We start from the raw sequence: 72,089 nt of genomic DNA on the forward strand, positions 1-72,089 counted from the left end.
GGATACAGGGCCCCAGAAGTAAGAAACTCTGTAGTAGTACAGTCACACCTTACACCTAGTACAGTTAAAACAACTTGAATGGAGTGCTGTTTTGTCATAGGCACAAGTCCATTTACAAGTGATTGGGGTATATGTGCCAATGCAGTATGTTGTGATTATAGTAGTATGGATGCTACAGACTAGCATCCATATTTAGATACCACAAAATTACACTTTCTGTCTCCTAGTTGTTTATAGTAATGCCCTTATTGCAGTTCCCAAAATCAGGTGTCAACTGCCTACTGCTGCAGAGTAATTTCTGGATCTTTAGTACCTTTTACTCTTTAAGTCTGACAAAAGACTGACAAACACATTTATTAAGGAGGCCAGATGCCAATGTTCTGGTCTAATGAACATAAACATATATAGTTAACAGTGAATACACTAATTTGCAAATTAGATATGACAGCATTTGCTCACCCACTCTGCTTAGTTATTTCTAATCTTGAGACATATTGCCTCCCCACCATTGTGGAAGAAAGGACTGCTCTGCCAGTGCATAAATCCATCATTTATATTCATGTGGGTATGCTGAGCTGCACCTTTATAATTTAATATATTTTTTTTTATTTACCACTTTATTGCATTATTTCCTTTTCCACTGCCTTTCTTTTTCAGTTAATTTCCAAATGCAAAAAAAAAGCATCAGTAGGCAGGTCACATGATTATTTCATGCTTCTCACATTAACATGTGCACAGCCATCCTCATTTTATTTTAAGAAAATAATAACTAAAGGATATGGACTTTACGATTGCTTTACAGTTTAATATATTTATGTTATTTCAGTTTCACAATAGTCATATATTCTCAGATTTACAGGGATCTCTAATGAATTTGGTTGCGACATCTTGGTCAGATAATATGGTTTGGTATAGTACCGTATACAGACATATTTTGAAGGTGTTATGTCTTTAAAACAAATGTTCATTCTAAAAGCAATAAAGGTATGGGACCTGTTTTCCAGATTGCTCGGGACCTGGGGTTTTCCGGATAAGAGATTTTTCCTTAGTTTGGATCTCCATAAGGTGAAGGATGATAGCCAATATACATGATAGGTTAGGAAAAACTATTTCAGGCCCCCATGGATGAGGAACAGAGGAGGAGGGAACAACCCAATAAGATTATTTTGCATCCAATAATAGGGATGAACCAAATCCAGGATTTGGTTTGGGATGTGGCCAAGATTCTGCCTTTTTCGGCAGGATTCGGCCGAATCCATGTGCCTGGCTGAACCAATTCCGAATCCTTAAAATCATGTGCTTTTTGTTACGGAAACACAGAGGTTGAAAATTTTACACCGCACATTTCTCTTTTACCCTTCCAAGCCCTTGTTTGCATATGCAAATTAGGATCTGATTCAGTTCGGTATTCAGACAAATATTTCATGAAGGATTTGGGGTTTGGCCGAATCCCAAAATAGTGGATTCAGTCCATCCCTATTATTCATTAATTATATCTTAATTGAAATTAAGTACAACAAGTTGGGTTTATAGTGCATTTTCCAGAACAAAAGGCTGTACTACAGGGCAAAAGAAATAGGAGCAAGCAGCGTTGCAGCAATAAATGAACAAATATATTAATAAATATAAGGTAACTATATAAATATATATATTTTTTAAAGCAAAGTCAATTCTATCCGCAACCAATTCTCCCAACCTTCAGATAACAGTAATCTCAACCTTCCTAAATCTCCTCTTTATGTTTTCAGCTCCTTTGATCTTGTACCAGAGTCTGAAGTCTTATTTATTTATTGTATTTATTATAACACTTGTACTTGTAAGATTGTACAGCACTGCGTATCCTTGTAGCGCTTTATAAATAAAGTATATACATACATACATACATACATACATACAACTATAAACCCTAATTTGCTATGGCCATAGAAAAACAACATCCTTTAGATACAATTGTTTGATTTTATTTAATAAATGCTTGGCATATCTCACAGAGTGCAAGGACCCCCACTCCTGGTGGTATACTTACAATTGGTTATTTCCAAGAGATGTACCTTGAACAGAGTATATCTAGTTGACTTAGAATGTCATTCTGTCCACTTACAATTTTGAGTGGCATATTTGCTTTTACATAGTTTGAATTTCATAAAAATTATCATTTTCATTTCTAGACAGCTTTTAGATGCTTCACTTTTGAAATTCTAAACTACTGCTTACTTACAGTCTAATGACTGCAGAAGAATTTATTCTGCTTTCAGAAGCGATCGGACATTCTCATGGGATATCATGTTATCTCTGACCCAAATGTTCAATATAATTGCTCTACAAAGTGAAAAAATACATAGACTCAGTGCACCATCTGGTCCTGCTGTTCTGAGAATATGGATTTGCAAAAGGCCTACAATGGTAAAAACAGCTACTACAGGCACTTTATGCTCAGGGCTTAGACAAGGAAGCTGGGCTGATAATGACTATGCATGTTATGTATGTAATATGTACACTATATGGATATCTGTAATTTTAAAATGCTACTTTTTATAGCACTGAGCATGTTTTTTTTTACAGTAATAGTACAAAGAAGGGGCCAAACATGCAATAAATAAAAGTAAATATGTTGAGAAATGAAACTTACTCTTCTTTTACCATTAAATATGTAACAGGAAAGAATAAATGCCACAGTATATTTGGTTACACACATATTTCCAAGTGCCTTTACTTAGGAAAAGTCTTAAATGTAAGGCCAGACATTTATTAAATATGTTCTAACTGATACAGGTATGGGATCTATTATCTAGAAACCTGTTATCCATAAAGCTCCAAATTATGAGAAGGCCATCTGCTATAGACTTCATTTAATCAAATAATTTTTTTCTTTTTATTATTTCCTTTTTCTCTGTATTAAAGTGATACTGACACCAATAAGTAAATCTTTTTTTACATCTATCATAACATTGTCTTTGCAAGAACTTTATAATTATGCCATAAAAATATTTGCCTGAGGCATTTACATAACCTGTCTGATCCCCTGTGTTCCTCTATGAGGGGGCTGCCATATTTGTCTGTTAGCAGTAGAAGCTATAACTGACAGGTTGGGAAGGGACAGTCAGGTTGGCAAAACAGTCAGGTTTAGGAACTTCAAGTAACAATTACTTACAAAACCAAACCTGTCAGCGAAAAACCGTCAACACGACCTATAGGTAACTTTTTATGTATATTCATATTTCGAAAAGTAGTTTTTTCGTGTCAGTATCACTTTAATAACAAAAGTACATTGCACTTATTTAAAGGAAAAAGAAAGGTAAAGTCACTTGGGGGTGCCAAAATGTTAGGCACCCCCAAGTGACTTTAACCGCCTACCTTTTACCCCGGGCTGGTGCCGCTGTCAGGAGAAAACAGCACCAGCCCGGGGTAGCTGCCGGCGCTTCCTCCTTCCGGCTTCACTGCGCGCGCATGCGCAGTAGAGTGAAAAGCCGAACTTAAACATTTAAGTCGGCTTTTTCGCTCTACTGTGCATGCCCGGCCACCGGCAGTTTAGGAAGTGGAAGGCGGAAGGAGGAAGTGCTGCGCTCCAGGTGCCCCGGGCTGGTGCTATTTTCTCCTAACAGGGGCACCAGCCCGGGGTACAAGGTAAGCGGTTAAAGTCACTTGGGGGTGCTTAACATTTTGGCACCCCCAAGTGACTTTGCCTTTCCTTCCCCTTTAATCATAATTGAGATATAATTAATCCTTATTGGTGTTGAAATCCTATTGGGTTTATTTAAAGTTTAAATAAACCCCAGGTCCTGAGTATTCTGTATAACAGGTCCCATACCTGTATATGAATTATATGAATATTTATATATAGTAAAAGCGGTTTGTAAACCCACATTCAATATGGGATGGTATGTGGATAACAAAGTTACCATTTTGAATCCACAATATAATATGCAAAATTCTAACAGCATTAATCATCCAGCTTCTTGATCAACACTGGTCAGATTTTTTAGCATGAAAACACCCAAGAAATATTTTCTTTCCTTGCACAAGGTTCACATAGACTTTAATGATAAAGCAGCTCGAGAATTTTCAAGTAGGATGCAATTTATAATGAGTATCAGTGTTTTGATTGCCATTGCAAATAATCACAAATCCCATTATTAACTCGAGAGGCGATCGTGGCGCCGCGTATGCCATCCCACCGACGATTTACATTTTAGCCGGTGGGATGGCATTTCGGGGAGATTAGTCGCCCGCGACAAGGGAGATTTGCTGCGCGGCAACTAATGTCCCCGTGTGCCACAGCCCGTAAAAAAGGAGCAATATATCGAGTTGTTTAAAATGAATTCAATGAATAAGGTTGTGCTGAACATCCTTTTTGTAACGAAAAATATATGGTTTTTCAAATTTCTTGAGCTACTCCATGTTTGCTTCTTGAGATGCAGATAATTAGATTACCAGTGCACAGATAATCCTCCTGAATAATGGACTCCTACTAGTAAAACAGTCACAACAAAGAATGAAGGGAGGGGGTTGTATACTGGCTTTTTTTATGATTAAAAGAATAGGCAAAATGTTTTTACCCACAATGCAACATTTTTTCATAGAATTCCAACGTAATTGTGCTATGTTGTTTCTACTGCAACATGAGTGTGATGCAATCATATAGACTCAAATTAGCATCTGTTCAGGTAAATTTTGCAGCACAAGCTATATAGACTGGTCAAATAACCAAATTCCATTTATGACATCCCAAAGCCACTTGGTCAAACCATGCCCGGCACAACCAGCAAACTAGAGACTTCATATGTCCCTTCTGAAGTCAAAGTTAAAATTTTTCATCTGTCACACAGACAATGAAGAAGTATATTTATGCAAGAAGTATAATTTGTACAATTTATCCAGCCATCATCTTCTCCTTTACATCAGATATAGCTATCCACTTCTCATTCTTCATTGAAGTGCATACATCTGGTGTTGATGCAGGAGCTACTCTATTTCAGAGGCATGTGGAGGGTTGAAAATTACACCCTTGTACACAGTCATCCTTTATAGGCCCCCTAGGCCCTCTATTTTTCCTGGTTCAGTTTCATTATCACCTACCTATCACCAACGACAGTGGAAGTCTGGCTGCAGGAGTCCTTTAGTCCTGCTGGGGGTACTGAAAGTTGTATGCATCATTAGGATACTTAATGAAGAAAAATAATACTTGTTGAACAAAAATAATGAAGTTGTGGCCCACTGTATTGTAATACAGATTTGCACCTGTGTAGTAAACCATGGCACCCAATTAAATGTTTTATTTACAATGTTCTGGCTGCGTCTGGCTGAAATAGCTAATGAGATTAGAAAATGCTTTTTAAAACCTACAAAAAGATCAGAACAAAAAATACAATTTGCAGAAAAATCGAAATTAAATATCAAATGATAGGTATGGAATTTTCTTTGTTTTTTTTTCTTTGAGGTTAATAATGTGATATATTTTTTCATCTTTGAATAAAAATTATCTGTACTATTTGATTTATGCTGTTCTGATAAGATACAATTTGATCTTCTTGGAAACAAGAAATACATAAGAACACAAGAACATATGGACCCTGCGGGGGTTTTGCAACTCTGTAAGTTACAGAAGAGGAGGTATTTACATAGATACAATCTGTCTCATAAAATAGAAAATTGCATGAACAAGTTATCTGTTACTGGCATGTGTCAGTGCCACTAACAACTACAGATAATTATGCCACCTACAGAAGGTGGCAGCTAGCTGTAGATATTTTAAGTGGTGAGAACATTTTAGTAATTGACAGCTTTACAAACTCTGTTTTAACCATGGAGATTTCAAACCAAGTTTCTAGGTCAATGGCATCATGGCTCATATGTACCATGTATTCAGAATTCACAACACTAACCAAAGGTTCTAGCTTTCATTTTGATCTATAACAACTTACCACCTCTTGTCTGTTAAAATGCAGCAAGTGAAGTTCAAAGTTGGCAGCCATGAAAGGGTTAGATTTATCAAAGATTTTTGTAATAATTGCTCAATGGTTTAAACCAATTTTATTGGTCAAGAAGCTATTATTGATATGAATGTGAGAAGTATTTAGGTGGGTTCAAAGTAAAACATTTACAAGTTGTTATAAGACAGTAGTCACATAATATACATTTAATGGGACCTTTGTTAAATTATATTTTCTTACAAAAATATATGTTCTTATATGTACTCTAACTCATATACATATAATTTCATGTGTAGTGTTACATTGTTGTTCATATCCCAAGATATGTATAAAAGCATGACAGCCATTACAGAAATATTTTAATATAACTGATTTACTTACTTACAGATACAGATTTAACTACTACTATCTCCCTGGTGCCGTAATAATAAAGATAATAGCTGTAATTCAAATTACTAAAACCAAATTGCAGATGGTGGGATGCATAATACACGCACGAGTATCTCCTTTTGCACCTCTGACTATTAAATTACAAGCAGTACACACTACACAGATACGTTTGTTGCCTTTACACATAACATTGATTATTGGGTGTACTGCACATGTGGACAGTATGACTTTCTAGACTTTTCTAGACTCTGTTACGTTGTGCAAGTACAATTTTATATGTTTCTATCTGAGGTGTACAAAATTACTTTGACGTATACCAAGCATGGGCTTGATTGCTAAAGTGGAAAGTTTCTGAATTACATGGCAATTGCCAGTTGTTGGCTTATTCCCAGCTCTTTAATTTCAAATACATATTTGAGGTCATCACATCTTCCTGCCCCTGCATAGGGGATTAAGCCGAGGATTAAAGGTTTCACTGCCCATAGCCAGATATCGGTTGGGCATCCCTTAGAAAGACCCCTATATACAGGGATGTAAGCTGCTGTCTTTGTGGGTAGCAGATTGGTATGCAAAACTGCCAGTAGCAAATTAGTGCTGTAAGGTGCAAGGAGGCAGCAAAAGAAAAGGCAAAAGACTTCAAAAAAAGCAAGAGAGTCCCACTAGAATCATTGCCGTACCACATGTCTCTTGCCATTTGGATATTAAAAAGCAGGACATTTGTGTAAACATGGACACAAATAGAAACAGTGAAGGGTAAAAGAAAAAGGAAATGAAAGAAAATAAAGACAGAAGATAGGACCCAAGATGACAGCAGAAGTCTGAAAGAAAGGTAGCAGAAAAATAATAGTTGAAACATAAAATGAAACTTGGAAGGAAGAAGAAAAATGAAATAAGTAAGCAGATTTAACTGTTGAAGTTAAGAGAAAAGGAAATGTATGAAGATATGTTAGAAAAATGCAACCAGTCACAGTGAAGAGCCGGCTGTTTCTATAAATATAAATATATTATCACTTCTACTAATGAGTAACATTGGATAGTGGACATCTCCTGTGACAGCATACTTCATCCACATATGCATAATGGCTTTGAACCAGGTAGGGGACCTCTGTTTACAAAATAATCATATTTAGTGATGAGCTAATTTTTTCGCCTGGCATGGATTTGCAGCGAATTTCTGCATTTTGCCGTTAGCAAATTGTTTCGCGAAACTTCGGTGAAAATTCGCCATGGAAAAACTTGTTGCGTGGATTTTTTTTGTTGCGCATCGTATTGGGCGTGGTTGCATCAAATTGGGCGCGGTCACGTTAAAATTGGGTGAGGTCATGGGCAAAAAAGAGCAGTCGCATCAAAATTGGGCGCGGTCATGTAAAAAAAGCGCGGGAGACAAAAAAGACAAGGCAACAAAAATTTTTCGCCGTTTTGCAAATTTTTTTGCTGTTTCGCGACTTTTGTGGCGAAGCGAAATGGGACAGATTCACCCATCACTAATCATATTCTTATATAAGCCAGTACAAATAGTGAAGAACGTTTATGAAATTGGAGCCATAATATATAATGGTGTGTGAATGCACACAGTACTTCCCAGTTAAACACACCTTTCCAAAAAAAAAAACCACATTTGTTTTATACACTTTTTGTAATTTAAAAGTTAGTACTGTTTTACACTATAAAATTTGTTGTTTGTCCCGGCATCATCAGCTTCTTACCAAATGTTTTGTATTTGAAATTTCTCATTTACAAATACTAAACATGAAAACTGTTTGTATAAGTAAAACAGGAGTAAATTTGGTGATCCATAATAGGGTGATGTTCAGTATATGGTACTCCAAGTTTAATATCTCTAATGTAACAGTAGCTAATAGTTAAATACTATAACAAAGGAATATTACTTATGTAAAGTTGTTTTTGGATTCAGGTACCACAGCATCAGTCCCAGATAGTCTGAAAAAGTTGGTTTGGGGGGTGATATCGTCAATCTCCTTTCACTCGATCTTTTGCAGATATTGGCCTGTCTCATGGACAAGTGGGTTGTTTGATAAAAGTTCTGTGTCATACCAAGCAGCATGTTGGAAAACATAAATTGTCAAATGCTTGGTTGGTTGAGGTGAGGAAGAAAAAATATGTAAGCTGTATTAAAAAAAATCAGTTTAATCAATTTAAGGTAACACTGCATAGCCCTCTGTAACACTGTTATGATTAAAAAACGAAAATAAAACAGCTAAAACTTTACTTAATTCATTCTTGAAATGATGCCTTCTTCAATAAATAATTTAAATTTCTCTTGGAAATTCTGACTTATTTATATTGCTAAATCATTTAATATGCCACATTGCAAGGCAGCCCAAAGGAATTTTAATGCTGAAAACATGTTCTCCCAAACCTTCAGATTGTCCCAAAGCTCTCATGCTCTTCAAGCTGTCTCACACTAAGGAACTTCATCACAATTCTATAGAATCATTGTTCACCTTGTTCACATTGTTCATCTTTGCATTGTTCAATCATTGTTCAACATTGTCTGCAAAAGTACAAGTTCAGTGTTTATTGAAGGTTTTTTTCATTCCTTGATTGGTTGACTGGCGGCTGCACCTAATGAGCATGTTACTGGTTAACTTTATGATTTGTGTGAACTGAGTAATCACAAAGGTAACAACTATAACATAAATGTTTACAAAAATGTAATTGTTGTTAAATTCTATTCTGTAATTCTTTGCTTATTCTGTAATGTTACAAATGTATTTACTTAAAGGAGAAGGAAAGGTGAAATCACTGGGGGTGCCACAAATTAGGTACCCACCAGTGAGTGTATTTACTCACCTGATACCTGTGCAAGTGCTCCTGTTAGCAGAAAACTGCCCTGGCCTGGGGTTTTTTCCTCAGCGAGCACCACAAAGCTGTCATCTTCTTCCACTGTGTCGTTCTTTGTTACCCCTGGGGCTGAGTTTTTGTTAAAGTTTTGCTTTTACACTCACAATAGAATGTCAGATAAATTCCCTAATCTATAAAAGAGAGGGCACTCTTGCTTCTGCATCTTTGAACTCCACTTGCTGGACGAGGTTGATTGTGGCAGTTGTCTGAGGAAAATTAGGCCTTGATAAGAAGAGGTGCCCATGGGAGATCAAAGAAAAGGAAACCATTAGTCAGAACTAGTTAGGGTGAAAGATAGCTGATGTTACAAAAGCAGTCTTAGGCTGGCCATACATGGAAAGACTGGCTCATTTGGCACCCTCACCAAATGAGCAGATCTTTTCCAAATATGCCTACCTTGAGGTGAGTGAAATCGGATTAATCAAATTGTATCACATATGGACGGGTTGCAGGGTGTCAGGACAAGGACAGCATCAATGCACTGATGTATTCCCTGTCCCAATCGGATTTTTGAACCTCCCCAATTGACATCAGTTGATTCAGGCATGTCTGATGGCCCCAATCGATATCAGTCCCATACACGGACCAATAAGATGCCAACTCAGACCATTCACAGCTTTTATTGGCCCAGGTATGGCCACCTTTAGTGCAGTAATAAATAATAATAAATAATGCAAAGCCAGAAGCTTACAACAAGGACATCAGAAAATGTATACCCTCCCTATCACCTGCCAACAGAAAGTCAAGCAAATAGACTCAAGGATAGATCCCTAAGGTGCTCCACTGTGATCGCCTTGTAATCCGGGACCGGACATTGGTTGATTAAGTGCTACTTAATACTTCCCTTTACTGTATGTGTCTGTACTATATGAGACTGAAAGTCTATAGGTCCAGTACAATTCAGTTAACTGGCAAAGATTGGAAGTAAGAGTGGATGAAAATCAGGTGGAAAAGTGAGGGCACACCTGAAAGAAAGAGTTGTGTGTAATATGAGCTCAGCAGTCCTGAGTACTTAAGATGGCAATTATCTATTAAGTGTTATTCAATGGACAAAAAAAATATATTTTTATGAAAATGGTTTTATTTAGATGAAGCAAGGTTTATGTATGGGCTGTTTTATGTGATATATTTTTATAGAGACCTACATTGTTTGGGGGTATATTTTTTCTTTAAGTATTATATATAACTATTTCTAGGCAATGAAAGGGTTTTTTCAATATGTTTCTTTTAACTATTTCAGAGGTAATGAAAGGAAAAGAATGATGTAGGCAATTATTTACAATGTTTATGTGTATTGCTTGTAAAGTAACCTGTTCTAAAGCTGTCAACTCTGATATTCTATGTGTAATGTTGTAGGACCACTGTTCCTAACAAATATAATTACAAGAACCCGGAGAGTACACTTATTTGCAGTGAAGATTTATTGAGACATCTTTTAGCACTACATGTTTCGGCTAAACAGCCTTCAGCCGAAACATGTAGTGCTAAAAGATGTCTCAATAAATCTACACTGCTTCACTGCAAATAAGTGTACTCTCCGGGTTCTTGTAATTATATTTGTAAGATATACAGCCAGCACGGGGACTGCTACCTGTGGATGAGTACTTACTGAATATACTGGAAGCTACGGTAGGACGTCTACCTATATTTGCAGATAACCATTGTTCCTAACAACCAGGCAGTGGATTTTATGACAGATGTGACAATGAAAAAGCAATGAAAAATGAAAAAGTAAACTGATATCTGTGCCAGATATAGCAGGCTAATATTCCTGCTGCAGCAACACCTAACAGCACTGTTAAAGTGTGTGTTTTTGCTTAACATCTCTGCAAGGCACCTAAATGCTGTGCAGGTATAAAGTTGTAAATAGTGCCTAAAATAGCTGTGCTTGCTAGGAACACGGGAAACTGACAATGACAGCATCAGTGAAGATTTTTTTACACCCTTGACTATTTTTATGAAATTTGCTGTTCATACCGATACTATTTTAAGTACAAGGTCTCATAAAAGTATCTGAGTAATTATCTTGGACAACTTAAAGGGGCAGGATCTACCCTTGTTCCACATGGGTGCAATGATTAGGGTTTGTGTTGAATATATTTTTTGCCTATCATTCTAATTACCAAAAATCTGTTTTTTTTTGTTATTTCTTACAAAACAGGGAAATTTAAACTACTCCATGTTTGATGCTTGCAAATTGTAGGATATTAATAAGTGGTGGACCTTATTACTATTACAAGCACTGTTGTGTTTTTGGGCTAGTCTGTATTCAATGGGAAACACTAGATCTCCTTTAATTAAGTATAGTGAAACTGGGGTACCAAACTCTTTGACCAACAAAATTATCTAAAAGTCATTAATATAATTTCTAAATTTAATGTCATTAATATAACATGCCCGCTCATACTTGTTAACCATTTAAGACAAAAACAGAAGAAAAAAAAAATTAAAGTCTGTTCTTGATAAAGAATAATATTACAGTGAGTAAAATATTTTGGAAATAAAAATACTTACAAGTTTTTGTTTTGCATTTCTTACACCTTTTTTGTATACTGGCACATATAATTTTACTTTATCTTATCCTGAATTTGATGTAGTGGAAATTAATTTTAGTAGCCTAAAACCTGGATAACGTAATACATAATCTCTACTATATTCTGCTTCACCAGTGAGAAATGGGAGAGACAATAAATGGAACTGAAAGAAGTTACTGCCTGCCCAGACAAGCTGATTCTTTTTACGGGTAACATATTTGACAAGCCTTTATCTGATTCTAGGTTTTCTACTTTACTGGGTTTCCAGCAGTCTTGGAGTCTGCTACTTCTTTCTTTAAACCCCCAACTAGGTGACTTACCCACCCTCACCTATTTTATTCCTAGGCACAAACATCAGTATTACTGCTGAACCATTGGTACAATTATGGTCCTGTCAGGGCAGCCATTGCAGAAGGCCCTACAACACTAGTACTACAAATGATGAGAGAGAAGCGAACAAGGGCCTTTGCTGCAGCTTTCATGAACAATTATCATCACACATGTTCAAAGAATTCCCCTCTAATTTGTAATGTGAAAATAGTGCTATGCTGCAGGCTATAATCTTAAGGGTCACCATTCTGTAGTATTTACGCAATAAATAGTGTAGCTACCCCAGCATGCTCCAGGGCAGCTCATTTGTTTAGTTGTTCTCCAGTTTGTTGTTTCAGAAGCAATCTGATTGCTAGGGTCCAACTTACTCTAGAAAGTCAGCAGTGGATTAAAAGAGGAAGGTTCATAATTGAAAATGAAGACCAACTGAAAACCTGCTAAGATTAGGACATGCTAAAACAACAGCACAGTATATAAGAGAGTGTGGGTACCCTGGCTAACATTTATCAACAACTTTCATACACAAACCCGTTGACATAAGACCCTATAGAACCACTATTCTACAAACTAACAAGTCCCTGATGACATGTTTTATTTTTTATTTGCTTTTATTCTTTCTCAAACGTGTTTAAAATTAAAAGTAAAAACTTTGTGTTACTCCTGACCTCACAACCTGTTTGTAAATGCAGACCATTTCAAATGTCCTTACCCTAATCCCTTCTTTTTTCTGTACCCCACTTTTTCTGAAAAATCAAAAAATAAAGAATATTTAAAAAAAGATTAGGACATGCTAAAAGTAAACATAAAGATAAACAACACATAAACCTACTATACTGGTTACTTTAACCACGTTTGAATAATTATAGGTACAAAGAAAAAGGAAAAATGGTTTTACTTCAGACCTGTAAAATGTTTTGTGATCATCACCTAACTCCCTCTAATCACTGTATGATAATATTAAATAATGAATGTTCATAGCTAAACATTTTATCCTAAAGCACTCCTCATGGATTTCAGAGAATGCCTTACTGATGAGATGTAGGTCAGTCACACATATTCCTCACACCTGGCCTGTCAGACAGCAAAGGACTTGTGACCACCAGCCAAGCCTTCTGTACATTAAACACATTTATATTGCACAGCCTGAGGAAAGATTAGAGCCTTTCAAGTTTATTACGTGTGACCAAAAATATAATTGCGCTACATGTTTTTTTTCTGCCATGAAAGACCATTTTATCTATTTGTTTGATATATATCAACGCTTTACAGATGTTTAAGGCTCTGGCTTAAGATATACAAACCTAGTCATTCACTACATTAAAACAGGTTCCCATTTTCTATTAAATTCTTGTAATGGGTCTGACACAATTTATTCCATGACAGGACCAGTGTTTCAGGCAATGGAAGGTTTTATATATACATAGTAAAATGGAAGGTTCTACGTAAAGAAGAGGGCAGACAAATATTAAGAACAGGAAGTTATGTGTACTCTGTGAGAGTGCAGTGCTCTGTGAGAGTGCAGTGCTCTGTGAGAGTGCAGTGCTCTGTGAGAGTGCAGTGCTCTGTGAGAGTGCAGTGCTCTGTGAGAGTGCAGTGCTCTGTGAGAGTGCAGTGCTCTGTGAGAGTGCAGTGCTCTGTGAGAGTGCAGTGCTCTGTGACAGTGCAGTACTTTGTGACAGTGCAGTACTCTGTGACAGTGCAGTACTCTGTGACAGTGCATGTGACTCCATTCCTTATGGAGCACTGACTAAGGCATGGTATAACCTCACCTCATGGCTGTGCCTGGTAATTTCCCTTTTAACTTATATTTGGAAACCTATAATATATAATAACTAAGAGAGAGATTTCAGTAAAGGTGATACTGTCCCCACATAGTTATTTAGCCACTACTTAGTTATCTCTGGGAATGCCTACATTTCTCTGAACATTACTCAACAGCAGCAAGTTCTAACCAGCTCCCATCAAAGTCCAGCTCCAACACATACCAATATAAAGGAATAGGAAATTCCTTTGGGATGATATATCAAGCTTGTGGGAAAATAACTTGTGAACAGCTGCATTTGCTGGAGGTTATACTTGGACTACATGATGTTCCATGCATTAACTCTTTCACTAATAATGCTTAACCATGGATATTGGAGCTCTGGCGTGAAGGCACTCACTCTAATGGCACCTGCTCTTCATGTATGAAAAATGCTTTTTAGATTGATCAGATTACTTTCAGTGTTTCATAGACTGATTTCACACCAGGCATAAAAGTACTGAAGAAGTAAGGGTCAGTTTAAGATATGCAGGGAATGCAAAATTTACACAGGCTCCTGCTGCAGTAAACTGACTAAGGGACACTATGTTTAAATTTACAAGGGCACATATGCCGGCTTTTTTTTCCAGTGCCACTGAAAGAGTTAATAGCAGCTCTGTTCCTATAATCAGCCTGTAATGTGCTGCTGAGAGGGTAATCTTCTAAAGGATAATCTTATTTTGTATCAAATCGGAATGCTTCTCTTAAGGTGATTTTTCTTTCTAAGAGTGGCAGGTCTTGCCCATTTGAAAGTAGGTGGGAAGTGATTTCTACAAATAACACTTCATAAATAATACCCAGTGTGCAGGGCATTGTGCAAATAGCCGAAGATCCCCATGCTCCGAAATAGAGACCTGAGGACTGTATTAGGCAACACTTCATTCAAGGTTGCATTCTTAGGCGCAAGGTAGGAGGGAGGGAAGCACAGCCTGCATCAGGGCCCTGTCCTAAACACCTGCCTTACAGGGCCCCATAATTGTGTAGCCTGTGCAGGGGCATTAGGTCCCCCATTCTATGCATACCCAAGATTTTGGGGTAATACAAAACTTGCCTAAATTACACAAAATGACATTCCAAGACTTAGGGGCCCATTCATCAAAGCACGAATTTCGGATTGTTAAAAGCACAATTGGAAAAATTTCGTAGTAACCACAATAATTTCTGATGTGTGTAAATTGCGTGAAAATTTGTGTCATGGTCATACAAAATATTGTGGTTGCGATCCGAAAATTTTCATATCCGAATGATCATAAACAGCGCAAAAACCTTTCTGACTTTTAAACGTCAATGCATGATTTTGGAAGCCTTCCATAGGACTCAATGGCACTCTGCAGCTACAACCTGGCCAAAAGAAAGTCACGATACCAAAGCTTGAATGAATTTTGAAATGTTCGTAGTCATTGCGAAAAATACTACTTTTGCGTAACAATGTTGATGTTGATATTTTCGTGGTCATTACAAAAAATTCTAAACTTTAGAAAAAAATACGCATTTTTCACAATCGTGGTCATCGTAAATTGATAAATGTGCCCCTAAATGAAACAAAATTGTAATTATTTATAAAGTGTAAGTAAAATTTATTTCACTTGACTAATATGAAAGAAATGCCTTTTTATTTCCTACAAGTAGCGTTTAAATTATATTTAATATTCTTTATGGCTTTATAAACAACACTGAAATGAATGCCTGCATTGTTTTGCGCACAGTTTAATGTCCATTTTCTGCATGCCAGAGTACTAGAAAACAGGAACCCCCCCCGCAACCATGTGACCACCAATGCATGGTTGATTAAGGACTAGTATCCAAACCTGCATTATATTGTGGTATTGTGAAAAATAGGAATATTGTCTTTTGTTGTGTTAAAGGTTTTAGAAGAAGAACATATTGTTGACTTGCAAGTTAGTGGATGTGTAGGGATCATGCCAGTGTGCCTCCCTCCACCCGTCTCTTTAATAGAGCACTCCTTAACTCAGGCAAGGAAACAGAAAGAACACCAAGCATGTACATTGCGTACAGTTAACCAGCATTCTGCAGGCATAAAATAAACATGAGTCACTTAAGGCTTCATATAAACAGCATTTTATTCTGGAAACAAAAATTAAAAATAATGAAGTGCATTATTGCCCCAAATGGTAAACTTTCTCAAAGTTTTACGAACAATTAAAAATGTATAGCATTTTTGCTTTATCCAGGGTTTTTTGGAGGCAACATGCACCTCGGGCGGGGTCTACAAAATTTTGTTCCAAGAACTATGAATATATATATATATATACATATATATATATATATATATATATATATATATATATATATACATATATATATATATATACACATTATATATATATATATATATATATATATATATATATACACACACACACACACACACACACACACACACTGTGTATATATATACACATACATACACACACACAGAAGGAATGGCTTAAATTACAGAGATTAAAGCAGGGCTAAAAGTAGGCATATATTTACACTTGAATCTGCAGCATAACAGCTCACTACTGTCACACAAACACACACATCTGTATCTACGCAGTTACTGATGCACATTAGTCAAACCACACTGCCACACTGTATTGGCAACCAGCTTACAAGCACTCTAGAGTATCATTCAGATGCCACAAAATTCTGAAATAATGGGTATATCATAACGGTTGGATTAAGGAGATAATTTAGTTTTCAGAAATTGTAAAAAAGTGCTCTTGTTGAGGTGAGGGATACCAGTCCTGGAAAATTATTATTGGTCAGAGTTCAAGAATTTCTGCTAACAAACCCTGGTCAGCATTCAGTTACTATGGGGATGATTTACAAACTTTCACAGATCCTGTTGCCAGTAGCAACTAATTAACATTGAGTTTTGAACAGTTCATTTCATCAACTGCATTTGTACAATTTAGCACCTACGTTCATAAATAATAATCATGTCTTTAAAAAGTGTAGAAACCTTAGTGGTATTTTTTAAAGCTGATACATTTTTTAGAAATCAAAGAAGCAGGGCATTAATAGCGAGGTTTAGTCCAATTATAACCTTAAGGGCTAAGGCACACAGGGCATTGTGTTGCCCATATGAAATTGCAGACAACAAAACATCTTAAAGGGGTTGTTCACCTGTGAATTAACTTTTAGTATGATGTAGAGAGTTATATTTTGAGACAATTTACAATCGTTCTTGGTAGTTTTTTTAATTATTTTACTTTTTGTTCCACTTCAGCAGTTATCTGGTTGCTAAGGTCCAATTTACCTTAGTAACCAGGGATTGCTTTGAGAGAGTGACTGATATATGAATAGAAGAGGGGCTGAACAGAAAGATAAGTAATAAAAAGTAACAATAACAATAAAATTGCAGCCTCACAGAGCAATAGTTTATTGGCTGCTGGGGTGAGTGACCCCCATTTGAAAGCCGGAAAGAGGCAGAAGAAAAAGGCAAATAATTCAAATCTATCAAATATACATAATGAAGACCAATTGAAAAGTTGCTTAGAATTGGCCATTCTATAACATATTAAAAGTTAACATAAAGGTGAACCACCCCTTTAAGTAAAGCATTGTAATCACAAGTATGTCAGTGAAATCACATGCTAACTGCTGCATGTTACAAGGTTTTACTATGGAAAAGTTTAACATGGGCTACAAAATGCTTAATGCTCCATTGTCCTAAGCCTATTGGCACCACTGCCATATTTCAGCTGGCAAAGGGTCTCCCAATATTCAAGCCTACAATCATTGACATAAATGCAAACTGCCTGTCACCACTTGTGATAGACAGTTTTTTGGCCTGTCATAAAGGGGGATTATGTCTGGTCTTTATCTGCTAGTTAAACTATGCCAGTGTTTTTAAAGCTCACTAGCACCAGCATCATTGGCACTTTCATACATAAAAAATGCAAGAACTTGTACATAGACTTCACAGGCATTTCATGCCAATAACCTTTTCAATTAAGCGCAATGGCACACAATGGGGCACATTCATGAAAGTACGACTGAATCTGAATACAAAGAAATCGTATTTTTTATAAGTTTTCGCACCGTGTGTTTTTTTGAGACTTTTTCATTAAGTTGCGCGACTTTATCATACCCTGCAACAATTTGCGCAGCAAAAACGTATTTGTCACGCCGAATACAAAAGTTTTGGATTCATTCAAGCTTCGGTATTGTGACTTTCCTTGGGCCAGGTTGAAGCTGCAGAGTGCCACTGAGTCCTATGGGAGCCTTCCAAAATCATTCACAGAAGAATCAAAGATAGAAAGGTTTTCCCACCGTTTACGATCGTTCCGATACGAAAATTTAGTGACTTTCGGACAGCCAATATGATATTATTGTGGCTATTCTGATTTTTTTGTAAGCATTTTCGTGACATTTACGATCATCAGAAATTATCATATCTAATCCGAATTTTACCCATTTCGGGATTCAAACTCGTACTTTGATGAATCAGCCCCAATGAGTTTACGTGATTTCTCACTCACAGGCAGGCAGCAAAACCCAACAAAATGTACTATTGCTGCCTGTGCTTGGAGTGTAAGTATGATTACCATTATATTTTCTAGAAGGTTATTTCGCTTTGTTTTCTGCCCAGGACAAATCGTGCAAGTGCCAAAACTTTAGGTTACAGAATAAATTTAGGTTCTTTCTGTGCCAGATGTAAAACTTGTTTTCAAAGTTGCCAAAATTGTTTAAAATCCACATTTATCAATAAACATGAGAAAATTATTATGAAGGCTGTTAAGACTAGAAGGAAAAATATAAAGTTCAAATTGCAGTTTACTTTTATAGATGCTTTTTTTGGCATTCAGTGCTTATCTAAGAGGATTTGGCTCTTTTAGAAGCCCTAAGTTATTTTTGGAAAAGCAAACATTATATAAAAGGATTTCGGCCACTGCACTGTACAGACACTGATCGAGAGGTATTAGCTGCAACGTGGGTTTTGCTTTTAGTTCCTAGAAACTCTACCCCTTTTCCACTACAGGTATGGGATTTATTTGACCTGGGGTTTCCATATAAGACTTCTTTTAATTAATTCATTTAGATACAATACCTTAAGTCATTTAAAAATCTTTTAAATATTAAATAAACCCAATAGGATAGTTTTGCTTTCAATATGAAGTATGCAGCTTAGTTGGGATCAAGTACAAGGTACTATTTTATTATTACAGAAAAAAAGGAAATCATTTTAAAAATGTTAAATTATTTGCTTATAATGAAGTCTATGGGAGATGGCCTTCCCATAATTCCAAGCTTTCTGGATAAGAGGTTTCCAGATAAGGGATCTTAATTCATGTTTTTCTTAACTGAGCTAAAGAGTTGCCTCAGTCCATTTTAATATAGATAGTTATACCACATATGTGACAACCAACATAATCATACCCCATGAAAAATAGCTGAAAATAGTCCACAAGAATATTTATTCTAAGTCTAGAAACTGGGGGTCACAATATCTAGATTATTCTTTAAGTGTAGACAAGTATTTCTGGAACTCTTTAATTCTTAACTTAAGTTTACAGGGTGCAATTACTTCTAATGACATTTCCCTGCACCTCGATGTGACAACAAATATTGAAATTAAGGTGTTGGGTAGAAGAAATTCAGGTTTTGTCCCAAACGGAGATGTGTATTTACACTTCCCTCTTTCTCAAGTGCTGAAAGCCAGCTCAGCATTTACTTAACTGGTCTTTACTAAATTATCAAATTACTGTATTTTAATTATTTAGTTAATTCACATAGATAATATTTTAAAAAATCAAGGAGGATGTACGCCACCCTTTGAATTCAGTCCTGCTGAATTGCAGTACAGCATCATTAATGTCTTTCCATCTAAAAAACACATTGTGCCATCAACTCAAAACTATCACCCAAAACAGTTTAAACCCAAACAGCTGTGTTCATATCAAATCCTGTGCTTGGATATTCTTGGCGCTTCTGATCTGTCCATATGCCCTGTATTTTAGAGCATTTAGCCTCTTTTTTACGGTGTTTTTCAACTCCATGCAAGATTTTCTTATCAGGCTGAGATGGAAAGTAAAATACACCTTTTTGCTTGTTTCCCTTTTTTGTTCGCTTGGATATATCTGCCACTTGGTCTTCTGCATGAAGCCATCCAGGCTTCTCCTTGAGCAGTTTCTCTCTGTCTGGCCTCACACTTCTTAAAACTTTTTTAAAGAAGTTTGCTGTAAGAGACAGTCTTTTGCAGATTTCCTGAGATTTGCTTATGCTCTGATTGCTTCCACTTTTTTCCACTTTCTTTTCTAATTCTGGCAAATCAAGCCAGTTTCCCACAAGGTCTGCAAAGACATTGTCACCTAAAACAAGAGGCTGACGATTTCTGCTCTGGGACATGAGGGATGATGTCCAGTCTTTTGATTCATCTGCTAAATGCTCCTGTATAAAAAAATCTGGATCCGGAAGGGTATTTGTAGCCTCCATAGGATGCTGCCTGTGAAAGTTGCTTGTTATTGATGCTGTTTCCTGAGTGGGTCCAGTGTCTACAGAAGATAAAATGGATGAGGAGCATTCAAATTCAATTTTGCCCCCTTTCAAAGATTTTACCTGAGGACCTTGTTTTGTACCTGGCATAGAAAAAGTACAAAGAGAGCCTGCAGGAGTATAACCTTGTTTGGAAGCCAGTATGTTGTCTAGACTTGTTCCACCTGCCATGTCATTTCCAGCCTGTTGGTTGGAACTCAGCCTGACCTCATGATTCTCTCTCACATTTTGGCAACAGTGATCTTGCACTATCCCATAGAATGCATTCTGATCCCCTGCTATCTCCAGCTGCTCTAAAGCTGACTGAACCTGGAGAAGTTTCAGTTCCTGCAGGGCCCCCATCATGGAGTTCATCTGCTCTTGCAAGCCTTCTCCAACTTCTTTCATTGACACCTGCAGAGATAAAAAAAAATAGATCAGAATAGCTTGTTACAGGGCCATATTAATGGCAAAAAAATACTAATTATGCAAGTAAAATAAAAAGAAAAGGCAAATATACAATATCCCATATACTAAGGAGCAAAAAGGCCAAATGAGGACTATAACTGTAAAAATATGATTATGAAAAGGGACTTAATAGGTACTTGGACACAGTATATAAATTATTGCACCTATATTTTAGACTTTTTTAACGCGTACCCTATGTAGTAATGTAGCTCAAAGGATTTTATATCATTTATAAATTAATTCAGGTAAATTATTATTGTTTATTTATGTTTACTTGTGTAAATGTTCAGAATTACCCAACATTAAAAGTGATAGTTACCAGGAAAAGATAATTCATCGCTGTAATGTCTAATACTGTCAAATATTTTCATAAAATCCTACATTTATCAGATCAATAGCCTGAACAATATCAGGATATCTACATAAGCCTACATACTGGTTCTGTTCATATCTTAAAAAGCTAAAGACATATATACCAACCCCACCCACACGTTGTTTACTCTTATTTAGGGAGAAGGATAAAGATTTTAGATTTGTACATATATTTGACATGAATAATATTTGAAAATAAGGGAAGCCATAACTGATGTTTAATTTTCATAGATATCAGATTTTCAGTAGTTGGTAACTTCACTTCACTTGATTTATCCTCTAGAGATTGCCCAGCATTTACTTACTTTGCAAAAATACCCACTTCGTCCAGTATTGACATTATTGTGAAATGTGTCTTTGGACTGCTGGGTAAGCCTAGCCCTTGACATATATTATCCTGCTGTGGCATCAGTTTCTCGCTTCTCTCCTTCCTTCCTGTCACTTTCCTTTCCCAAAAGAAATCAGCTATCAGGTTACCTAAAGTAGGATCAAAGTGCTCATGATCAATACACCCTGACAGCTGCCTGCAGTTTTACAACTGTAACTTGGCCAACACATTAAAAGCATATGAAACTTGCCTATGTTCTTGGCACCCCTCTGACATTGTTCATTAACACGGAAACAGAAACACTATACCAAATTTTTTAACTCCTTCAAATATCAAGTTAGAAGCTCAAGAGGCATATAAGGCCCACTTCTCAACAGGATTCTATCTAGAGATGTAGCGAACTGTTCGCCGGCGAACTAATTCGCGCGAACATCGGGTGTTCGCGTAAATTCGCGGACTTTTGCCGATGTTCGCCACTTTGGGTTCGCTGCGTTTTTTTTTGGCGCCGCGTTTTTTCGCCTTGGTTTTTCCGCCGCGTTTTATCGCCTATGCATATACATAGGAATAGCTTGCGGGTTTTTTTTGGCGTTATTTTTTGGCGTTTTTTTTTTTTGGCGTTATTTTTTGGTGTTTTTTTTACAAAGTATTTTTCAGAGAAATTTTTGCTTGATCCCCCTCCTGCATGCCACTGCCCAGGTCGTGGCACCCTTTAAACAACTTTAAAATCAGTTTTCTGGCCAGAAATGGCTTTTCTAGGTTTTAAAGTTCGCCTTCCCATTGAAGTCTATGGGGTTCGCAAAGTTCGCGAATATTCGCGAGTTTTGGCGAAAGTCCGCGAACAGGTTCGCGAACATTTTCGGCGATGTTCGCTACATCTCTAATTCTATCTAACTGACTCACTTGGTCCAACAAGTCTGAAATTAAATATACATTCCAACTGCTCCCCATGATTCCATTCATTTTACCACAGGTACCATTAAATTAATTAATATTATATTGTATTATGTTATAATTAGATATGAACAAATGTTCATTTCAGAATTCAAGCATTTACAGAAGCAGCAACATTATATGAGAAACTGCAGAAGAATTATTTCACCATGCACTTTTGTTTCACTGGAAATGTTTTTCCTTGCAAGCAAAAAAAAAAAGAACAAATAAATGCCCATTGATTCCAATGTACAGTATTTGGCATTATAATAAACGCACAAAAGAATGGCTACTCATTTCAAGGGATTTTGGCGAACATTGACAAAATTTAGGCATTTAGAAAAATTTGTATGAAGATCGGTGAATTTTGCGGTGAAGTAGGGCGATTTCACACTACTAACTATAATGTTGTAATTTTTCTAGGTAAATGCACCATGGCGTTTTCATTATGTAGCATAGTTTCTGAAGTACAGGCTGAGAACTGGTGTATCCGGACCCCAAAATGGGCCTCCATGTTCTTTATGGTAAGCCATATGGTGAGCCAAATCCCCCTTTCATATGATAATGTATTTAATTATAAACAATAGAGAAAAAAAAGAGATCTGAACTGATTCCCCAGTCCTGGAAAAAAGAAAAGGTTAAAAGTTCTACCCTAAAATATGCTGTGTGAATGCTTAGACATTTGCAGTAATTGTAATAGTGACAGAGAGAATTTTGTTTAATACTGTGGTTTAAAGTTTGACACTAAACTAAACCTAGTTCTGTGCACTCCCTGTCTCTTAATTAAATTATGAGAAGCATATTTGCCTATTGCTGCTATATTTTTTATGCATGTTCATTCATATGTGACTGATCACATTTCCAGTTGTATGAGAACATGACCCCTGCTGCCCCTTGTAAGGGGATTATTACACTAAAAGTAGGGCTAGAAGAGGTTAAAAGGAAGGCTGTGATAAAAGGAGGCTTACAGGAGGCTTTTACAAATCTTTACAGAAAACAGAGCAAAAGGAAAATAATTAGGCATTTACCTCTTTAGTCAAGAACAAAGGCAAAATAATAAAGAAAAAACAAGATTATAATGGCCTAATAAACCAATTTGTTAACTCAAATACACAGGAAAGCTTAAGGTACTGCAGACCTTCCTATTAATGTAGGATATTCTTGGTTATAAGTACAGAAATCAACTTGTCCTCTACAGCCCTGCCAGGTGCCTTTTTATAAGCCTTTTTAGTTAAAAGAGGGCACGAAGACTCCAGATTTCCAGAATTTCACTACATGGTGTTACATTATTTCCTTTTCTTTTAAAGTGGTTTAAGCTTTCAAGATCACAACAATGTCAAATTCTCATTACACTACTGCAATGAAAGTAACTTGTTCATATTTACAAAATGTGGAACCTCAGCACTTTAGGACACAAACAAGAAAACAATGATTTTGTGCCAATACAGCTGTGTCTACAAACAGTACGGTGCAAACTGAGCACTAAAGGCTTGCTTTGTAACTCTTTGCAGGGTGGCATAGAGTAAATGGTGCTCTAAGGCATTTAGAAAAGAGACTGGACTCTATAATTGCAGATCGTTGCCTACTCTTGGTCTCTGCTGATACAACCTCCTCTACACTTCTGTTTCACTGAAGCATTGACAAAGCTGCCACCTTACCTCTCCAGCAGACAGTAATGCTGGTTGTCATTATCCTGTCCATCATGATTAATACAATGCCAGAGCTTAACCCTTTCATCCCTGCTCTAATTTACCATGTTTCTTTCCCCTTTAGTTTTCCTCCTAAGGAAAAAAGGTGGCCAGGGAGAGAACCATTGGATTCTTGACTATTTTTGTCACCTTATTATGACCTAGGTCCAATCTTCTGCAATTTTAACGATTCAGGAGAAAAGCGGCAAAAATGTTCCAGAAGGTGAATAAATGTGAACTGATTGGAAAGTGCTGGAAACACCATTTACACCTTTGATAAATCTACCCATGATTTTTTCTTCATGCTGAAATGAATATTTTAAAAGGCATTTTACCTTCTCATAGTAATACATAATAGACTATGCTGCATACACTCACTACACATGATGATTGAAAAGAAATGTTAAAGAAATGCTTTGTCTGTGTATTACATTCTGCAAACCTACATAATTACATCAACTTAATCATGTTTAGTTGATATCAGTCTAACTAGGAAAGACACATTTTGTTCTGTGTGCTGTTGTGTGTGTGCACAGTATACAGGAAAGATGGCACTAAACTGGTAAACTGATTTGGGCTGGCAGAGTTACAGTTCTGTGTGGCACAAAGCCAGCTCCAGTATACATTCATCTCAATCTCAGCATGCTCTGCCCACCACATAAGCCAGTCACCACCTTTCTGGCAAAGGGCAAAACAAGCAGTGTGATCTTGACTGGCTAACACACAGACCAGTAACCATATGTCAACTGGTCACAACCCAGGAACCACAATTTCTAGGAAAGCATTTATTTTTAACCTTGCGTGCTCAGGACTAATGAACATCCTCCAAGTAAATGCACATGCTACTTTATTTAAAGGGTTTATTGCAAGGCTTTATTTTGGTTTGTTAAATTATTAAACATTGTAATCTGTAGGTTCAATACATACACATTTTATTTTACAGAATTGCTGAAAATGTTGCCGCTTTCTATATATGTATTAATAATACAATAATTGAGAATTGTGTTTTCTGTTTATTTGTAATGTGGGGCCATAATTAAAAACATACATAGTGAATAATATACCCTCTATTATAAAATATAAGGATATTATAAGTGTAGAACTGCATAAAAGCACAAGGCAGAAGGCCAGGTTTTAGTGAGTCATGAGACAGAAATGACAACTGATTACAATCGATTACATCATCGCTAAGGACGGTTTATAAGGATATCATTTACATGATATTCACGGCTCTTGTGTATTATATATACTGTAAATATATAATATCGTTATTTGTGATCTCTGAGAGTGTGATAAAAATCAGTGCATTGAACTATTTTTTGCACTTAGCACACTGCCTTTCCCTCTTGCAAAATTGCCACAAGTCTCTGGAATCTGAAACTAAGCTGTCCGCTTTAGGTAGTCCTGTGTTTGTGAAGGGCAGGAGGCACGTAAGTATCCCTCCCTCCTGCTCACTACCTATGCCCTAATTTGTGTCTCATTCAAACGAGATAGTAAGGGTGCCACCGAGAACACAGGCCACAAAAGGGGCCTGTCCTTACTGCCTACACATTTTGGCACCCCTTAGTGAGTGTACCTTTCCTTCTCTGCAGTGGTTTGGAACGCTAGGATACGCAAGTAACCTCTTTATTATATAATTTTTGTAGCATGTGTGCATATTTGAACCAATGGAGTAAGTGTGGCATGCAATGTAACATGGTTACCAGTTTTAAACAGAGCACTGAAAAGGAGTGTCCAGTAACTTTTTTTTTTGCTTATTGTGTTCCTCCATCAGATATACTGAATTCGATATTAAGGGAAGGCATACTTCAACTGAACTTGTTACACATTGTTTCTATGAGAAAAATATATGCCAATCCCGGGACTCTAATACTGCGTGCCGGAGGAGAGTGCTTGGTGTTTGATGTGCTCACTTAGGTACATCTAATTTGATATTACCGAAATTATAAAGTGCATCTTATTTAAACTTGTTACATGGACTTTTGTCACAGCCTGGTCCCCCAACTCATGAGGCACTATGGAACTTTTGAATTTCACAATAGTTTATGGGCAACTATATACTAACTTAAATGATTTTATGATAATTTATTGGCCTGTGCCAATTGCAGCAATTTATTAAACTAACAAGTATTTGTATTTATAGCAACTGTATTTGTATATATAGCAACTTGTACTGAATGCACTGCTCTCCTGAATTTCAGGTTATTTTGTTCCCAATGGAACCCTGCAATTACTGGTAAATTTTATTTGTTCTCCCATCCTGCGGAGGAAACAAAACCACACACAATACTTCTCTTCAACCATCAACTAATAAACAGGAATTCAAATTATGTCACTGTGAGAACTGCAATGATTGCCGGATGTAATGGTTTGGGCCAGATGTCTTCCACTATCCTCTCTGTGAAAGAAGAATCCTGAATGAACCAGATGAACCAAGTCTGAGAGGGGAAGGATACAGGAAAGGCCAGATGTCTGTACTGAGATGAAATCACCAGAAATAACTGACATCTGAAATATCTGAATTATAGTGGCATCAGTAAACCAGAATGCTTGTTTTCATCCATGGCTTAAAAGCGTGCAGTCCATTTTTTCATAAACCAGCCTTCCTGCAGTCAGGGCCACCATCAGTGCAAACAGCTGGGACTGCTGGAGGGGGCATTTAATGCAGTAATAGTCCCCGCTGGTAGCAGGGACTCCTCGTGCCTTCCTCCTCTTGGTAGACAAGGCAGTAACTGGGCCACAGTAGCTCTTATTATGGGCACACTGGCGAACATTGTCTACATAATGTAGGCTGTTGATGTAAATCTGACATCCATACAAACCTGACTTCCATACCAGGCTGTAGAAATTATGCAATGATTAATCCTACTGCTTAATGTGAACCAGAAATACAGCTTCTGGAACCGGGAGTGCAAAAAGGCCCTTGTTGTTGTTGTCGTACTAAGCTGGTTTTTTTGTTTGCTTTTTTTTTTAAATCAAACTTACATCATTCTACTGTCATCATCAGATGCAGTATGAAAAAAAAAATATTCTATGACTCTTAGGCCATATGAAAGTCAAACTGAAAATACTACTTATATATCAGTCAGGCACATAGAACAATAAGATTGGCTGAGGACACCACACAGGACAACAGGCTCCCTGAGGCTCCCTCAGCTGACCAAATGGGAAAGGGGTTGCTGAGTCAAAATAATCAACTATGTTTCGATTGATCTGAAGGATTGCTTGGAGTCCTATACACTTTCTATGCTATGGCATGATTTATGGTGATTAAATGGTAATAGTAAAGGTGGCTGCACCCAGAAATACGAAGAAAAAAAGCAATCTGCAGTAATATCATATTACAAAAATGTAAGCAAAGTCACTGGAAACAAAAAAATCATTAGTATTTACACATACATTAACACAACACTATGGGGCCCATTTATCAAAGTACGATTTCTTCAGAATACAAAAAAATTTTTATTTTTTTTTGTATTGTGCGTATTTTCACCAATTTTTTCAGTAATTTGCGCAACTTCTTCGTACTGTGTATCAAAAATTATGTGACTAAATCGTATTGTCGCAACGAGTACAAAAGTTTCAAATTCATTCAAGCTTTGGGCCAGGTTGGAGCTGCAGAGTGCCATTGAGTCCAATGGGAGGCTTCCAAAATCATGCACAGAAGGATCCAAGTCAGAAAGGTTTTCCCACCATTTATGATCGTTCGGATACGAAAATTTTGTGACTTTCGGATCGCCAATGGGATATAATCGTGACTAATACAATTTTTTCGTAAGCATTTTCGTGACATTTGCAATCATCAGAAATTATTGTATCTAATCCGAATTTTACCCATTTCGGGATTCAAACTCATACTTTGATGAATCAGCCCCTGTGGGTGTGACTCCTAAACTACAGCTGTAAAGCGCATTAAGAGCATATTTATTCTAGTGTGTAAGCCAACATCAGTGGTGATTTTGCTCATAGCAACCAGAAATTAGATTTGAACATTCACCTACAAGTTAAAAAACAAAAGCAAAGATCATTTGCTATGGGCAACATCACCACTGATGTGGCTTACACACTAGAATAAATATGCACCTAATTCTTTTGCATGGTCTGAACGTACTTGTGTGTGTGTGATTAAAAGGTTCACACACCATTAGGTCTTTAGTTAAAAATACCCTTCCTTACCTTTCATCTAATCACTTTCATTACACTTATCCTTAGGGAGATGATCCATAAAAAATAGAATCAGATTTCCTACACTTGGCCAAAAACCTGACAGCAAATCATAGATACTGATGGGAAATAGAATGTTCTGATGGTTTTGATTTCTTCTATAGACTTTTCTCTGGAAAGTCTTTAAGTCTCAAAGTAGTTAAATTGTTGATACAATGTTGTATGGCAGGTTTCTAAATAGGATTACCCCCTGCAAAAATATGTTGCACTAAATCTAATGTACACTAATCTACAGTAAAATAGCTAACAAAAATAGGTATGCACATTCCTTCCCTGCTGTGGAGGTGCCTGTTTTAAAAGTATAAGGGTACATAAAGGTAATTTATGTGAAATTACTGCTTGATAAGGTTTCATTTCATTCACATTGATCCAAGACATAAAGACTCATTTTTAACCACAAGTGCAGTGTGCAAAGTACAGTTTTGCCTGTAATTTGCTGTATGTTTTACCCACAATGCAGCTTTCTCCAAATTATTCCACAACAAAAGCTTAATGAGTCATGAGCCTTATTTCCAGCACATCAAAATGACGTCCATGTGTGATTTTTTAGACGCAAGCTTTAAGGATTCCCCTTCGTCAATATGCTCACTTGCACTTTATTCAGAACAGAGGGTGGGATGGACACACTGGTGCCAAGCACAACTATAGGAAACATGAAAGTGGTGTCTTTGGATGTAAGCACCTTTAATGAACGGTGTCAATTGTCAATGCATTAACTGAATGTCAATTTTTGCATGACTGCAACTGCAATTGTAAATTAGATCTATAGACTGTGCCAATGGTATGATACATTTTATTGTAACAACACAGAGTTATTGTGTGGGATTATTTTTATAAGGGTTCCATGCTACCTAATTAAGGTAAGCAACAGGGACTTCAGCATCCCCTCAGTGACAATTGTTGCTGGGTACAAGCCCTGCAATTCATTTTTGGTGACTTTCTTGTCACTATTAAAATGTGCTAATCTTTTCTCAACCATAAAGAAAATAAGCCCAACGTTTGAAGACTATATCTTCTTGCTTTTTTTAAATAGTACATTCTTGACAATGATGCCAATAAAGAGGTCTGACATCTTTTCAGGTTAGTTGTTATAGGCATTATGCTATTAAAAGGAAAAAAACAATTCGCGTCAAAAAAAGAAAAGGCACTGAGTAACTGTAGGGCAAGTCACAATATGTTCATATCCATATATACTACACAAACTGAATTTCCTTTCTTACTAAAATGACTGTCTGCCATCCCATGTGGAATAGATTTTGGACTTGCATTACTGTTGAAGTATTTTGTTCCAACAGTTTTTCTGCTTTTCGGCCCTATTTAGAAAATATGTGCATAGAGCAGTATTTACAGTAGATACCATGTCAACAGTGGCCCAGAAATCCCTGCTTTTTTAAGACCTTAAAACAGTTCGTATCATGACTGAAAGGAAGATTTTAAAGTTCCAGGTTGAAATAGAGAACTGGATGCGATGACTAAAAGCTGGCATGCTGGTGCATGGTTGTAAAATAATTAATCTCCCCTTCCTTAAGAAATATCAAGTGATGTGTGATTATGAAGGGAAAAAAACGAGTGTGAAGGGTGACAATATAAATCTTAAAACCACATGGTGCTGTAGAGGTTACCTCCTGTTAGGAAGAGTAAGAAAAAAACCCGAGCCTTAGCAGTTGTTACATTCCATCATAACAACATGGGATACTGTCAGTGTGTTTTGAATTTCTTATACAGAGCGGTACCCTTTGTAATACACAGAACAGGTGGATATCTACATGGAAGAGAGTCTAGACAGAAATTATCCACATTCCCCCTTCTCTTGACAGAAATACATAAACATGTGAATAATATTGACAGATTATACTTTTAATTTATTAGTGTTTTGTTATCTACATATTCGTTAATTTGCCCCATGGTTGCCGACAATGTTGTGCTTTTGTATCTCTGCTAGACCATTCCTTTTATACTGGATACCTATAAACTAGACTTGCTGCATGGAGGTAATATAAGTACCTACTACACAGCATGTGTATTAAAATAAATATCCAGGTCTAGTCTAACGCCACACCCATGAATTGTAGGCTGAAAATAGGTATAATTTTTTTAAATAGTAGTGTAGGTTGTCGCCATTAAAATCAAAAACGATTCCACAAGCCGCCATCTAGAAGTTGGCCCCAGTTTAATACTTTGTCCTACACATGTAAAGCTCCACACATTAATAGATCTAATGTGGGTAGCATCACGCAAGTGCTGGGGCTAATATGTGGGTCCTTGCCCTACATGAAAGCAACACAGACATTGTCTTGCACTGGAAAGTATAGTACCACACAGCACTGCAAATACACTAATAAGGTTTGTATGTGCTCCTATGCACTTTATTGTTCTCAGTTACTTCAACAGGGTTGGCTCAATGCCTGCTACTTTTGTAGCAAATAAGTTTCTTAGTGTAACTTATCCCTTGGTATTCCATGCTATGACTTTTTCCTAACATATTGCACCCATTTTGCAGTCTTGCACTACAAATGGAGCATAGTGGGATCACATCATACCTGGCAGGCCACATGCGCATAATTATATATTTATGAAAATTGTCTTTTTTTCCATACCTCTTTCATACATAGAGAGGGTTAATTATTTGCAAGGTATGTATGTATAACTTTATTTTAAAGTTATACAGTTATACATATAAGGTATACCCTGAAATGTTTCTGTGCAGTTGGTCAAAGCCAGGGGAATTGCCATAAACAAAGTTAACAGAGCCTCAGGAATAGGTAATGTGCCTGCACACCTGGCAAGTATGCCACTGGTCATGGATCTGTATAACTATGGCTGGCAGCTTCATAGTAGTTCAGTTTATAAAAGAATGTGTAGATTAGTTAATAGAGGATGAGGAGAAGGTAAATGAAAACACCTTTAAATGGTCTCCAATATGCCTCAGAATGGGAAAAATTTGACCTATTTATGCACCTTATCTCAGCAACCCTCCCTTTTTTGCTTTGTGCTTATGTTACTATGTTTGTAATACCCTGAGGTCCCTTTAGTGCATTGCAATATCCCTGGCATGGGTAATTATTTTTTTATTGCGCAGTGTGTTTCTGTTTTAGGAGTGTGAGTGATGCAATCAGTCTGGAACATTAAAGATCCAGATGAAATCACAATGTTTTTTAAACAAAAGTAAACAAACACAAAGCAAGAGATTTCAAAGTTGTGCGGTCTCTGTCAGTGGCTGCCTCAGAGCCAGAGATTTGCAGCTGTTGGTGCAACTGAGTAGGTCTTTCACAATTCAGTGCATTATTAATGATTGAAACACAGAATTCAGACAGAATTTAAAACCAGAACTTATATTGGCACATCTGATATTAGGGACTGTGTAAACTAAACAGCATGCTTTACTGCAACATGCAAATGATACTTTCTAATTGTGATGGCAGCTCATGGCTATTTCAATATGTTGTTAATATTAAAATGGTTTTATCATACACCTAAAATGCATGTAATAAAGCTCCAATCCAATATTATGTAAAGGACCAAAGAACAGGTTACCTTTGAAGTTAGGACCTGATTTGCAATAAAACTCACATTTTAATCCAAGTTCACATTCCCACAGAGCATTACTCCTTACCAGTTCTTGCCTGAGCCTGCGGATATACTGATCCATTTTTTCCCCCTCTGAAAGATCAGGAAGAGAAGTCCATTTGTGAGGTTGTGTGGGGACCCCAGTCCAGGAAAACCAAAGCCAGCATGTGCAAGGAGTCACACTTGTGTTAGCTCAGATTCAGTCTGATTCCATCTGTGCACAGATCTCAGCTAAATAATATAGGTGATTTAAAGCACTTGTTGTCTGGCTGATTAGCCAAGTGAAGTAAATGATGGGGAGTCCTTGCAGGATGCTGTAATATTACACTTCTCCGCTGTTTAAACACAAAGCAAAGATTCTTTGAGAAAACTGTATAGAGCAGTTGGTATGCTGCTCTCTGAACAGCCTGCCAGCCCTCCCAAGCTCTGTGTGAATTGAACAGGATGAGCTACTGTGCACTGTAACCAATGACAGCCCAGCCCTGATGAGTAGGCAGCCCCACGGATCACTATAGAGCCCTGCTGATGAGAGCAAGCGCCCAGCAGGGGGGGTTCTGAAGTTTGCCTTTGTTTCATCTGAAATCAAAATGCTCTACGAGCAATTCAAAGGAAAAAAAGTTTATAAAATTAAAAGGAAAATGATAAATAAAACTCTAAAAAGCCTTGATTAGGTAAACTTTAAACAATATTTTTTATTGAGTTTATTTGTAAGTTTGACTCCCTCCTTGCCAGCAGGACAAGAGCGGGATCTACCAGTGTGCTTTGTAAGAGCCTAAGGGGGGATTTTCCACACTATTGTTAGTAAGAAAATAGGGCGAAGACAGTGTGAAATTAATATGTATGACTGAAAAAAAGGCACTTTCATGGAAGTAGTTACAGGCAAAAAATAAAAAGGAAAAAGCAACCGTTTATAAGGATGTATTGTGAAGCAAATAAGAATATAACAATGACAGCGGCTTTACTGCAACATTTGTATAGATTAAATGCAAAAGGGACACATTGTTCAATATTTGTGTGCAATCTTCATGTTTGATATATACACCCATCTATTGTACAGTGCTGTAGAATATCTTGGCACTTTATAAATAAATCTTAATAATAATAACGATTCCTGTTCAGTATTAGGTTTGTATTTTGCACTCTCTCCCTTATTTGAGTTTATATATGCAACTGCACAAGCTAAACTAATTGTGGTGCACACTAATGGGTTAATTCAGGGGTCCCCAACTTTTTTTTACCTGTGAGCGACATTCAAATGTAAAAGACTTGGGGAGCAACACAAGCATACAACATGTACCTGGGGGTGCCAAATAAGGACTGTTATTGGCTATTCGGTAGCCACTATGTGGACTGTCAGCTCTGCTTGGCAGTACATCTGGTTTTTATGCAACCAAAATTTGCCTCCAAGCCAAGCACCTGCTTTAAGGCCACTGGGAGAAACATCCAAGGGGTTGGAGAGCAACTGGTTGGGGATCACTGGCTTATGTAATAAAAGGCACTAAGTTTGCCCAGGAGCAGTAACCCATACCAACCAATAAGATGTTTGCTTTTAAACAGGTGACCAGTAAATGTTACCTGCTGATTGGTTGCTATGGGTTACTGCACTTCTAACAGTATAATTGGGGTCCCGCAAATTTCCCTGCAGTCATTTGTGCGTAATAACCCCATTTGTTAAAGGTACTTGCGTCAATGTGTGCTTCTTACACTTTTGTATAATTGGGTTCTGCGCTGCTCAGTCCTGCCTCCTGTTGGGAATCAAGTGCAGTGACACTTATTAATGCAAAGAAAACCTGAAGCTACCTTTACTTCTGGATCAAGCATACTGAACCCTAAAAATGATGTCAACTGGACTTTGGCAATTGCAACCGCAACAATGCTGAAATTCTGGCAAAAACACTGAATAATGGATAAAAAAACATGACAATTGCGCTCAAAATTGTACTTTGCTGACTGCACTTGTAGTTGTAAGTGACCCCTAAAATGTTGTACTTTTTCTGACCCTCCCACAATTCTAACTAATGCATACAAAAGATAATTTTTTTTACACAGAGACAAAAAAATTATAGCATTGTTTGTGCTATCAGAAGGATTTTGGTCTCCTTCAGAAGGTTTTTGGTCCAATGCCCAGTGCAGTCTCTATGATAGATAGTTGGTATAGCAGAACAGAATAGTGACAGCAGGCAAAGACACTTTATGCCAATGTTAGGGGTATGAAGAGTTATAGAGTATAACTAGAGACTGGAGGTACAGAGATAATGGAAACACTTATTAAGGTATATCCCACAAACACACATGCTTTTGTTACACAGTGCATTATTCTGTATTTCACCACACAGCAACACCGATATTATTTGGTTACATTCTGCCCTGTTGTTCTGTACCTACAGGAGCAAGGACATATGGGATATGGGATGCCTAAAATCACTAAAAAACACTAGTAATGTGACAAATTACAAGTGTTGCTATAATTACTATGTTGACTAGTGTAATAAGCAGCAACTACTACAGCCTTTGAAAGTAAAGGTCTAGCCTACAAATATGTCCCCAAGGCACTGTAGGTCTCTGTTTCTCCCGTCTTTGGAAACTCCACCCACATTCCTTGTGACATTAGCAGCAGGGGGCAACTAAAGGCTTAGTAGGGAGACCAAGCAAAAATGCTAGGACATTCCTATTGTAGGACTGTTTTACAGAATGGCTAACCCCAAACAAATACTGACCTGACTGAATTCAATTTCCCATCCTCATCTACCAACTAAACATTACTTAGAGATGCAATACCCACCTATCACTAACCACAACTGGGAATGAGTTGCAATCTTAATCATATTGTCCGCCACCCTTGGTACATTAGTATTGTGCTATCCTTGAGAAAGGTCCAATTGAGGACCGAAACATCGGCTCATTCTGAGCAATGTGTTCATAATAAAGTTGTGAATGCTTTTAGGCTGTGCCGGGATCCTCCCATGCCAATAATTTTTTGTATATTTTATTTGACATTGCACACAACTATATAAGACTTTTTATGCATTTTATGCAGCTTTACCCCACAAACATATATATATATGTGTGTGTGTGTACATGAAAATATGTGGGGTAAAACTGCAGGTTATCTGGTTGTCATGGCAATAAAATATTCACATGAATTAACATTTGAATGAATCATTGAAATAAAAATAAATGTTTCTTACATGCCAACATGCTTGGCAGTAGTTTTAACTAAAAAAACCAAAACATTGGTTTGTGCTACAGAAAATATAGGGTATTTGATACCTTTTATTGGCTAACTTTAAATTATAAAATGCAAGCTTTTGGGTACACTTAGTTTACTGTTATAGGTATCATATAACACAGCAACTGTAAGATCATTACATTTATACAAACAAGCACATGGTAAAAAAAAATTGTTATAAAGGTTAAAACTAAGACCTAGTTGTTAGGTGACTGCAGCCCTGAGGCAAGTGCCTTAAGGAATGTAAAAAAGTCTTTGAAGTGTGTCCACTGACGCAGAACTCAGATCCCCCCTAGGCAGCATAAAGGTGATATTAGCAATATTCATATTGGGACATAAAGCTTCTGTTAAGGCAGCACTGTAGGGTAATACATTTCTGCATTAATTTGTATTCCCACTTCACTCTTGTTGTGTTGTAAAGTTGCCTATTAGTATGACAACTCAAAGGTCATCAATACTGTGGTCACTGCTGCAAAAATGCACTGCTACTGGGAGATCTATTTTTCATAGTTGACATTGGATCTGAGGGAGGACATCTTATTGCAGATTGTTTTTTCAATTTTAACCACATATAGACTAGTTGGGCATTTCACACAGGATAAAGTACACCATACTTGAACATGACGGATGTCTTTTTTCAACCAAACTTACCCTGTTTCCCCGAAAATAGGACATCCTCCGAAAGTAAGGCACCCCCCGATTTTTCACCCCCCTCAGAAAATAAGGCACCCCCCGAAAATAAGACACCCACCTAGGGCTGGGCGATAAATCTCGCCCAAACGATGGAATAAATGTGTACTGTATTCTTCTTCATGGAAAAATAAGACATCCCCTGAAAATAAGACCTAGTGCATATTTTGGAGCTTAAAAAAATTTAAGACAGTGTCTTATTTTCGGGGAAACACGGGTACTATATTACTATGTTACATTGGATGACTTGCAGAATGACTGCCTTTACTGCTGCCAATGTATTATAGGTAACCTGGCTGCAGTATACAGTAAATGTGCGTACAGGTTTTACACCTTGCTTTAAAATACTATTGTTTAAATGCAGCTTCCTAAGATATATTACATGGCCAAGTTTCTAGATACAAGTGGTGGCACTCTGGCAGGCTTGGGCTTGTGATTTAATGCTTTAGAGGTTGGCAGGCCAGCTGTATGGAGAACACTTCTCTGGCTCAAACTTCTCCAGTGCTAACATATTAAGCATTAGAATTACATTCTTCACAATTCCGTGCTGCCTATTTTGTGGCAACAGTTTCGGAAAAGTGCTGTCCCATTTCAGCAGGGAAATAACCCATTGCACAATGTAAGGTCAATACACAACCCAATTGAGCACTGAAACACCTACTCTGAATCCCCCAGTATCAGTGAACAACCTCTTATGTATGGATCAAAGCAAATTCTACCAACAATACTCCAACATGTGGGGGGTAGATTTATGATTATTCAAGCATTTTGGCTTGACAATCATAGACCTGCCCCTTGGTAAAAGCCATTGTTGAAGAGTGGAGATTTATGGTTGGAAGCAAATAGAGAACCAGTTTTATGCTAATAGCCTTAAGTTTTTTAATGAGACATTTAGGGGCACATTTATCAAAGTATGAGAAAATTACGTGACTTTTTTATGCTTTGCGTCAATTTGTGTGACAAAATGTTAGGCACCCCCAAGTGACTTAAATCGCCTACCTTTTACCCCTGGCTGGTGCCCCTCTTCTGAGAGAACAGCACCAGCCCGGGGTAGCTGCAGCGCTTCTGCCTCGCTCGCGCGTGCGTGCGCAGTAGAGTGAAAAGCCGAACTTTAACAGAGAAGTTGGCATTTGCTGGGAAAATGAAGCAGGAAGAAGGAAGCACATTTCCATGTGCCAAAACTGCAAAACCTCCAGCTTCCTGTAACCTGCCATGGCATTGCTATAGTTCAGCCTTTTTTATGACCTCAAATAACCCAGAAGGTAATAAGATTGAACATATTTGTAACTATTTTTGAGCATAATACTATGCTATGCTACTTTTAAAGTGGCAAAGACAAGATGTGCATTGTCAGTCTAAAGGGATATTGTCATGATTTTTATGGTGTACTTATTATTTAAATTACACTTTTTACATAGCAAATAATCTGCTCTACTATTTAAAATTGTATTCTTGAACCAAAACATTTATTTTTTTTAGTTGTAATATTGGTGGGTAGGCAGCTAGTGCATTGTGCCTGATTCTCAGCTTTTATAAGTAGCCAGCGCTACACATTAGAACTGCTTTCAGGTAACCCATTGTTTCTCCTACTCCCATGTAACTGGAGGAGTCGCAAGCCGGACTTGAATTTCTTACTATTGAGTACTACCCTGATATCTACTGGGAGATGCTACCTGCCCATTGTTCTGCTGATCGGCTGCTGGGAGGGGGATAATATCACTCAGCAGTAAAGTGTGACTGAGGTTTATCAGAGCACAGGTCACATGGTTGTGGCACCCTGGCAAATAAAGAATATGGCTAGCCCCATGTGAAATTTCAAAATTAAATATAAAAAAATATGTTTGCATTTTTTAAAAACAGATTTCAATGCAGGATTCTGCTGGAGAAGTTCTGTTAACTGATTAGCATGTTTTCCCATGACAGTATTCCTTTAAGATTTACAAAAATACTTTCTAATCCAGATGGTTTTCAGTTCACCTCACTGGGAACTGAAGTTCTATTTTTGAACTGCCACCATTTTTTAACATGGTAGGCATACTGCACTTACAGCTCTCTGTTCTTTAGCCAAATATGTGATGTCCAAGCGACACTGGCAATCCAATAACTCCATGTGCTAAAATCCTTTCCTTCAGCTGTTTATACAGAGGATTAAATAGGATACAGTTTAAAATAGGGAGGGCAGCTGCCCAAATATATAATGACCCAGTCACCTTCAGTCCAGATTCCCTCATCAGACAATAAAATAGAAAAATCAGAAGAAGCTTAATTTTTCTATAATCTAATTACTAAAAGAAGTATCTATTGTCTTGCATTGTGCTTTGGCCGTGGACTATCTTCTCTTCTAACTGTATTTCAAACAACATTTCATCGTTACACTGAGAGCAGAACAGAAAGAATGTAAAGGTAGGAAAGGGGGTGAAAACAAGAGAAAAGCAAACATTTATAACATGTAAAAAAAATTAACTTAATGGGTTACATTTGCTAGTTAAAGACATTTACTGTGCCAGCAGTAAAAGTTACATTAAAATAGTGACTCTACCAGAGGTTCCCAACCCTTTTTTTTCCTGTGAGCCACATTTAAATGTACAAAAAAAATGGGGAGCAACACAACATTAAAATGTACCTGGAGCTATCAAATAAGGGCTTTGATTGGCTATTTAGCTTCTATGTGGACTGGCAGCCTACAGGAGACTCTGGTTGGCAGTACACCTGGTATTTATACAACCAAAATTTGTCAAGACAAGAATTCAAAAATAAATACCTTCTTTGAGACCACTGGGAGCATCATACAAGGGGTTGGTAAGCAGCATGGTGCAAAAATCAGAGTTTCACAAATATTACAGTCATGCCATAAAGTGAGACTCACATGATGCAAATATAAACAATAAAAACAGTTTACAATATGTTTTATTTTGCCTTGGTAGAAATTATATTCATGTAATGTCAGTGACCATAACAAATTCGAGCAGATGACACCGAGAGTATATCTGCATAAGCTGTCAGTGTGAGAGTAATAGGGTGCTGGGAAATTATGGTTATAATTAACAGCTGTATAACTGGAAGGTTTTACATCAGTATTTATATGACTTGTTAACATGAATGGGGATAAATGGCTCCCTCTACTCCCTTTTTCCGAGGATAAGAATCCACAAGGCATTTGATTCAGTAGCTTGGCCCAATCTATATTCCTACGCTAACCATTACAGCTTTAGAGACCCCTTCCCAGATGCTATAAATATCATATATAATTTAGCAACAGCCCACATCCGAATAATGAGATGTCAACCCACCATTTATAAATGTGCCCCAATTTCACATGTATTGTGTTTTGATGTTCTTAGGCAGGATTTTTTTGCTGCTGTGAAAATCACATATATAGTCCTTAAATATTTAGCTTTAATTTGCTTGATACAATATGTTAAATTATTATGCATGTAATAGTTTACAAACAAAATAATATAACATTATATTGTATCAAGCAACATAAAGTTAAATATTTAAGGATTATATATGTCAACACTGTTTTCCTAAACCTTGTGAACGCAAATAGGTGGAAGGCAGTTTAAACCACTGTAACTGCAATGGTGATAATAATGTGAATAATCTATTTAGCTCCCATGCCTGGATCAATCTCCAGTATCAGAGTGTAACAGATATGTCTGTATTGTGGTCACTTAACTGCTAATTGAAAACTTGGTGCACAGCTGTTCCATGAAAATATCTCTCTTTTGTAGACAGGACACACGCCTGAGGAGGGATAGTTGTCTGTTCAGCAGAACCTTTTGAATACTCTCTATAATTCTATCACTGAAAGACACAGAACAAAGCTGGGAGGGCAGTTAATAGTAGTTTTCCTGACTGCTAAAAATATTGCATCTCTATCAGATTATGTAAACTATATGTTATTGCATGTAACTATTTTGTGTTTTAGCATTTGATTCTCTTTACAATACAATTCCCATGGAATTGAATGAATGAACAAAGAACGAATCATTGTTATGACTAAAAACCTGTTGGTATTTCCCAGTCATCATGATTAATTAACTGAACAGCACAGTTAATCTGGTTTAGAAATATTACTTGTAAAACCGTATTCATCATTATTGTAAAGTTCCAGTCTTTTTGCATCACTGCTATATGTTTAATTGCATATAAAAGTTGTGTTTTTTCTTTTCACAATGTTATTTTGCTTTGAAAAACCATGAAATAGATGAATAATGCAAACAGCAAGATTAAGGAATGGTTCATAGTAGGTACATGTATTCCATAATTTACAGATATATGAATTATATAATTTACACAACTGGGAAAAACAGAGTAGAGTACATTATGATAGATATTAGTGTTTGCAATAACTCTTATACTGTCAGTCAGTATATGTTGCAATTGATTACATATAGGATAATAATAATAACATAATAGTAGTCTTTCAAACTGATCTGAAAAAAAATTTGGTCTGAAAAGACTGCAATCCTATAATCCTCCATAAAGTCAGGTCCCCGGTCACATGAGATCAGACATATCATATGATTGGAGCTACAATCAAATCTCTTAGATAGCTGTACTTCCTACAGACTTTGTATATTCTGTCCTTATTTTTTTACAAGAGGGTGCATAACTCCCTTTATAAAAGGTCACTTCTGGCTGGTATAGAAGTAATTTATAAATTTGCAATTAGAGAAAGCTATAGCATATAAATGTCTGTTATAATGCTATATAGAACCACATCAGTATCAGACTCCATTAATCTGAACCAGTTAAAACATTGATAAGGAGCTGTTTTAATAATAACACAGTACATTTTGCTGCCATAGTTATAGAATACAATATTTAAAACAATGTTTTTGCTAAAATGCCATCATATTCTACTGTACATGTGCAGTATATTATTATAGTATGCACCACATAAGGTTGCAAGGGTATTATTGTGCCTATAAGAGGGTCTGTAAGCAAGCCTGTTCATTGGATCTGACACATTAAAAGCCTAATTCAATTCCATTGTAACACCCTACTTGTTCTTCTAGCTCAGCACAATGAATAAATCAGACAGTTGAATATTGTTCAATACCAGATCAGTTCAACATTTGAGAGTAAGAAGATGCTTGCAGCCATTTTGGCAAAGCAATTTCAACCCTTACACCCAGGGGACACTGTCATACTGAAGAAGGGTGTAATTAATCACTGTGTTATCTGGAATATTAAAAAAGGGATTGCTGACATGTCTTGGCTACATTGCTTCAACAACTAAAGAAAGTGAGTGTTAGAAAAGGCACAATTACTTCCTCATTATCAGCTCTAGTAGTTAAATGATAATTAAAACCTTTCTTTTTGATAAAAGGTTGCTTTTGATAATACACATTTAAATGAAACCACTTATTTAAAAATGTGTCTCATTTTAAATATGAAGGCCGATCTGAGTGGTTATTGTATGAGGATTGTTTCTGTTGCAAGGTTGATTTCTATGTTTTTGTGTTTGGTGTGAATCTTGTGAATGGGAGGTTCTGTTAAGGCAAATGTGTATCTGGGAATCATCATTTTAGAATTCAAATGGGAGTCTTTAGCTGGAGGTATCATCGTGTCATAGTGCCATTTCAGATTGTTGCTGATAAGCAACTTAGATACATTAGTTTCTCTAATCGCTTAGTCTTGTTGTCTTTAACTGCATAGCACAAGATTGCAGTGGCTTAAATCTCTGGGGTATAATTCATTTCTAAAAACACAGGGTAGGGTACAAAAAAATACCCACTCTGCCATGTTTTTTGCATATGTGCATCCTTCCCTACATTTTCCAGAAAACACACAGATATTTGTGCTCCAAAATTGAACCCAAAGTCTTGTGTCTACCACATAAATACAGTGCTGCCTGTGTTCGGCAGCACTGTATTCAGGGGAGGGACATAAGTACACCCCCCGCTGCCCCCTACCAGCCACCAAAAGGTTAGGAAGTGCAAGACTTGCATTTTTGAATTATGTGCAAGTTTGGGGCCACAAAGGAGTCCTGTACTTATCACTTGCCTTCTGCTGGCAGGTAAAGACAGGGCTGCCTTGCACCTGTTGGTGTTGCACTCTGCATGTTTACAAACTGTGAAAAAATACTTGAATAAGCACTAAGGGGGTGATTTTGCACCCATTAATGCTCAAACACTAAGAGCATTCATTGACAGCAGGGATAAAGTCCTCTATCTTCTCATACAACTCCATATCTAATCTTTTCAGTCCTATCCAAGGGGCAAATCATATTCAGGTTTGCCTTGCTTGTTGTTTTCCACTAATTACCTGTCCTTAGAGAGTGGTATTTCTTCAAATGGTCTAGAAATCACTAAAATCAGTACCATTAAAATATTGATTACTGCCTTCCAGATAATCTATTTTACCTTGGAACAGACAACCTCCATAGAATTTTTAAGGTCTGAATCTGATTTAAAGGAATCTGTTGCAGGAAATGCAGTTATAATAAAACTAGCTGCTGTCTCACAGCCAACTAATAATAATAATAATAATAACCCATACCAGATTTACTTTCAGATTTACAATCAGCTTTACTTTCATTACTTGAATTACACCATGCCAGTAACTGCAAACTGGTTGGTGTTTGATCATCACAGTGAAATTAAATCAGAAAGACCTAGAAAATAACTGTTGATGAAGTATCCTTGTAAGTGGCAGTAGTAAAATACTAAAACAAGTAGCTAATTCCAAAGTGGTTAAGGGGCCAAAACCCAGGCCAAGCTAATGGTAAAGGCTTCAGCAAAAAAGTACAATCATGTTATAGATATTTGTATCCTTGGGGAAACAGTACCATCCTTTAAACCAAGAACAATCAATACTTAACATATTTTAAACTGCAAATAATCCAGGTCCATACAGTATGCCAGATGTATAAAGAGGCCATATTTTAAATTCAGTAACAAACTATTTTATATGATTTCACTTATGTAAATTAAATATAATAATGCAAAAAAAAGGAAGAAAAAGAAAAATTAAACACAAGAAAAATAAAAGGAAGGAGATAAATAAATGTGTGTGTCCTCCATAAATGAAAACACAGAAGAGCAGATCTGTGTGCAAGACAAGTTCTGTAACTGACCCTGTGGTCGCAGGGGCCCGGCCAACGGTACGGGCTGGGAGGTGTGAGCCTGGAAGGGCCCCCCTCAAAAGAATTCTTTACACCAAGTTACGCCACTGCATTTGTATATTTATATGTTTATTAGGGGTTTTTCATGATACATTAGCGTTACAGCATAGTATTGATATTCCATGGAGCTTGAGAGACACAATAGACGACTAATTAGAAATGAAATAGTTATTTGAGCCTAGTAAGGTTGCCATACACAAATACATCCATTTTTTTTGCCAGATTTAGCCATCTAAGTGCAGGACCACATTTCAAACTGCCAGTATCTGGCCAGTATTAGGGCAGATATTAGTCAGGAAGGCCATTGGAAGGGGCCCAAACAGAGGCTGATTTTTTTTTAAGGTTTTATTAGCATAAGTATGGCTAACTTTAGATATTCAGTGACAGATCCATACATACTGTATGATTGACCAACTGATGATGTGGAAAATGTTGGATTACCTTAAATACACCTTTTGTATAGTTTCCATCAAGTACCTGTACACGTTTTGTGGCAAATTACTTTGCATTTTTTGTGTATTTTTTCTTGACTTAAAAGTGGGAATATGCCTCCTCCTTGACTACCTTATAATAATTGTCCATAATATCAACTATTCCTTGTTACCATGTCAGTAATAATTTGTAATATTTGTTATTTTGGTAGACAATAAGAGGTATAATCTAGAAACCAGTCTGGTTCCTCCCTCATAATTTATGGTTGGTCTTGTTTCTTGTTTGTCATTTCAGCTGCATTCATTATATTTGTTCTTCTGAAAGTGAAATAAATGAAAGGTATAACCGGTACTGAGGTTTCCCCCATAGTATTTATTCTGCGTTTGTTCATTTTGGTTGAGATTGGGTACTGATAGATGTATGTTATCTATTATCCGGAATGCTAGGGACCTGGGATTTAAAGGTAAGGGTTTATTTTCTGTAATTTGGATCACCATACCTAATGTTTTCTAAAAAAAATACTGAAACATTAAATAAACCCAATATGACTATTCTTCCACCAACATGGATTTATAGTTACTATCATATATGTTGTACAAAGAAAAAGAAAATAATACTAAAAAAATAATTAGTTGCTTAAAATGGACTCCTCTCTAGATAATGAGTTTCCAGACAACGGATTGTATACCTGTATTTTTAAAGTGTGTTAACCGAAAACTGTACCCCAGTAACACTTAAGTAACTATTTTGAATTGAATTAGAAGCCTAAATCCCAATGACCCAAACACCCTATTTCCCCCAAACCTAACTTTGACATAGAAATGTATTTAGTAAACATATAGACATGTGTCTGCCCATATAGACATAGTTTTGCCCTGCTGAAACTAGTTGGAATTATAGTAATAGCACTCTGCAAGTGAAACATACCCAAGTACACTGCAGTGTAGGATTTGCACTGCTCATACACTTCACTCTGCAGAAGAGGAAGAGGCAGTCAACTAAAGTAACCCTAAGGAGACACAGGGACAACAAGAGACTGAAAACTAAGCTGCAGCCAGCAACTTCCAGGGAGAGTGGAAGGGGTTAATCAATACAGGCTAGGACAGGTTTGTCGGAGTAGTAGGAGGAGGAACCAGGATATTGAGGAAGCAGGAAGAGGCAGCACCAATTACCTCGCGGAAGTCAAGGAGCATTGTCCCGCCTGCCCTTGAGTACAAGCAGTGGTGGATCAGGCTGTGGAGGGGTTCGTTTATGCTGTCACAGCTTGTGGTAGGAATGCTTGTTGGAAGGTGAGGGCTAAGCCCCAGTTTTGGCACACAGGTGTCAAAAGGTGAATGGTAACCTCCACGGACAAGGGTCCCAGGAGAGTGTTGGATTTTCACTTGCCCACCTGAAGCTGCTGAGGAAGGTGGCCGGCATGGCAGGCAGCCATGGTTGGTGGTTTGGAGTGGGCAAGCATTCCAATGGGCATAACATGGATGGTTATTGTTATTGGTAAAATGTTGATCATTTTATAAATTTTATTTTTGTATTTATCTATTTACATATTTTCTGTTTAATAAAACTGTGGCCTGTTATATCCCATCATGGACGTCATTATTGTCTCTGAGGTACCAGGGTGGGGGAAGGATTTAAGGTAAGGAAGCCTGCGTAATTGACGCTGCCATGAAATTTTGGATCAGATGAAGTCGGATGTTTTCTTTTGTTAATGCATCTACATCCAAAAATAAAGTTGGTCCAGCTAAATCAAATTTTATTGTGTCGGATATGGATGCAACATGCAATGCCTGAATCTGACAGCAGCGTTGCGTCAGATGGAATAAATTACATGCAGTTTACGCTTTTGATTTTTGTATCAGTTCTATTATATTGACACACTACATCCAATTTCTCGCATGTGTTTTGTCAATTCGACTCCATCCAAAAAAAGGCTTGTGGAGATTAGCCCTTATGGAAGTCATCTGGGTGCAGAACATGCTGAGCAGTGTGCACAAAATCTAAATAGTCACACAAAGTATTTGCTTACATTTCAGTTGAAAAGCAGCATGTACCTGCCTCCTGAAAGCAATAATATGAATTTTTAACTCCAATTCCAAACAATACATTTTTTTTTGTTGGTAGCTAAAATATGCGTCCTTCCATCCTGCACATTTGAGCATATGTTATCATTCTACTGAATGTAATTTATGCTCCTTTACTGCCACCTGCTGCATACAGCAGTAATCTTCAAATTGCTTGCCTCCTACATTACCTCAGGAGCAAGCAGTGTGAAGGCAGCAATTATTTCCATGCATGCACTGCATTACAAATGCTATATAAATTGCAATTAATTAAATAGCACAGGAGCACTTGTGTGCTACAGAGGCCATTCTATCATTTGAATTAGATAGTTAGCACTGAATCATTTCACTTAGATTGGTACTTAATTTCAGAACTCTGCGCCTACTCTTTTATTCTCACATTTTGCATTTATCCATCAAGGTCTATGAAGTCACCAACACCTTATATACTTACAATACAGGTATGGGACCCATTATCTGGAACCCTGCGATACAGAAAGCTCTGAAATACAAGAATGCAGTTTCCCATTCATTCCATTTTAAGCAAACAGTCTTTATTTCTTTTTAATGGTTTCCTTTTCCCTGCAATAATAAATTAGTATCTTGTATTTGAAAAAACGAGTGTTATTTTTAGCATGTGCTAAAGTGAATGTGCCCATTTAGTGAATGTGCCCCTTAAAGTGTGTTGATCTACAGTAAGTAAAGGAAAGACCCCTTATCTCCATGTCAAACACATGCATTTTAATCTCTTTATACATTAATCAAATAAATGTGAATATATTTTCACAATTAGGGTTCAAAACAATTAGGATGCATAATGCAGTTCTGTACATGTTCAGTGATCCCTTAAGCTTTTTGCTTTGGTATGTGCATGCTAGTGAATAGTATAGTTGGCATAGAGTATTCAGAGCAACTCTTTTTGCACAGATTTGAGTGTGCCTTGGTTTGCACATTTGGAAATAAAAAGGAAAATGTAAGATTTAAAAAGGGTAAAGAATTCATAAAATAGATGCAGTGTCTGTTTCCATTAAAGGAGATGGAAAAGTATGATCGTGAAGAAAGAATACAGCAGGAGGATCACTTGCACGCAGATACTTCGAGCCAGTGCAGTTTTCTGCTAATAGGGGCACCCCCCAGTGATTGTACCTTTCCTTCATTTATACTTTGAAATCTCATTAAAAAATTGTTTCATAACTACAGAAAATCCCTTGGAAGAAAAAGAAGACAATGCTTGCTGCCTGTGATTTATTAGTCTCATTGTGTAGGTTCTAATTTTTAGAAACCATTCCCTTTTATTATGTGCCAAACTGTTAATGTTTATAATCAAAAGCAGCTTTCCTGTCCTATTTCTAGTAATTAGCTCTTACACAATTAAAATGAAGTCACTCATTTTCAGGCCATACATCCCATTTAGAGTTTGCATATTAATAAGCACACGTCCATGTCTGTCAGAACTCACACACCCACCAAAACAGACACATATCTATTAGTTCCTGCTGAGTGCAAAAAATTATAGATTAGCCAATTCCCACTCTTCTCTAAAGCTGTCAGACAGGCCTAATTAAACTTCAAACACCAAATTAGATCTCCTTCAGGGACTTAACAGCATCAGTTTTGCTCCTTAGAGAACATGTATGCTCTAATGTAAAAGAATTAACCCAGGGTAATTGTATTTTTGGCTGTGGTTACTAAATGAAAAGAGCAAAAATAAAAATATAACATGATCTTATCAATGCTTATTTATACATTGCAGACATATTACACGTTAATTTGCAAACACTTTTATTATTCACATTGGTAAATTCCAAACACCTTTTAATAAAAACACCACATTTTCATTCATGGGAGTGCATTTACAGAAAAGCAGAATGACTATTGAGGAGCAATTGTGGAGATCATGTGCTCTTTCTAGGAGAGAACAGCCACTCACACCAATCGTAGACACACAGAAGCAATCCACTTGTGTTTATATAGGAGAAAAAAAGTACAAATATTTTGGGGTTCTCGTGTCCCCTTCTTCATTTTACAGCTCCTGTATACTGCACACTGTCATGCCTTCTCCAAAATGTGCAGGTATCCCTAGTCAATGAATATTTATCACTGAGACTCAAAGTAACAAAAGCACAATAAATACCTCAGCATTTATAGTTTAGACAAATAAACAAATTAAGATGGGTGTAGCATTAGGTCAACAGGATGAGCATTGTAGCTGCATTTAATATTGTTTTTCATTTGGAGGTTAACCACACGGCCTGTGGTTTGTTATGTAACTAGTCTATAAGATTTATTTATACCCAATGTAAAATAACACCCAAGAGCAGAACCAGTGACACACCACAAAATATATTATATAACATAAAAAAGTCCACACTGCTAAAGTGAAAATGAGCTCTACTTAATTTATTAAAGGGGAGGTATACCTGTATAACCTTTTCCACAATGAGATCAATGAACAAGGCTTGTGCAAAACATGCTTTTTAACTATTCTTATATTTAAGAAATATAGATGTTTCCTTATTTAATGTTCTAAACAAGTAAATGACTTCCTAACTTCCTGTTAGAAAATATAACACTTCCTGGTTCTGCCAAACAGAGGAGAAGCTGACAAACTAATCACCAGACCACAGATAAGCCTGTATATTGTGCTGCTTATTATGGCTAAAGGTCCCCATACACGGGCCGATTCTAGCTGCCGATATCGGTCCCTTAGACCGATCTGGCAGTTAATCGGCCTGTGCATGGGGACTACCAAAGGGCCTGCCCGACCGATATCTGGCCTAAAATCTGCCATATCTCGATCAGGCAGGTTAGAAAATCTAGTCGGATCGGGGACCGCATCAACGAGCTGATGCGGTCCCCGATCCGACTAGATTTTCTAACCTGCCGATCGAGAACCGACTGCCCCATTGCCACCAATATAATTTGATCGTTTGGCCCCTGGGCCAAAGGATCGAATTAGCCTACACGCTCCTCAATATCGCCCACCCATAGGTGGGCATGTCGGGTGAAGATCTGTTCGCTTGGCAACGAATCTTAACGTGTATGGGCACCTTAAGGGTGAAGACACACGGAGCTAATTAGTAGCAGATACTTGTCATGGCTACAAAACACCAAAAGATACACAATACTGAGAACTGCCTCTGCTAAAACACATGTAAAAACATGTAACCCCTATTTGGCTATAAAATAGTCAAAACCCAGGCTAGTGTGGTTTAAAGCATGGGGTACATGCGACTCTCCTAGACAGGATGGGCCTTCACTATTTGGAAGAGACCTGTGGAGCAAGGGTGTAGTGGAGCTACAACTCACTGTGGCTGTGTGCAGTGCAATTTAGCAAAGATGGACGCCAGTAGGTTCTTGCAGTTGAACTATAGACAGGGTTATTGTCAAAGACAAATAAATCAGCAGGGTTATACTCACAAATGCAGATATAGATGTTAAATGATAGTACATTCTGAGGACAACAAGAGAGGATGCACACCGATTTATCCCACCTCTTTTGGGAGTCTGGGCAGGGTAAATGTACCTGGTCAGCCTGGCTCCCCTTTGGAAGCAGTCAAAACAAATACCTGAGTCCTCAGGTTGTTAACCCCTAGCTTGAGAGTCTTACAGCCGACTGTGGAACAGGGTTGAGATACTGCCTGTCTCCTATGTCTTAAACCGTGGCCCTACGCTGAGGCAACATTGCCTGTATGGAAGGGTACTTCCTTTTCTACTTTCCTTGGTGGAGCCAAGCTGCTCTTGCTTCCTTCCCTCTCTATCTCATTCTCCTAGAGAGTGCTCTTACAAGAGTAACTATCTAACTAGTCCTCATTCACGGGGTCCATGCCCTGACTTCTCTAGAGTATAAGATAGGGCAATAAGGCTTTACTGGTTCCTATTCTGATCCCAGGCTCAGTGGACCTTCACCTTAGACACAGAGGCAGCCAAAGAGGAAGCCACAACTCCTTGCTTAACAACTATATTGGATTGCAAGGGGTGTGATCAACCAAATAAACCAATAGGCACAATATGTAAATTGTAAACAAGATACATGGGTCTTTGCCCAGTAACAGTGGAAATAAGGAAATGGTAGGGTTTAAAGCCATAGAGGCAGGTTAACCCTATGGGTCCCTACAAACAGTTATCAGTAAATGATCAGCATTGTCTGTTTTAGTAGCCACGAAAAGTAGCTGCTATTAGTAGCTCCGTGTGTCTTCACCCTTAAGTCCATCAAAGTTTCCAGCTTAGGGTTTGTTTATACAAAGCTCAATACCCCCTTTAAACAATGACTCCTATTTATTTTGCCAATTTTTAGCAAAGGTGTATATACAAACATACTGTAACTTTTAAAGAATGTTTGCAAAAATACTATCTGTTTAAGCTCCCTTTTTTTATATGTCTGTGTTATAGCAGAGTGTCTGTCTAGGCAGAGTATCTGTCTAAGGAGAAGGAAAGGCTAAGTCACTTGGGGGTGCCAAAATGTTAGACACCCCCAAGTGACTTAAAGGAACAGTAACACCAAAAAATGAAAGAGCTTTAAAGTAATAAAAATATAATGCACTGTTGCCCTGCACTGGTAAAACTGGTGAGTTTGCTGCAGTAACACTACTATAATTTATATAAAAAGCTGCTGTGTAGCCACGGGGGCAGCCATTCAAGCTGGAAAAAATGAGAAAAGGCACAGGTTACATAGCAGATAACAGGTAAGTTCTGTAGAATACAATAGTGTTTTATCTGTTATCTGCTATGTGCCTGTGCCTTTTCTCCTTTGAATGGCTGCCTCCATGGCTACATAGCAGCTTATTTATATAAATTATAGTAGACTTTCTGAAGTAAACACACAACTTTTACCAGTGCAGGGCAGCAGCACATTATATTTTAGTTACTTTTATACACTTTCATTTTTTGGTGTTACTGTTCCTTTAAATCGCTTACCTTGTACACCGGGCTGGTGCCCCTGTTCGGAGAGAACCGCACCAGCCCGGGTACCTGTAGCGAGTGCTTCCTTCTTCCGCAGTAGAGTTGAAAAGCTGACTTTGTTGTTAAAGTTCGTCTTTTCACTCTAATGCGCATGCGCAGCACGCCAGCGTGGAAGAAGGAAGAGCTATTACTTACCCTTAGCTATTACTACGCTATTAGCTATTACTACGTACTCAGTGCTATTACTAAATTGGGAGACATGCTATACAGGTAACTGTCTTTGCTATCAAGCCACATGTAGTAGTGGTGATCCAAGTCATTGCTGCACCCTCCTTAGCTGTGGTTATGTTTTGCTATTCAATGCAGCGGCATTTAGTAAAGGGCAATTTGGTAAAGCTTCTCTGCTAATGCTAAAAAAATCTTTCAGTCAGTAATTAATGGATTTTTACTGTATATCTTGTTATAGAAATTATTGGGGCTAGTTTTAATGAAGTGGAAACTGGAATTATTTATTACTGTCAATGATTCAGCCATGTCTCTTTTAAATTACTCCAGCAGTTTGTGACTAGAATAAATCAATGCAAAGATTTCATGCTCTACAACTTTATGGTGTTACAAATGAATTATACCATTACACTTATAATGAAATTACCTCCAGTAAGGCATATGAGAATGAAGCATGAAAGAGGAAAGGGGAAGGTTATTTATAGCAGTGCCTCTAAATTGTATTGGGAATGTTTAAACCTCCCTTTTCCCTTATCAGCCAATTTCCTCAGAACAAGCAACAGTTAACATTTTGAATGGTGATTTTCCAGACCATAAAGCATAAAAATAACAAAAACAACTGCATAATAATAATAAAGACCAAACACAATTGCAAAATACCACATGATTATGTTTTGTTCTGAGTGTATGTGATATTGTGGGATATGCTGTGACAGGTAAAAAGGAGGAAGAGGTAAAAATAAAGGATATGTATTACTGGCAATAAAAAAAGAGGATAAAATTAGGAAAGGAATCAACATAACTGGAATGCAGGGAAATTTGTTCCTATCCACATAACTCATCCACATAATGCCCCTTAACAGAACATAATAAAAAAGAGTAATACTTGAAGGAATTAGCATCTAAAGTTAATTATATTTTTTAGTAAGGGAAAATTAACTATTAATAACCCTTGACTGGCACCCAAAGACTTTACCTTTATTTCTTTTACTAGCAGATAATTTTAGCTACTTTAGCTACTTTTAGCTGTCAACCTGGGAGATGCATTGATCAGGGTCATTTTTGACGAAGAACGGAGGGTGAATTTTTTTGTTTGGGGAGGCTAAAGATGGGCCATACATAGACTGACCTAAAGCCAAAGTGAGACTTATTGGATTCACTGCTGGCGTAAAAAAAAACCTCCCAACAACCTCTTGCGGTTCCCACTGACTTCCAGGGATACTGTGCAAAAGTGCGGTGGGAAATCCTTTTTTTACCCTTAAATGCTTAGGATGTAAAAGTATTCATACATGTACTTCTGTGAGGGGTTCTTCATACTTAGTTATCTTAAAGGGGTAGTATACCTTTAAATTAACTTTTAATATGATGTAGACATTGATATTCTGAGAAAATTTGCAATTGGTTATTTTTAATGGTGTTTCAGTTATTTAGCTGAACCACCCCTTTAGATGTGTTTAAGTTAGTTTTAAAGGGAGAGGCAGTGGGTACTGACACCCCAGGCACATTATATACAGTGAGACGCAGTCTGCATTTACAAAACCAGCGTATTATATACAGTGAGATGCAGTGGGTACTAATGGCAGGTATTCAGGCCCTCGCACTATAACGCTGGCACTGATACACAACATTGGCTACACTGTAACTATTTAGAAATGAACAAAACAGTGACAATTAAAAAAAAAAGTGCAAAAAACAACAACAACAAATATATAAAAGCACAATAAGCTTTTTCAGGGGGAAAGAGTTAACTTACCACCCATCTGTTAGGAGAGGTGATAGGGATATTATAGATGTCAGGTGACAAAAAACAATTTAATTTCAGCTAGTGATTCAGCCTTTAGAACTGTATAGTACCTGTGTATAGTACCTGTGGGAATTGTACCCGTGCATACACAATTGATCAAGATGACATCAATCTACAGGCGCACACGGAATTTGCACACAAATTTGGGAGTTTTAAGAAAAATCGTGAGAATGCTATTGGGTAGCGGGAGACTGGGGGAGAAACACCAATATGGGGTAACTCCCAATAATATAGGGGGGTTGACAACTCTGCCACTGACCTCTGGCATATGAATTTTATCATCTGGTCAACTAAGTCTTTTGGTAAAGTTCCGAACAAATGGTCAACATATCAGGAGATATGTCTCTAATAATACAAAGCACATGGCTGTGCTCTGGTTTTCTGAGTTTGTGGTAAAATTTCTAAAATATGATGAGCTACCCTATTAATCTGATCTTGACATATAAGGACCATGACTTTTTAAGGTCATCCTCTGGTACAGTGCAGTACAGTTCTTTGGTAAACTTACCCACATGCCAAGATCAGGAAACAACAATGGTTTTCAAACTTATCATCCACTGACTCTTTGGTAATTATCTGGTGTGCAGGGGGTCAGGATATAAGCATTATATGAGACATATATAAGCAATATATAAGACATATGGATTTAAAGCTTATATTCAGATCAACTAAATATTTAGTTCTAACAGGGAAGCTGATTGAGCCAAGTAAAATGTTATATGACTCCCTTATATATTTAGGTATGTTTACTGTAATCCTTATATCCAGGTACAGTTGGTGCTTTTTATTCTCTGTCCCTGGGTGTTGCTGGCATGTAAAACTAAAATATTTCAGTCTTCATATTCAGTGACTTACTGTTGTTTCACAGTTGGTGCTCATTCTGGACAGACTGTTGCACAGAAAAATATCAGAAGAAACAGGTGTAGAGCCAATCCAGGGCTGCTGCAGGCTGGCAGCCCACATATGGCAAACCAACAAATAACCAAACTCCCATGTGGTGTTCCAACATATGTTAACAAGGCACATAGAAAAGTACCAACAGGGAGGAAAAGTATTATAATAAATATAATAAATGAGCATAAATATACAGAGATTAAAGGAGAAGGTAAGGCAAAGTCACTTGGGGGTGCCAAAATATTAGGCACCCCCAATTGACTTAGATCGCTTACCTTGTACCCTGGGCTGGTGCCCCTGTTAGGAGAAAACAGCACCAGCCCAGGGTACCTGCAGCGAGCGCTTCCTCCTTCCTTTTTCTTCTGCCGGCGAAATCCGTGGGCCGGCGCATGCGCAGTAGAGTGAAAAGCCGTCTTTCTCGTTTGAGTTCGGCTTTTCACTCTACTGCGCGCGCAAGCGAATAGGAAGTAGGAAGCGCTACAGGTACCCCGGGCTGGTGCTGTTCTCTCCGTACAGGGGCACCAGCCCGGGGTAAAAGGTAAGCGATCTAAGTCACTTGGGGGTGCCTAACATTTTGGCACCCCCAAGTGACTTAGCCTTTCCTTCTCCTTTAAGGGGGCTGTTTACTAACAGTCAGATTTTATTTTTCCCTATTCGGATTTGGTAAAATCACAGAAAAAAAGTCACATATTTTTCATTTTTCAAGATTTAATGTGTGACCAAAGCCTAAAAATCTGAATCCGACAATTTGGCAGCTGAAAATAGTTGAGATCATGTGGCAGTCAATGGCAGATGTCCCTTCCCTTCCTTGGAGGATCCTTCTTTTGCTTCGAAACTTTAGGTTTTTGGATTTTTTTACTTTTTTTGTGCGTCAATTCGAAAAACTAGAGGTTTCAGTGCAACAATTCAAAAATGTTACAGTTTCACGACTTTTCTGCAACTTATTCCCATGCGTACTTTTTCAGTTCAGACTTTTTAGTAAATGTCAGACTTTTAATTTTGCCATGTGGTAATACATGGTAGGAAGGAAATCCCTTTCTAAAGTTTACAATCTAATTGGATGGATAACATATAACCACAAACTGGAGGGCAAAAGTACACAAAGGTTTGGGAATTGGCACTTAAAGTGACACTAAAAAAAGCACTCTTCAAAATATTAATGTACATTAAAAGTTACCTATAGGTCATGTGATCATGTTTCACTGAGGTTTGCCTTTTAAAGTTTCTAAACCTGACTGTTTTGCCAACCTGACTGTCCCTTCTCAACCTGTCAGTTATAGCTTCTAATCCTAAGGCAAAGGTAATCAGATAGGTAATGTAAAGGCATTGGGCAAATACTTTTAAATGAATATGGCTAGAAATGCCATATTTTATATACTAACAAGAGCAAAAAGTATCTGCTTATGATATTTTGTATATTTTATGATTTTGTAATTAACAAATTTTCTTTTTGTATTTACTTTTTCTGAGTGTGCATATACTTTTTGCTCTTCTGATTATTTTTCGAATTGGGTTTTCTAAAGTGTCTTTGCACCTCTATTATTTATGACAAGGTATGCACTCTAGCATTTTGCAATACTTATATTTTATATACTAAACTGACTGCACTAGCCACAAGTTTCAGCATCTCTATAGTTGTAATGATATAGGTCTTTACAGTTGTCTCAGGAGCTTCCGTCCTGGACAGTGCACATGCTCAGTCTGCTCTGAGCAGCTGTTGAGAAGCAAAGCTTAGGGGCCTTTGCAAATTATCAAGCTGAAAATGAAGCTGGCCTGTCATATAAACTGATGCTACGGGGCTAATTATTAAATTCTGATGCTAATTGCACTGGCTTCAGAGCTACCGTGTTATGTGAATCTGAATGAATTACTAATCAGCCTTATACTGTTACATGTATATTCTATATACACAGAATATTTTCAGTCCCTAAGCTCAGTAACTGACAACAGCACACAGCTGCTTTAAGGCAAAATTATAAAAAATATGCAAAGATGGTGCTATAGTATATGTAAAAAAAAGTTTAATTTCTGATGTCAATATCTTTTTAAGAGCCAGAACAAAACTAGACTAATTAATGTTTATAGATAAAAGATAACAGTGAGTATCGATGGTATAAATAGATGGTGGCTCTGAGTGAAGCGGCAACAGCTAGAACATAGATGGCTAGGAACAAACAGGGAGACAAATGAAGAAATGTAGTGAGGAGCAGGGGAGTGAAGGGCTTTGTATGATAGCAGAATGGTTTTGTATAATATAATTTGCTGAACAGGCAGCCGTGATAGCGATTTTACCAGGGTTCCCTCAGAGGAGGATTACAGCAGCACAGTTTAAGAAAGCACAGTTTAGTTGCAGGGTAAATAGGAGGAAGTCTGGGAGTACGGTTAGTTGGAGATTGCAATAGTCTTAACTGGATTAGGCATGGATTAGTGCAGTGATCCCCAACCAGTGGCTCGGGGGTAGTGCTGGGCGGTATACCGGTTTATAAAAAAAAAACGATATGGTTTTTAAACATACTGCTACACCGGTATGCGCGCCTCCTGCTATTTTTCTTCAATTATATCCGGGTTGCGCCCGTGCGCATGTGACGTCAGCGCGCACGCGACGTCGCTAGGACGCATCGCTGGAGGAACCACAAGTTGGGCAAGTTCTGCTGGGGGGGGTTGTGGTTGGAGTTGTGGGGGGGTTGTGGTTGGAGTTGTGGGGGGGGGGGGTGTTGGGGTTGTGGGGGGGTGTTGGGGTTGTGGGGGGGGTGTTGGGGTTGTGGATGTTGCTCTCAGTGCCCCCAAACCAGTTATTTTTGAATTCCTGACTTGGGGGCAAGTTTTAGTTGAATAAAAACAAGATTTCCTACCAAATAAAGCCCCTGTAAGCTGATAGGGTGCATAGAGGCTGCCTAATAGCCAATCTTAGCCCTTATTTGGCTCCTCCATGAACTTTTATGGTGCTTGTGTTGCTCCCCAAGTCTTTTTACATTTGACTGTGGCTCACCAGTAAAAAAGGTTGGGGATCCCTGGATTAGTGTTTTAGCACTTACTTGTAAAAGAAAGGGTACATCTTGGCACTATTGGAAAAGAAAAAATGTTAGGTTTTTGCCATTGCATTAATCTGGTTTGAGAAAAAGTGTGGTCAAAGAAAACTTCTAGATAGTGAGCCCAATTAACAGTCATGCCATCAATAGTAATGGTAAAAGGGGAAAGGAGGCAGCCTCGGGTGCCCTGTTGTCACATCTGGCACTGCTGGACAGCCCCTTAAAAAAACAGGCTCTCCGGGTAAAAACTGAACAGGTGGCAACCTTATGGGGCCCATTCATGAAACCACAAATTTTCGCTAGTTAAAAGCACGAGTGGAAAAAATTTGAAGTAACCACGATAATTTCTGATGTGCGAAAATTGCGCAAAAATTCTTTTCTTGGACGTATGAAAATATTGTGGTTGCGATCTGAAAGCCACAAAATTTTCGGTTCCGAACAATCATAAACGGAGCAAAAACCTTTCTGGTTTTGAAACTTCAATGCATGATTTTGGAAGCCTTCCATAGGACTCAATGGCACTCTGCAGCTCCAAACTGGCCAAAAGATAGTCACGAAACCGAAGCTTGAATGAATTCCGAAATGGTCATAGTCTTTGCAAAAAATACGTCTTTTTTGTGAAAGTTAACGCAGACTGTGAAAAAGTCGCATTATTTAAACAATATTATCGTGGTCTTTATGAAAAGTTTTATAAATTAGAAAAAAATACATTTTTTTTCTAGAAAAAAAAAATTGTGCTTTTATGAATAGGTCCCTATGTGTATCAGCAAACATTAGGCTTCACCTTGGGGAGCAGAAGGGTGGCATCATCTTATGAAGTTGTGTGAAGTTCTGCTACCAATACCAACAAAATCAGAACAGCATTTTTATCTAAAACTGAAAGCAATTATTTAACTGATTACTGTGGGTAATTATACTGGTGCGATTTGGCAGCTACTTAACTGGAAAATCACCACCAGTTACTATTGGAAAATCACCACCAGTGGGCACTTTTATTTGGACATAGTTTGATGTTATCTTGTTCTATCGCACCCGTCCTTAAATTCGCGCCGCGGCCAGCAATAGTAGCTGCCGAATACATTTTATTGGAAGTGTTCGCGGGAACAATAAAGTTGCATTTGTTGCACGGCAAGATGGCGGCGCACATGCTGGGATCTCGGCCGCGCACTGAGGATGTTTCGCAGGGTACCGGGGATACTACAGATTTTAAATCGCTGCTTCTATCCCGTCCTGTGCTGGATGGACTGGAAGCAGCTGGCTTCAACAAGCCGTCCCCGATTCAGAGCAAAGCCATTCCGTTAGGCAGGTGTGGCCTGGGTGAGTGACATGTAAAACCGCTACTGTATCTAATCACTACTAAATGGTGAATTGTAGCTTCTGGTTGTGTGGGATGTAAAGAGATACATGTCAGTCCCTTAGTATTGTGCTCATCATCCTGCCTAGTGGCTTTCAGAAATCCAAAGTAAAAAACTTTTTGACTGCCCAAGTGTATTTTAGTGCCTCTGAACAGATAGGCCTGTGGTTTCTGCAATTATTTTGTTAACTGCGATTTTGTGTTTCAGTGTGGTCAATATATTCGTGTACAGTAGTATGATCCAAACCCATAAAATTATGTCTTTGTATCACGTGATTAGGGAAGTTGCTAAAAATTTTAATTCACATATTCCCCCATCCCAATTTGCATATCAATTGGAAACCAAGACACATCCTGAAAAGATCTAGGATTCGACTGAATAAAAAAAAAAAAGTTGATATGGTGCATATCACATACAAATTCACCTTAAAGGAGAAGGAAAGGTTAAGTCACTTGGGGGTGCCAAAATGTTAGGCACCCCCAAGTGAATTAAATCGCCTACCTTGTACCCCGGGCTGGTGCCCCTGTACAGAGAGAACAGCACCAGCCCGGGGTACCTGTAGCGCTTCCTCTTCCGTATTCGCTAGAGTAGAGTGAAAAAGCCGAACTTAAACAGAGAAGTTGGCTTTTCACTCTAATGCGCATGCGCCGGCCCACGGATTTCGCTGGCAGTGCAAAGAAGGAAGCGCTCGCTGCAGGTACCCCGGGCTGGTGCTGTTTTCTCCTAACAGGGGCACCAGCCCGGAGTACAAGGTAAGCGATCTAAGTCACTTGGGGGTGCCTAACATTTTGGCACTCCCCCAGTGACTTAGCCTTTCCTTCTCCTTTAATATTTGACTCTTCCCTATTCCTGTGATTATGTTAATGCTACAATCAAAGCCCGCCAATTTTTCCCACACAACATTGCCTGGTTACAAAGCCTTTCTCATGATTTTTAGGGGCCCATTCATCAATGTACGAATCTGAATCCCGAAATCCGATAATTTCTGATGATTGAAAATGTCACGAAAATTATTTTTGTTTCAATGCGAAAATTTCGGAACGTTCGGATCATGAGTACAAACTTTTCATATTGAAACGATTGTAAACATATTGGCGATCCAAAAGTCACAACATTTTTGGATTCCAACGATCGTAAACAGTACAAAACCCTCTTTGACTTTGAAAATTCAATTCATGATTTGGGAAGCTTTACATAGGACTCAATGGCACTCTGCAGCTCCAACCTGGCCAAAGGATAGTCACAATACCGAAGCGTGCATGAATTCCCAAACTTTCGTATTCCTTGCGACAAATACAATTTGGTCGCAAAGCACGAAAAAGTAGCTTTAATTAACCAAAAAAAAAATCGCAGAAAATACGCACAGTTCTAAAAGCTAGAAAAAATATGATTTTTTTTCTAATCGTAACCAATCGTACATTGATAAATGGGCCCCTTAAAGTTCCTAATTTCTTTGCACCTCACTAGATTGCTTCTCTTGTGTTTCAACACATTCCTTGTTGACTCTTCCATTCCACTTAAAGCAACTGTCTGGTCACACAACTTTTTGTTCACATACATTTATGAAAAAAATTTTAAACTAGGATTTTTTCATTACCATTTTTAGATCTTATAGTGCAAGCCAAGTCGGGAACAGGAAAAACATGTGTTTTCTCTACAGTTGCACTGGATTCCTTGATCTTGGAAAATACTGCAACTCAGGTTGGTCCTTGGGCTTCTTACTGTGTATAATTCATTTCAGTGTACTCAAAGTTCAATACTGTGTTTTTGTTTTCTTTCACTTTTAGGTGTTGGTATTGGCCCCCACCAGAGAAATTGCAGTTCAGATCCATTCAGTCATGTTATCCATAGGCTGTCGCATGGAAGGGCTGGAAAGTCATGTTTTCATAGGAGGGACACCACTGCCACAGGACAAAATTCGGCTCAAGAAGTGCCACATAGCTGTTGGCTCTCCTGGTAACTGATGTTTTTACTGTCATGTCATTTGGGAGAATCATAACTCCTGTAATCAAATATTACAGTCTTACAGAGAAGTGATTATAGATCCTACTTGTAAATTTTGCTAAAAATGAAGATAGACAAAAGACTTCTGACCTGTGTTCTGTCTTGGTCGTGTGCATTCCCAATATATGTGGATAAAAAATTGCCAAAAAACTACCTGGTGCAAATCTAAATAGTTTTGCAGAATATTTTTCTAGGTTTTGGAATTATATAGCATTCCGTTCTGCAGCTTAAAGGAACAGTAACACCAAAAAATGAAAGTGTTTTAAAGTAATTGAAATAAAATGTACTGTTGCCCTGCACTGGTAAAACGTGGGTGTTTGCTTCAGGAAAACTACTATAGTTTATATAAATAAGCTGCTGTGTAGCCACGGGGGCAGCCATTCAAGCTGGAAAAAAGGAGAAAAGGTACAGGTTACATAGCAGATAACAGATAAGACACCATTGTATTCTACAGGGTTTATCTGTTAGCTGCTATATAACCTGTGCCTTTTCTTCTTTTGCATGGCTGCCCCCATGGCTACACACCAGGGTTTATATAAACTCTAGTAATGTTTCTGAAGCAAACACAAAACCTTTACCAGTGCAGGGCAGCAGTACATTATAGTTTAATTTCTTTGAAATATATACATTTTTTGGTGTTACTGTTCCTTTAACCACTGCATAATTTATCCTGGGTACTCAGATCAGTTATATTTAAATAAAACTTTTTTTTAAATTCTTTACTAGACTTTTATTTACACCAACAAAAAAACAGGAAACAAAAAAACAAGTTTAACTATTTAAAAGGTATAAAAATCCCTATTTATAGCATATAATCATTCTTATATGTAAGTTATAGCTTTTTGTTATTGTCAAGATAGATACATTTAAAAAAGATGCATCAGCACAGCAGCTTTCCTTTTTATTGCTGTTTCTCAGGCCTTTGTTTATGGAGAAAACTTTTACTGTTTCCCATCGTGATAAATGAGAAATGTTCTGCCTGGTGACAGGCAAGTGTCACTGTCCTGTTGGGGCATGGTTCTCTACTTTCTCTGTCAAAATTGTAATAGTGTGCAACTATTGAAATATGGGTGGCTGTGTTATTGTAATTATGAATGCTGTGGTGAGATTTAGAATAACAATATATATATTATATACTATGAAGATTTTCATTCATCTGGGTCATGGTATATCTAGTATAAATAATGCTCCTTATATAGGTAATTGATATTTTTATTGAGAATTTAAGAATTACCTTCCAATCTCACTTGTTAGTGTGAAAATGTTACTGGCCTTCAGCTGGCTCTGAGGACTGGCTAGTTAAATATTGGCACACTTCAGCTGACTGTAAGCAGCACTGTATTTTGTTTTACTATCTGCTTAAGTGATAGTAAAATTCTGGAAATAGATCATGTTTTTAACAACTGTGGAGTAAAGGTTACTTTTTTCTATTCACTCCTAAGTACTCTGAGTACTTTAGAAAAACTCATCAGGTCACGATCACCCATGTGTCCCTAATCTAAGGGGTGTTTGCAGAAAGCCTTATACTGTTACTGCTTTGTTTTTTTGTTTTTGTTTAGGTCGAATAAAGCAGTTGATAGAAATTGGTTACCTTAACACGTCCAGTGTTCGTCTTTTTATCCTCGATGAAGCTGATAAACTTTTGGAAGAAGGAAGTTTCCAGGAGCAAATAAAGTAAGTAGCTAATGTATTCATTAGGTCAGAAATGATAAAAATATAAAGTTATTAAATATTTATAAAATAATGTGCCACCTATTGTAAAACACATGGATTTTAAGTTACTAAGGAGTTCTTTGACAATATAAAGGCACAAGGCTGCAGGCAAATTCTTTCATATAGGTCACAAAGCTCTGTGGTGCTCATATTTTATACAGTGGGCACTTAATTTCGTGTATTTTAAGAAATAAAGAGAGTTTCGTAGTTAAGTTGGGTTAAAAAAAAGATCAAAGTCCCTCAAGTTTAACAGATAGTGCCGATATATATATATATATATATATATCTATATCTCAATAGTCTTTGATATTATGCTTGTTCAAGAAATCATCCAAGCCCCTCATAAAGGCATTATTAGAATCTGCCATCACAGCGTCACTCAGCAGGGTATTCCACAACCTCACCATGAAGAGCCACCTACGTTGCTTCAACTGAAAGTTCTGTTTCTCTAATCTAAAGTTAGGCCTCTGGTGCATGGGGAAAAAAGCTCCCCTGCTATTTGTCTATAATAACCTCTAAGTTACTTGTAAAGAGTAATCATGTCCCCTCTCAAGCTCCTTTTTCCCCAGAGAAAACAACCCTAAACTTAACAGTCAACCTTTATAGTTTAAAACCTCCATCCCTTTTACCAGTTTAGTTGCACGTCTTTGCACTCTCTCCAGCTCATTTATATCCTTCTTAAGGACTGCATACTCAAGGTAAGGCCAGAGATCTATGAAGAGTCAAAATTATGTTTTCATCTCTCAAGTCAATGCCCTTTTAATGCAAGACTACTTTTTTTTGCTTTAGTAGCCACAGAATGACACTTCCTGGAATTAGACAACTTGTTATCTACAAAAATCCCCAGATCCGTTTCAATTAAGGATTTACCCAACATACTGCCATTTAGTAGAAATAACAAATGAGACTTATACACTAAAGTGTATAACATTGGACCTCATTTGGCTGCCAAGTTCTCCAATGTAGTCAAATTGCTTTGCAAAGTGGCAGAATCCTGCATGAAACTTAATTTTTTATGGTGCACTTTTTATTACCCTCTACCATTTAAATTTTTATTCTTAAACCAACAAATGTAGTTTTCTTTAGTTGTATTATTGCCCTTTGGTGTGTAGGCAGCCATCTCAGTGCATTGTGCCTGAGTCTGTGCTTTCAGATGTAGCCAGTGCTACACATTAGAACCGCTTTGTAATGTAATTGGAGAAGTTGCAGTCCGGACTTGGATTTCTTACTATTGAGTGCTATTCTGATATCTACTGGGAGCTGCTATCTTGTTACCTTCCCATTTGTAATCCTCCAGCCAGTAATTTTACCTTCCCAGTAGACTTCCCTGCTGATCGGCTGCTGGGGGGAAAAGGGAGGGGGTGTGATATCTCTCCAACTTGCAGCTCAGCAGTAAAGTGTGACTGAAGTTTATCAGAGCAATGTTCACATGGCTGAAGCACACTGGGAAGTAAAGAATATGGCTAGCCTCATGTGAAATGTCAAAATTAAATAGAAAAAAAACTTTGCATTTTTGAAAAACAGATTTCAGTGCAGGATTTGATGTGCTTTTGGGGTTTTTTTTTTTTTTTTTTTTTTTTACAGTATTTCTTTTTTGCACAATATAGTATCCTCTACTAAAATAAAGTGCCTTTAATGCCCACCTCAAGGTAATTAATAAACAAGTTAAAAAGCAAAGGCCCTGCGGTGCTTCATGAACAACACCGGTCCAATTAGAAAATGTTTCATTTACTACCATGCTTTGTAATCCTCCAGCCAGTAATTTAACAATTAACCTTTGTGGTACTGTCACAAATTAAAGCACTAAGCACCATTTATAAGGATATCTACAGGATATTCATGCATATGGAAATTGTAAGAGTGTTATCACCAAATCACCAATTGCCAAGTCCTTTAACTAAACATATACAGTGGCTTGCAAAAGAATTCGGCCCCCTTGAACTTTTCCACATTTTGTCACATTACAGCCACAAACATGAATCAATTTTATTGGAATTCCACGTGAAAGACCAATACAGAGTGGTGTACACGTGAGAAGTGGAACGAAAATCATACATGATTCCAAACATTTTTTACAAATAAATAACTGTAAAGTGGGGTGTGCGTAATTATTCAGCCCCCTTTGGTCTGAGTGCAGTCAGTTGCCCATAGACATTGCCTGATGAGTGCTAATGACTAAATAGAGTGCACCTGTGTGTAATCTAATGTCAGTACAAATACAGCTGCTCTGTGACGGCCTCAGAGGTTGTCTAAGAGAATATTGGGAGCAACAACACCATGAAGTCCAAAGAACACACCAGACAGATCAGGGATAAAGTTATTGAGAAATTTCAAGCAGGCTTAGGCTACAAAAAGATCTCCAAAGCCTTGAACATCCCACGGAGCACTGTTCAAGCGATCATTCAGAAATGGAAGGAGTATGGCACTGTAAACCTACCAAGACAAGGCCGCCCACCTAAACTCACAGGCCGAACAAGGAGAGCGCTGATCAGAAATGCAGCCAAGAGGCCCATGGTGACTCTGGACGAGCTGCAGAGATCTACAGCTCAGGTGGGGGAATCTGTCCATAGGACAACTATTAGTCGTGCACTGCACAAAGTTGGCCTTTATGGAAGAGTGGCAAGAAGAAAGCCATTGTTAACAGAAAACCATAAGAAGTCCTGTTTGCAGTTTGCCACAAGCCATGTGGGGGACACAGCAAACATGTGGAAGAAGGTGCTCTGGTCAGATGAGACCAAAATGGAACTTTTTGGCCAAAATGCAAAACGCTATGTGTGGCGGAAAACTAACACTGTACATCACTCGGAACACACCATCCCCACTGTCAAATATGGTGGTGGCAGCATCATGCTCTGGGGGTGCTTCTCTTCAGCAGGGACAGGGAAGCTGTTCAGAGTTGATGGGAAGATGGATGGAGCCAAATACAGGGCAATCTTGGAAGAAAACCTCTTGAGACTGGGGCGGAGGTTCACCTAAACATAAAGCCAGGGCAACAATGGAATGGTTTAAAACAAAACATATCCATGTGTTAGAATGGCCCAGTCAAAGTCCAGATCTAAATCCAATGGAGAATCTGTGGCAAGATCTGAAAACTGCTGTTCACAAACGCTGTCCATCTAATCTGAATGAGCTGGAGCTGTTTTGCAAAGAATAATGGGCAAGGATTTCAGTCTCTAGATGTGCAAAGCTGGTAGAGACATACCCTAAAAGACTGGCAGCTGTAATTGCAGCAAAAGGTGGTTCTACAAAGTACTGACTCAGGGGGCTGAATAATTACGCACACCCCACTTTGCAAAAAATGTTTGGAATTATGTATGATTTTCCTTCCACTTCTCACGTGTACACCACTTTGTATTGGTCTTTCACGTAGAATTCCAATAAAATTGATTCATGTTTGTGGCTGTAATGTGACAAAATGTGGAAAAGTTCAAGGGGGCCGAATACTTTTGCAAGCCACTGTATCCTAAAGGATAGCCACCCTTATACTTTTGAGTATAGGATGACAAATGCCTTATAATACATATGATGTTTATATGTGGTGGACGTGGAGATTTATACAAAGGCTTTAAAGGGAGGTAGAAGTATATGGCATACTGGCTACCCAGTTTATATGTAAAGGAAATATATCAAAGCTAACCATTAGTTTAATGGTCTTCTCATAAAATAGCTGTCATTTTGCATGAAAAACTTATGTATTGCATATAACTTTTGTTTTCTCTTTTTTTCAGCTGGATATATTCCTCTCTTCCTGCTAACAAACAAATGCTAGCTGTTTCAGCCACTTACCCGGAATCTTTAGCAAAAGCACTGACAAGATACATGAGAGAGCCTACATTTGTAAGGTTGAATGTAACCGACCCCAGCCTCCTTGGTGTGTATGTTAAATTACTTGGATGAACTTCTAGCAGTTTAGAAATACAGTAGAACCCCCATTTTTTCAGGGGACCAGAAAAAACTGTAAACAGTTGTAATCATAGTATGTAAAATTGAGGTTTCATTGTATATTCTACTTTCATTTGCTCTGTGTAACTTTATACATACATTTTTGCTTGGCTTAGGTTTGAAGCAGTTTTATAAAGTTGTGAAATCGCACCCACTGCCACACAAGGTTTTTGACGAAAAGGTGATGCATTTGCAAGAGCTGTTCAACAGAATTTCTTTCAATCAAGCTTTGGTGTTCTCAAATCTCCATAGCAGGTAATAAGACTGGCCCCACTACTATAATGTCTGATATGGAAGATGCTCCGCTGGTAGGAAAACGCCTGACACAGCTCTTGCTGTTTGCTCCAGTTGCATCCACCTATCACTTTGCACATGGAGGGATGTTGACCCAAAAATGCATACATGAAAATTGAGTTGGCATTAGTCTGACAATGGAAGATCTGGCACATATCCTATTGGCTTTTTCTTGCTGCTGCATTATCACAAAACCAAGGGTGTAAGGATGCACTAAATCTCTGATTCGATTTGGTGTTTGGCCAAATCAAAATGTTTTTTAGTAGGATTTAGTGGCATCTAAGGGAGTGCTTTGTCAATGGTCATTTTTTCTGTGATTCATATTTGTTTTGTGCTAATCATGATTTTTTTTTTTGCATACAAAAATGTGAATGTTGTCTTTAAGCTACAGACCAGGACTAGAGCTGCTAAAGCCCTCTCTTCTCTGCATTGTGTGTTGTCCCAGAGGATGACTTGGCAGTCAGCCAAATAAAAAAAAAAAAAAGTTCACACTTTTCACACCAGTTGGTTTTGTGCATGCCAGGCTGGTACCTCTTTTACCCCCCACTGCAGCAACCCCGCCACCACGTGTGTGCATTTCATAGTAACATAGTAAGTTGGGTTGAAAAAATCACGTTCAACCATAATAAATGCATTGTCCTGGTTGGGGCAGGCCAAGCGGGGCAGATTGCCTAGGGCACCCGGTTGGCTTGGCCCGCCACTGGTCTCAACCGTAGAAAATCATGTGACTTTTGGTTACGTAAAGAAGGTTCATTGTAACTCCTACATGCATATTTGCATTTGCAAATTAGAGTTTGGCTTTAGTTTGAATTTCCTTCATGAAAAACTCAAAAATAGAGGATTCATCACTGTTAGTGTTTTTATTAAAATGATTTTGTTTTAATAGCTGCTATAAACATGATGCTGATGTCTTCCTCTTCTTTTAATTTTTAATAACAGGGCTCAGCACTTGGCTAATATTCTTACAGCTAAAGGCTTCCCAGCAGTGTGCATATCTGGTAAGAAAATGTCTGTTTAAAAGACTTTAATTTAATGCCTTTTGGTTTGCAGCACTTGTTGGCACTTGTTATGCTTTTCTTCACCTAATGAATTTACCAGGCTATCTCTAATATAGTTCTTATGAGCTTTTTTTAGTATATAAATAGGTTCAGTTCTCTTGTGTAGTGCTGGCTCTTTTTGAACCCTAGGATGAGGCACATGCTCTGAGATGGCTGCCTACACGCCAATAATACAGCTAAATGAAATACAATTAAGATTAATTACAAATGGTAGAATGAATTATTTTCAATGTGAACAGTGTAATATAGTATTAAAAACTATACTGTAAAAATGATGAGAGAATCCATTAAGCATGGGCAACAGTATGCAAGTCCTTCAAAGCAAGCTGGTAGCTTACCTGTTCCACTGAGGGATCTCTTACCTATTCTAAGTATCCCTTGAAAGCGGCCTTTTAAATAAACTTTTAGTATGGTGTTTTAAAAATAAGATTTGCCATTTGTCTTTTTGTTCAGCAGCTTCCCAATTTAAAACGTCAGCAGCATGGTTGCTAGGGTCAAATTTACTTTGCAACCTTTCAGTGGTTTCAGTATGATAAATATGAGCGAGCCTGAATAGAACAATAGATAATTAAATGAAACAATAAAATGGTAGCATTCCAGAGCGATAGTTTTTTAAAAGTCTGAAATAATGAGAAGTGGAATACAAATTAATAACTATAAAATAAAAACAAATCAAATTTACAGTATATCCTTATGTTTATGTAGAGATGACTATATCCTTCACTGCAAATAGACTAGAAGCTGTGCCAGAATGTACAGTAGTGTGGCAAAAAACTCTATCCTGTATTCCTTGGGTTATTTTAATGTGAATTTATTAATTTCTGTTTTTAATTAGCAACCTTACTAATGCAGCTTTGGTATTTCTAGGTAGCATGAATCAAAACCAAAGGCTGGATGCTGTGGCCAAACTCAAGCAGTTCCATTGCCGGGTCTTAATTTCTACTGATTTAGTAAGTGACTAACCTGATAATGATTTGGGCTTTAACATGCAGAATTCTCTTAAAAAAGGCAGCTAGTATAATTTATTGAAAAAGAGTAAAACTTTTTGATCTAAAAGACACAGACGCCATTTTTTGATAAACTAGGATTATCCCTTGATACAGTGGAAGGCACAGAGGTCCCTGACATAGCCTGCTGTAGTTATTGATAATTACTTGCTGCCTTTCATTTTGGAAGTGCTAAAAAGAAATGAATTACAAAGAACTGTTGCATTGTAGAGCTCTGCACACTCTATTGATTCACTTTAATGTGAGTACAAACAGAATAAATTCACTGTAGAATTCTTGACTGTAGCAAACAGTATCTTATTAGTCTGAAGGATAGCTAGGAAGAGTTCGGTAAGATTGAACTGTAATTGCTAGGATTTTCATTCTGCATTAGACTTGGAAGTTAATTGAAGGTGTCAAGTGGCTACTGTTAAAAAGGACCCTCAAGGCTAGAAACACATTTTGTAGGCTGAAATATAAAAATCAACTCTCATGTATTAGAAGTATAAACAACGGACAAAGGTTTTTGCTTTTTATTCTAAGGCTGTGAAGGCAGAACCTTTTTTTTTTTTTTTTCTTTCTTTAAAGACTTCGCGGGGGATTGATGCAGAGAGGGTGAATCTGGTTATTAATCTTGATGTTCCAGAGGACTGGGAAACCTATATGCATCGAATTGGAAGAGCTGGACGGTTTGGTAAATTATAAATACTTTACCTTTGGTGTGTGCTTAAATCTGTTGACTGTAAAGTATTATTCTGTAGTAGTGCTGGGCGGTATGACCAAAAATTTATATCACGGTATTTTTTTTATTATATCGGTATCACGGTATTTGACGGTATTTTTTTTTTCCCATGCATGATTAGGTGACCACCCCAAACACCCCCCCATCCAACCCCAAACACCCCCCCATCCAACCCCAAACAACCCCCATCCCCTTCACATAAATAAACCTTACGGGCCAGGCAGCCGCAGGCACCCCCGACAGCTCACAGAGCCTCCTGGCAATTTTTCTTACTATTTACGGGTTGCGCACGTGACGTCAGCGCGCACAACCCGGAAATAGTAAGAAAAATTGCCAGGAGGCGCCCACACCGGTATGCCGGTAAGTTAAAATTTTTTATCATTTTAAAAAAAAAAAAAAAACGGTGTTCGGTGTATACCGCCCAGCACTATTCTGTAGGTGTGCCTACTTTGCCTACGTAGTATGGACACTGGGTATGCCTACACATGGCAACTCTATCCCCTGTTCTACTCTATAAAAAGACTACATGGCTTTTTTTTATTTGCTTTTTAAAGGGGACCTGTCACTGACAAAGACAATAGAAAATAATTTGAGATTTCTTACAAACATAATAATCTTCACTCACACTATGTAAATAATATAAATTTTGTTTTCTTCAGTCTTGGAATTCACAATCCATTCTAAGAAGAAAGCAGGGTTATTCTTTCATTTTTATCACTAGCGCCCAATTTTTTTAAAAACATTGAAGCTGTAGCAGTTACAATTTACATGCACTTAGCCATTTTTCTTTATTTTTAGGGCTAGAAATGTAAAAGCTTCAACATTTTCAGAGCAGTTGCTAATGTAGTAATGGAATTTTGGTTAAAGTAGTAAAATGGTACTGACAGTACTACTTACAGTAGCATTTCAGTAACTTTGTCAAGATTATCGACATTAATACAATATTATGAATTTCTTCTTGTTTTGGCAATAAGAAAAGGATGCTATTTTTCTAAGTGCATTAATTGAGTGAGGTTCTTTATAAAAAGCAAGATGAGGGCAAAAAAACTGAAGTTGAACTGAAAAATATCCCTTCTTATCCTGTTATAGATGTAGGAGTGTTTGAGATGGAATAAAAAATACCATCTGTTGAACAGCTCCTCTTATTAGTTTTCTTAACCAGTTGCAAAAGGTAATTCATTCCCATGGTTCAAGATGTTTTGTAGCCTTGAAGCTTAATAAGGCTTGCTGTACAAATTCTAAAACTCTAATCCATGTGTATAACTACTGAATCTTTGCAGGTACTCATGGCCTCTCTGTAACTTTCTGTTGCCATGGGGAAGAGGAGAATATGATGATGGGAATTGCAATGAAATGCAATCTTAAGCTTTTGCCTTTACCAGGTAAAAACCCTCAATGATGGCATGATGTGTTTAACTTGGAATTTGGCTGTATACCATAGCACTGTTTATGTATTCTAGCAATCCATTTGTAGCCAAAATGACAAGCCTAAATTCTTGTTTATTTTTCTGTACTGACCATGTATTTGGCCAAAAGGCTCATCTGCTTAGATGCCTTTCCCATGTATATTGCACAAGGGCATTCCCAAAATGTGTATAAGATTGCATATCCGCAAAATGCTAGATCCAGAGTTTACTTGTCCAGGTCCTGGACCCTGTTAGGCAAGTCACTGTGATGTGGATCTTGTGGGTTATTAAACTATGCTTTGAAAGGGATGCCTGTCTGACATTTAACCTCCTGTTTTGAAAAAAGTAAAAATGAACTTGCTGAATTATATTCCCTCTTCACAGATCCAATACCAGATGGTTTAATGGAAGAGACCTGTAACTGGGATATTGAAGTTACTACGGTGAAGACCATACCTTCCTCTTCTGAGAATCAAGGGGTTTGTACAACAGAAGTACTTAGCAGCAACCCACTGCCAGAAACTTACCAAAATAAAAAGGCCACCAAAACACATTCTAAGACAAAAAAGACCTCAATGAAACTTTATCCTGAGAAGGAAAGTAAGAAGGGGGAGACCACTGTAAATTGTGATGGAATCCTTAAACCACCTAAAGATGTGGCCAAGCCAAAGAAGCCAGTGGATAACACCGTAAACAACAGTGCAAATATGGCAGAGTTGCAAAACTCGCTACCTAAAATACCAAGCTTGGCATCCTTCAAGCGCTCAGTTGCTTGTACATCATCATTTGCAGAGCTAGTTGAAGACTATGAACAATTTATCAAAGAAGGTTTGGAAAAACATGTGGAAATAGTGCGTGTGTATACTGGCCCTGGTGACAAAAATGAGCTGAAATCTGAAAATCTAGAACAGGAAAGAACTGATGATGGGGGCACTTCAGAAGCAATGAGTACTCCTGAAAAGTGTGGATTTGCTGAGAGTTCTGTTAGTGAAAGTGATAGAAGTGCATCCTGCTCTTCTTCAGTCAGTGAAGAAAGCAATGAAGACTCTGATATTCCAGAGCCAAAGAGTTCCTTTGATCATCTTAACTCATACTCAGAAGTTATAAAGGAAAGGACAATTGAACCTACTGTTTGTGAACTCAACACAGATAATATTTCTGACTTGACAAAAGAAGGAAATGTGATGAAAGCTCATAAATATAAAGGTGAAATGCCATTTGTGAGCAATACCAAATCTAGAAGACGGAGTAAGTACACAACACCTGTGTCTAGACGTGAACTCTGTTCGGAAAGACAAGATGATTTGTACCAGTTGGAATATAGAAACCCTAGTAGATTTCCATATGGCACCACGAGCTATGCTGACTACTGGAGGTCCTATTATCAAGCATGGCAAACATACCATTCTACTGTATCAAATTCTTACTACCGTAATCTGTACAAGCGTTCAAGCTGGATGTCTGCATATCACATGCAATCTGTGTACCTCCATGAAATGCTAAAGCCATGACAAACTCAAATTATGTTAATAATAAGGCAGTGGTTTATGGTTTACATTTTAATATTCTTCTATGCCTTAAACAACCTTCACCATTCACTGGTGATCACATTTTTCTGGTTTAAAACAGAAATTGCAAAACTCCAACAAATACATAAAATTGGTTTAATACACAATAGTAAACCAGCTTGAAAATGCTATATATTTCTTTTTTTCATTATGTTGTAAATTCTGCATGATTACTTATATACCTTCTCTACCTTCAAGTATTTCACTGTTTCAGTCAGCAACTGTATTTGGAGGGTTTAGTCTTAGCTGACTATTGACCTACTCATTTTTCAACAGTGTAATGCTTATTAAAGGAATAAGTGATTCATTTTGCCATGTTTCTGTTCTTCAGTGTGATCTTTTCAGACGTTAACAGTTTAAAAGCATTAAAAGCCTATATCCGTGTATTTGATGGGCTTTCAAAAGTGTCTCTCTATGGTTGAAACATTCTGATATTGTTTAAAATTTAGACCCTAAATGGAGTGGAGATTAAAATTATTCATCCCATTTAATAGTCTGTATTGTGTCAACATACACACACACACACAAGTAGAATGTGAAAAAAAACCATTACTGTTCATTTTTAAAGCTTTTGTTCTGGGTGTGATCTAATTAGCAATGCATATGTCTTTGATATGTCAGTTACCCTTAGCCACACAAGGGTAGCTATAAGGGCTCTGGCACACGGGGAGATTAGTCGCCCGCGGCAAAACTCCCTGTTCGCGGGCGACT

The 72,089-nt window shown here is 37.6% G+C and overlaps 2 protein-coding genes across 2 annotated transcripts; one reads left to right on the top strand and one right to left on the bottom strand.

Annotated features, from left to right (window-relative positions):
- Positions 1 to 18,996: 18,996 nt before the first annotated feature.
- inka2 (inka box actin regulator 2) lies at positions 18,997 to 32,129 on the bottom strand. Its single transcript, NM_001113117.1, has 2 exons — positions 31,957 to 32,129; positions 18,997 to 20,747 (listed from the first exon to the last, which is right to left on the bottom strand). The coding sequence occupies exons 1-2, from the start codon at positions 31,990 to 31,992 to the stop codon at positions 19,734 to 19,736; spliced, it is 1,050 nt and encodes a 349-aa protein (NP_001106588.1). The 5' UTR covers positions 31,993 to 32,129; the 3' UTR covers positions 18,997 to 19,733.
- Positions 32,130 to 57,373: 25,244 nt separating this feature from the next.
- ddx20 (DEAD-box helicase 20) lies at positions 57,374 to 71,697 on the top strand. Its single transcript, XM_002932796.4, has 11 exons — positions 57,374 to 57,627; positions 59,272 to 59,366; positions 59,453 to 59,621; positions 61,229 to 61,343; positions 65,111 to 65,253; positions 65,441 to 65,579; positions 66,558 to 66,616; positions 67,544 to 67,626; positions 68,251 to 68,356; positions 69,685 to 69,786; positions 70,195 to 71,697. Exons 1-11 carry the CDS (start codon positions 57,444 to 57,446, stop codon positions 71,319 to 71,321), a joined length of 2,322 nt encoding a protein of 773 aa, XP_002932842.1. The 5' UTR covers positions 57,374 to 57,443; the 3' UTR covers positions 71,322 to 71,697.
- Positions 71,698 to 72,089: the final 392 nt, after the last annotated feature.

This window comes from Xenopus tropicalis, chromosome 2 (assembly GCF_000004195.4).
Source record: "Xenopus tropicalis strain Nigerian chromosome 2, UCB_Xtro_10.0, whole genome shotgun sequence".
Lineage (NCBI taxonomy): Eukaryota > Metazoa > Chordata > Amphibia > Anura > Pipidae > Xenopus > Xenopus tropicalis.

Excerpts from the sequence above, each read along its gene's own strand:
- inka2 (NM_001113117.1), bottom strand. The coding sequence starts at position 31,992 with ATGGATCAGTATATCCGCAGGCTCAGGCAAGAACTG. Across the intron at positions 20,748-31,956 it reads GCAGGCTCAGGCAAGAACTG|GTGTCAATGAAAGAAGTTGG; the intron begins GTAAGGAGTAAT and ends TTATCTCTGCAG.
- ddx20 (XM_002932796.4), top strand. The coding sequence starts at position 57,444 with ATGGCGGCGCACATGCTGGGATCTCGGCCGCGCACTGAGGATGTTTCG. Across the intron at positions 57,628-59,271 it reads GTTAGGCAGGTGTGGCCTGG|ATCTTATAGTGCAAGCCAAG; the intron begins GTGAGTGACATG and ends TACCATTTTTAG. Across the intron at positions 61,344-65,110 it reads AGTTTCCAGGAGCAAATAAA|CTGGATATATTCCTCTCTTC; the intron begins GTAAGTAGCTAA and ends TCTTTTTTTCAG.